At 41.5% G+C, this 72,089-nt stretch overlaps 1 long non-coding RNA gene across 1 annotated transcript; it reads left to right on the forward strand.

The window, feature by feature from the left end:
- The first annotated feature begins 15,911 nt into the window (after window positions 1–15,911).
- Window positions 15,912–59,339, forward strand: LOC116330513. Its single transcript, XR_005614523.1, has 3 exons — window positions 15,912–16,461; window positions 45,452–45,524; window positions 58,233–59,339. It is a non-coding gene; the product is annotated as an uncharacterized LOC116330513 (long non-coding RNA).
- The last annotated feature ends 12,750 nt before the right edge of the window (window positions 59,340–72,089 follow it).

The raw sequence follows: 72,089 nt of genomic DNA on the forward strand, positions 1-72,089 counted from the left end.
AATGACCATATCAGGAAACCAGTGCCAAGCTGGTATCGGCTCAACTCGAGGGTAGAAAATGATGAGCATTTAGGGCAGTTTGTAGCCTGATCTTTTGGCATATTGGCATTATTGGCAGCTATGCTGACTTAATCTTTGTCAAAAGTTTAAAACATTAAATAAGAACATTCACTGCTTATGAATGACAGTCTTTGAAGTGTTTAGGACCTTTTAAGTACCTGTGCTCACTTCCAAGAAAATGAACAGTCTATAATTTTTATGGTAGTTTTATTTTAAAGGAAAGAAACAAAACACATAGCATAAAAGATGTATTTTATCCCCAAGCAAAACATACAAACTTAGTACTTGGTGGTGAAACCCTCGGTGGCAAGCACAGCAGTAAGATGTTTCTTGTAGTTGATCACCAGGTTTGCACACATCTCGGGGGATTTTGTCCACTCATCTATACAGGAACTTTTTAATAGAAATATCCTTTATTGTCCCTCATTGGGGAAATTCACATCTTCCAGGTGACCACTGTTGTCTTGGTGGTATGTTTTGGGTTATTGTCATGCTGGAAAACACACCCATGACCGCTTCAGTGTTCAGGGGAAAAGGTTCTTATCAAAGATTTGATGGTGCACAGCAATGTCCACTGGCTTCTCAATGCGGAGAAGTCCTCCTGCACACTTAGCAGAGAAACAGTCCCAAACCATAATGTTTAAACCTCTGTGCGTGCATGTGATTCAAGCCTTCTCTGAATCACTTACATTTTCACAGGCAAACTTAAGGCAGGCCTGTACATGTGCCTTCCTGAGCAGGGGAATCACAGGCTCCTCCTGTGTAGTTTTGTGCTGATACTTTCTCCATGATCATCCTTAACCTTCAGGCAAGATCTTTGATGGAGCTCCACACTGAAGGCGACACATATATACAATCTCAATTGCAGATGGTGTTGTGCAGGTCTAAAATCTTGTCCCCGATGTCCTGTAACACCTCTTCGTTCTTGTCTGTGGTGGTAGAGAAGTCGGAATGGAAGAAATTCTATTGTCAGGTGTGCTTTATACACAAAATGAGATCATGAGCATCTTGAGTAACTGATTGATTGATTGCAATCTGTTTACCACATACGCACACAGCTAATCTGTGTGTGTCAGAAAGTGTAGGGGATCAACACTTATTTCACTAACTGAGTGCCCAGTCTGGGGTTTGGGTCATTCCAGAGGACCACAAGATAAATATGAGAGTCTGAACAGTTTGTTGTCACTGGCAGTAGCCTTTGCACTCACAGTTCTATTTTCTACACAAGTCCGGCTGAGGATCGACGATGCTTTTCAAAACTCAGCTTTAATGTTTGCTCACTGGTATGAGTTCAAAATTCAATTTAATTCAATTTTATTTATACAGCACCAAATCACAACAACAGCCGCCTCAAGGCGCTTTATATTGTAAGCTAGACCCTACAATAATACATACAGAGAAAAACCCGACAATCATATGACCCCCTATGAGCAAGCACTTTGGTGACAGTGGGAAGGAAAAACTCCCTTTTAACAGGAAGTAATCTCTGTCTCTCTTCCACAGCATGTCTTTATCCTGTCTTCCTTCTCTCATCCCAACCGGTCGCAGCAGATGGCCAGAGATTAATAACAACTATGATTCAATGCACAGAGGTCTATTAACACATGTTCAGTGAGAAAGGTGACTGAAAAGGAAAAACTCAATGCAGCCAGTATCATTCTGGCACCGATGTGCTAGCCAGTGTATCGCTGTATCACCTTAGGCAATAAATAGAAAGTCACACTATTTACATGAGCTTGATTGTTCTTTAGTGTAAAGTGAATAATCTGATCAGGGTTTTTTTCCCCTTATGCACTTTAATATATTATAGTAAGACCAAGTTTCAGTATCGTTGCTGCTCAGACTGAGGCCTGTTTGTCACACAAAACCAAAAAGGAATCTCTTTTTTTACACACCTTTTTAATCAATATTAGACAGCGTGGAAATACATTAACATGCTCAAATCAGTCTGTCAAATAAACTACCATCTTTTAATTCCTCTGCTCTGAAATTTTCAGACAAGGCCACCTTGTCTGTGCTCTTCATTACATCTGATCCTCATCTCATCCCACAGTGTTTCATTTCTATGTAAAAATCAATAATCCACCTCTGTTTTCGAGTACTTTAACCTCTGTCATAGGACCTGAGAAGCAATACGAGTTGCTCTCTCTCTCTCTCTGCTGCGTGTGTTATCCTTATTTCACCCTTGCAGAAACAGCAGGCAGGGGCTCTCATCTGCATCGCTGTGCATGTGTGGTTTGTGTGTAACCACCTTTGAGTTGGCCTTTTGATTGACCTGTCTAAGTAGACCTTGTTAGGTTGCAAATGTTTATGGGGCATTAATTATCATTATTGGCAGAGGCATCCCCTAATTTTGCTCATTATTTCTATTGACTTAAAGTGGGGCATGAAGCCAAGCTCTGCTTTGATTATAGAGTAGAAACAGTGGCAGTTTATGTGGCCCATGATACTGATGGACAGGCTTAATTAGTGGTTTCAACTGGTTTTCCAACTGCATCCAAATTTAAGCCCCCACAGACCCAATTCATGACCTGCAGTTGTTAATAGGGAAAACAGCTGAAACAATATGCATGCACCTCTGCCAAGTCTGTCTAATTATGCAGTCAGGACCATAAGTATTTGGACAAGGACACGATTTTTGTGATTTTGCCTCACAATGAAGTGAAAAGAGGCAATCGAGATATTTTAGTTCTAGTGGTTTGACAAAAATAATAATGTCATTTGTTGTAAAGACTCAATAATTCAACAAACAAGCTCAATTATGAATCTAAATAATATTATTCATACTTGCAAGCAAAGCCTTTGTGATTTACTGATGGACGGACTCTCCTGTCCAGCACCCTGGCGTAGATCTTCGTGGGGAGGCTGCGGAGTGTGATCCTCTTCTAGTTGCCCATTCAGAGGCACCTCCCCAGACCTCCACACAGCGTTGCAGAGACATGTCAGCCCTACAGGGCCTTTGGGAACTCTGGGCAAACCTCATCTACCCCAGGGTCCCGCCACCACAGAGCTTTTTAGCTAGTTCAAAAGCATTACTCAGCCACAGTAATGTGTGAGTCTTCCTCGTCGTCCACTGACTCTGCCACGGATTGAGGAGATCCTCAAAGTCTTCTTTCCACTGCCTGACCATATCCTCAGTTGAGTTCAGCAGCATCCCAGCAGCAACCCACGCCCAGTGCATGATGAAGACCAACAATAAAACACCATTTGGGTTTAGATCAGGCTGTTCCTCCCAATCACACCCCTCCAATGTTGCAATGAAGCACTCTCCAGCACTCCACCCAGTGAGTCAAAGAAGGCTGGGCACTCTGAAGCATCTGAAATGAAACACACGGTTCAAACCTTCTGTTTGTGAGAGCTGTCAAAACAAAGCTGATACAAAGGAAGAGGAAAGAAAATAAAGTGATTTTGATTGTGAACAGTGAAACTTTCACGATAGTAATCTATTACACAAAGCCACTCAAGTCTAAGAATAAAAATAAAGCCAATGGTTGTAACTAATGTAACTAACATCTATCGTTCATCTATGGATCTGCCTTCTGTATCAACATGTCACAGGAGCAGCTCATTAGGAATTCCTTAATTACCAGGTTAGACATTATGCTCTTCACATTTTTGTCCATGTACTGTAAAGTGTCAGTGTCTTACAAACAAAATCACAACATAGTTTAAATATGTGATTCTTTCACAAATGTTTGTAGAAGCAGTCTGCATGCCGAGGTGTTTGATTTCATACTCCTGTGGCCGTGGAAGTGATTGAAACACTCGAATTCAATGATAATGGGTGGGTGAGTGAGTAATTTGTCAATATCGTGTACATACAGTAGGACAAGGAAGTAACAACTGGCAGTTTGTAAGAGTGTAGGAATAGGATAACAGAGCCCAAACCCCTAATAATACTTGTAGTTCTACTAAAGATATGAAAAGTATCCTTTTATCTCTCGTTCTGCTTTATAGATGTTTGAGTATTATTAGGAAAAGGTAACTCGGGCTGCTCCCTCATTTTCCAGGGGGTTGCCAAAGTGCATATTTTACTTGGCAGAGACATGACGCTGGGCGTCCTTCCTGACACAGCCCTCCTGTTTATCCAGGCTTGGGATCAGCACTAGGAGTACACTAGCTTATGACCTCCTGAGGCTAAGTTTGTGTCTCCTTGAATCAAACCACTATTTTTCACATATAAGGCAAATGTTTACCACTACATCATGAAGCCACAAAGTCTTAACCAGTAAGTATCTGGTGGTGGTAAAAATGACGGCCTCACTTCAGAAGAATTACAGAATAAATGATTGAAAAGAAACTGCGAGATGGTAAAATGGACTGATTCTTATATAGCGCTTTTCTACTCTCCCAGAGTACTCAAAGCGCTCTATACAACATGTCTCATTCACACAAGCACTTTCTTCTGTCCTTTTTAGCAAACATTTACACTCAGATGGATGCATCAGAGAGCAACTGGGGGTTAGTATCTTACCTAAGGATATTTGGCATGCAGACTAGGGGGAGCCAGGGAATCGAACCACCAACCTTCCAATCAGTAGCTGACCTGCTCTACCATCTGAGCTACAGATGTGTTATGAAGTTCGTTTCTTCAACACCGCCATCACCAATTTCTCCAGTATGGGTCAGAGCATCCCTACATCTGCACAAGCTCTGCTCTCAACTGTGTTTGCCAACTTTTTTGTTTGCGTGGGAAGCAGCAGGTGCATGTCTCGAGAGCCTTTGTGTGCTCGCAGAGTGTATATCTTCATTTAGTCATTTCATACGTACAAGTCTCATTTGCCCATTAGAGCTTCAGTGTCGGTTGATGTTACATACTTTTGTTGTTGTTCAGCGTGTTGTTAAATGTATGCAGGTTAGACTAATAGTTGCTGCAACCAACAGTTTTTGCTTCCCATGCTAAACATGCAGGAACTCACACACTCCCACCCCGTCGTGCTACTGCAGTGACAGTGAGTGAACCCCTGGAAGCTGATAGACAGTTGAGGGTTTAAACTTTGCAGCTCGTATATGTTACGCAAGCTTCCCTCACCAACTGTGAGGCTCGTCTTCCAGCTGAGTCGGCATTGTCAAAGAGTTTTAACTGTAGAAATGTGCAATAAATAAATAAATAAATGTGCAGCGCAGGGGCTCAGCCTTCTGCTGCTGTAGTGGCTGATTCAGGAAAAGCTGTTCCAAGATCACACTGCAGGCAATTTGCAGCCGTCACATGAATAGAAAGCATCAGAGAGCATTCTTCACATCGCCATTCTGAGCACATATTTAACAGCTTTGTCCACGTAGGTCTTTAATCCCCCAAACTGAATATCAATTAACAGCCGCCTTCTTTATAGTCAGGTTTGAGAATAGCTTATGGTAAAGAAAGGGAGGTTGAAAAAGGGAGAAGAAGAAGAAGAGGGGGGATTTTAAATTGCTCTCTTTTCACTTAGCATTTAATGGTGCTTTTCTGAGGGTTCTGCCCTTGTTGGGTTGTGCTTTATGGTCAGATAAAAGTCGTGCAGGGGAAAAAATGCCATCTGGGCTCTGTGCCAAGGGGCTGGTGTTTCACAGCAGCTCCAGCCTCTCACCGGGATGTGATGAGAAACTTGGTGGGAGGGTGAGGGATGAGGTGGGGCGGGGAGCAGCCTCTCAAGGTGCCACTTCCATGGAGACGCAGCTGGGCCAAACAAGACTTCCATCAGTCGACAAATAGGAGGTGAGGCGGCTGTCTGGCTCCCTCATTACTGAGAGCCCAGCAGCCTCTGTCAGACTGCTGAGATGTGCTTCTTTGGGCCGTCAGTGTGGGCAACGCTTATCAACATCTCGTGGTAATGAGTGATGTTGAGCATAAATCTTTTCTTGCGGGACTGGTTGTGTTGTTGCTCTCGGCTCTGTTGCCTAGGAAATAAGCATCTCACTGTAAAGGTGGCGGGCTGCGGTCTGTTTGCCCTTTTCCTCAAATTTTTTATTCGATCGGATTGAACATTCACCTCAAAAGTGGACACGCTCACCATCATTATTCACCTCTGCCTTGACTTTCACGTGTCCACTCAGAAAGAAGGCAGCCATCTCACCCCTCCTGACTCTTCACATGTTCTCTAACTACACATTGGCAAGAAGAAATAAAGGCTACCTGTGTTCATGCAGGTTTGGCGCTGAAGAAGCCACAAAAGATGTATTTAAAATCAGGGTCAGGGTTCACAGGAGAGAGGACCCAAGTGTAGGATAACAGAGGCAGGTTCAATAAACAAAAAATGAGCCTTTAATGGCTGATCCAATAACCAGTTAAACGCAAAGTCCAACCTGCAGGTACAAGGAAATAGGAGTCCAAGAAGAGTCTCATGAAACACAGCCAGCAAGAGAGCAAACAGTCCACACACAGGTGAAAAGAAACACAAGTAAAGCTCCACTGGAGACACACAGCTTTTCAAAATAAGACAAGAAGTAATTGAAAATGCAAAGGAACCAGAAAACCAACAGCAGACAGAGAGGGTACTGAGACAATAGATCCCCAGAAACGACTACCTCTGGGAACATGACCAACAGCTGTGTCACAGACATTCGTACGGGCTGCTGCAAAGCTGCAAATCATTATGCGAATCAGAACGAGCGCAAACACAACATTACAAAAACAACAATTGTGAATATTCTGAAAAACAACAACAAAACTTTACTTTTCAAACTTATAAAAACACCCTGCAAATATATACAAAAATTGCAAAAGTTTTTTTTTGCTAATATATATCATCTTTTTGGTAGCGTTGTTCTTTTGTTAAATGTTGCGTGTGATTTATTTAATGTTGTATTTCCTGAGATGTTTTTGTGTTTTTCTTTTTGTCGTTGCTGTTTTGATGTTGTATTTAAAATGACACCGTAATTTTGACACATTGTTAACCAACAGTAAGGTAAAACAGGCCTGGTATGAATAAAATGTGTTCAAGAATAATGTGTACAAACTGTGACTGTAGTTACTTAAATAAATGCAAATCAGCATCCAATAGTGGCAGCTGTTCCATGTTTTTTCATGACTGTAATTTGCCACTTCTTAGTCACTGCATTAAAGCACATTAGTTCTTCCGGTTATTCTCCTCTACTAAGTTTTTAATTGGTCTCTATAAGTAAGGCTAAAGTGGCAGTGAATACTTTCCTTTTTAGAAGCAGCCGCTAAGAAATGAAGTCACAAATGCACAGTGAAGAGGCCGCAGTGAGTACTCCAGATGTTCAACATTCAGCTTCCCGTTTAGGCAAAGTCACAATCAGCAAAAAGTGCGTCTTGGCTTCCAGTCGATTAAAAAGAAAAAAAGAAGATGCTTTTAATATATGACGAAACATTCGCTGGATCTCGGGGCCATAAATCATTACCTTAAGCCCTTTCGGTCCACAGTGTTCTTCTTTAATTTGTCCCCCTCCCCCCACCAGCTCATGGCCCAGATCACCGAGGAGCTCACTAAGAGCATTGTCTTCCTGCCAGCTCACTTGGCATATCTAGTTTTATTTTGAACCCTCTGGCTGTTTGGCAGGAGGAGAGAATAAGCAATGTTAAAGGTATTTATGAGGCTGTCCTTAAAGAACCTTTCTTTATATCAACAGTTTGACTAATGCATGTGACAGGGAACTTGATATTGGCAGCAGCTATGAAAAACTTGTCTGCATGACTGATGCTGGGTACGATAGCTGCCAAGCCAACATGTATTAATTATAGTAGCTTTTAAACACACTGATTTTCACTACGTTTGGGAACTACCTAAATGACCGGGCCATTAATAATTACAAGTCTGCAAGAAGCTTATAATTAAGACAAAATCGATATTTTTTATGATGGCTTATGTGTATAAGCAGAAAACAGATTGTTGGACCATTCTGAAAAGCGAAGGGAGTTTGAGTGTTTGAGTGCAGGCACTTTTTTTAGGATAGGTTTTTAGGCTATTCTGGATATATACAAATACCTAATCCTGCTTTGAAGGAATCTGGATATACTACACGGGGCACTCTGTAGGTATGAAGGATGAATGAAGGGTGGAGGCAGAAATAAAAGGCTTTTAAACAGCTCTATAGTCCGTTCTTTTTTATTCCTCTGTTTCTTCACACCGGTGAATTAGTGCAACACGTTTAAAGTCCGAACCAGGCTAAGCTGAAGAAAAGCTGAAGCTATGAAAAAGAATTCAACTAGTGAGAAAAGAATAACTAGGACTCTCTAACTTCACTCCGAAGATGGTGATCCAAAATCAGATCCAGTAACAGGGGAAGCCGTTTTGCACCTGGCTATACCCCATTTCAGCAGGACCCATGGCTGCACAGCTACTGTGGGGCCTGACACAGTCTGAAGAAAAGGTGAGAAGCAACAGACTAACCTTTGTAATCAGACTACCTTTGGCATTGTGTATGAAGGACATGCAAAAACCTTATTTGGTTTTTCAGCTGTATTTATATAGCGCCAAATCATAGCAACACTTGCCTCAAGACACTTTATATTGTAAAGTAAAGACGCCTCAATAATACAGTGAAACCCCAACAATCATATCACCCTCTTTGAGCAACCACTTTGGCAACAGTGGGAAGAAAAAACTCCCTTTTAACAGGAAAAACTCTCCAGCAGAACCAATTTTTTGGGGGAATAACCATCTTCTGTGACCGGTTGGGGTGAGGGGGAGGATTTTTTCCACCATCTCTGTGCGGCTGCTATGGTGTCTGATCAAAACATGTCTACAGACAGATGATCTGAAGCCTGGGTTACAGTTAAGGAATATGACAATGAGCTCAAGGCGTTGACCTGGGCTCCAAGACACACTCACACCTCGCTAAACATGTCCGATCCTGGGAAGAGCCTGCATCTCTCAGCATGTCAAATGATCCCCACCACTAATCTAACATTACGTGCATATGTGTTTAAATGAAAAAAACTTTCCATTTACTTCACTAAGGTCTGACAAAAAGGTTATTAATAGGTGTAGTTTTGCGTTATTCACCTCTTTCACAGGCAGCAATGTGACTGCTGGAGTGGAGCCCATGTAAGTACCTGTAAGCTTTAAATGTATTCCTGTTGTAAATATTTATAACACATCATTAATAGAGTTCAACACATTATCGGAACTGCTAATAGTTACTGTCATAGCACATTTAAATGTGTACTGCACACACTACTGTACCATAGGTTATATATGAAGATTGTAAAAATGGAATTTTTTTTTATTTTAACATTTTTTATAGTGTCCAATATTATTATTCTATTTTTTAAATCAGGTACTAGCAAGTTGTTATTTTTCCAGGTTGATGTGAAACCACAGAGGTCACAAAAGTAAAAAAAAATACTGCATAGCCTGTGTAATTGTAGATAATGTAACAAAAAAACCCTACATTTTCAAGGACCTATACACCTCTGCCAAATTTATCCTCGGCACTTTCTCAAATCAAAACTCTGCAAAAGCCCCAAAGCGTCCTCTACCAATGTCCCTCAGTCAGACCCCACAGAACACCTCCAGAGGTCCCACGCCTCACGGGCATAAGTCCAGCCAACGCTACTGAATGGAATTTGACTTAGTCAAGGACTCTGAATCCGCCTTAAACCCTTTGTGATACATCTGAAGTTTGAATTGAAAAAGACTGGCAAATATTTTCACATGGACAGTGTACATATGATTTCTTGCACTAATGGAACCTTATAGCCAAGGACAAATGCATGTCTGAAACATAGAAAAAAACAAGAGAAAGAGAGAAATAGGAGACAAAATAACTTGGTAGACAGGAGGGATGACTCAGAATGACAAAACTGCAGAATAAAAACTTCCAGGTTTACAGGATACATATTTATTTTGATTCTTAGTAGTTATCATAGATAGTACAGTTATCCATGAAACTCTCTATCCCATTAACTGGGCTCTCTCACAGTTACATACAGCACCTTTGCACCAGGCCCTCTGCTCTGCCTGCTGTGACTGTCAGGTTGATGTATGATATGCTACCTGTTAGCTGCAGCTAACCCTCTGCACTTTTCACGTCTTTTTTCAGTGTTTCCCTGCATCTCTGAAAGACTCTTAACATCTTATTATGTATCTTATTTGTACTTTTATTTTTTTGGATGCTAATTTAAAGTGTAAATTTACATCAAAATTATAATTTTATTAATTGTTGCATTAATTAGCTTAGCTTAAAATTTATCTAGTTTACAGATGCATTAGTAGTGGAAAATTAGCAAACAGTTGCTAGCTTATATGCTCTCTTGTGGTTAAGTAATACATATAATATTATTATTAGAATAATTATACAGAGTTTGTAGAAGCCGGAGAGGTTTGCTTAACAATAAACTTTTATTTTATAGGTAGAATTAATTTGAAAGGTTGATATTGATGCTTAGAGCAAAGGCCATACATTTCTACAATGAAAAGCAGCACGAAAGCTGCCAGGAAAAATGCTGCATCAGCCAAGAAAGCTTGGATCCTTCCTCTCCCTCCTTTGGAGGAAAACAACAGAGGAAACTACAGGGTGAGTTCAGCCAGCCGCTGTTAGCAGTAAAATATCTTTTTCATCAGATAACTTTTCCTTTCTTCTATTTGCTGCTATTTTCGAGTTGAATTTGTCAAAGACACATTCTGGTCTAATCAAAGAAAGGAAATTTGTCTTGACTTTCTGTTTTGTTCTGACCATCTCTGTTAAGGCTGCTGAAGATTTTGGCTTCTTTAATTTACTGAGAGACAGGGTTGAGAAGTTCCAACCAGAATCACAGGAAAAATACAAAATATTTTTCATTTGAGTTTTTTTTAATATCTTTTCTTCCAGTGTTTTTACTTATTCCGGCACAGATTCCCTTAAATGTTTGGGATTTCAGTGAATGATTTGAAATATGAATTCCCTGACACCAAAAAATATTGTGTATAACTCAGGTGTCCTCAGTCATTTTCAAGAGCCACAAAAATAGAAAGAAAAATGTATAAATGATTGTAGCCCACAGCTTTCCACACACAGTTTGAATGTGTGATATACTTTAAAAGCTGAATACTGAAGAAAGTGAATTGAGGCACTGTAAGACCTACACATGACATCCTCTAATCTGCCCTCACTAAATGTCATTGTTTTCACAGCATGGAGAGCACAGTGATGCATCTCTGCTGTATCATGGTGCCGAGCTCATCGTTCATGTAAACAAGTAAGTTTTTCATTTTTATTGGCATTTGGATATTTCCCCCTTTCAACCCTGGATTGGCTCAGGAGAAGCACAGAGAAACTTTAAGATATTGCTAATGTGTGTTTGTGAGAAACAAAGGGACAGACTGTGTAGACTATGCTCCACACATTCCTTTGACTGTTTATGGACCAGGACTCGCTCTGCGTGTAGTATTTAAACACTCAGTTTTCCCATACAGCAGAGGAGGGCTGGGAGAGGTTTGAACACCTCCAAGCTGCCATGAAATCTTAACAGTGATTGCGTCACACGTTAAGGATCAAATAAACAGATGCTGTCAGATGTTTCCTGCCCATGTTAGCGCAGGAAATTCAGCATGCTCTACATAAAATGATAATGAGAGAATAAAAATTTTAAGCACACAGTTTAGCTTTACTGTGTCCCAGTAAGGTTGGATCTGAATTATAATAGCATATCTTATATTTATTGTAAATATCCATCCAGCTATATGAGCTATATGAATTTAAATTCCTGCAGAAGCACATGCATGTGAACAGTATTGGGACTATTTACTGCTTTTTCTCATTCAGCTGAACACTGACTGAATTGTGTGGCTGTTCATTACCTGTGGAGGGCAGCAGCAGGCTAGAGATATATCTGGGCTACCTCCAGAGTGAAAAGAAGAATAAGAACGGAGAAGGAGGACAAAAATGCCAATGCCGCTCTATACAACTTCAAACTTGGCCCGGCATTTTCACTACTGTTCTTTTTTTTGTGGCGGGGGGGGGAGGCAGAGCCGAAGCTAATCCAGTTTAGGCAGACTCACCATAGGACAATAAGGTTTAACTGTAGGCTATGTATTAATGTCCTGATCTATATGCAGTTGAAAAGGACAAGCAGAGAGAAGAGCGACCAGCACTTAGTACGAGGCTGAAAATTCAAAAACAGCAGAAAATTATTTTGTTCTTATTTTTAACTCCAATATGAAGAAACTGACCTCTGTGACTGCTGGAATAGGCTCTGGTCCCCGTGCAACTGTGAATTGGATAAGCAGAAAAAATGGATGGATGACAAAATTGGATCATGGTAACATTAAAGCTTTCATGCATCACACAACAAGTGCTTTCACACGTTCAGTATCTTGCACAAGGATACTTTGGCATCCAGATTGGAGCAGCTAGGGATCAAACCATCAACCTTCCAATTAGTAGATGATTTCTACCTCCTGAGCCACAGTCACCTATTTAAACCAACGTCCAATCATATTATTTACTGGCAATATCCTTTTATTTGGCACAAATATGAATTTTAGTACTTTCATCCTTATGTCGAACACAACTTACCTTAAGTTTGTATTCAAATTATCCTAATTCTTTCTTTATTGTAATTAGCATTTAGAGTTGCTTTTTCTCAAATTTCCATTAAGAAAAATTGTGGGGCAACAAATAATTTTCAAAGAAGTTTACATCTGTAGGTAACATGGCACAATCCAAAGCCTTTTACCGTATGAAGGATGGCTAGTTTTGTTCTGTTTGTTATAGGGAAGTATTCATTCAGTGTTTGTGACTCTTGGCTGTCAGTTTGGTTTCCAGGTGAACGATGATTCTGTCAGCAGAACAATACTACTGATGTTGTGAATGAAATTATGCAGAGAAAGCAGTAAAAGTCAAGGCAGGATGAGGTCCAAGAGACAACCCGAAGTTGTTCCACCAAATTGGACAAAAGACCAGAATCTTCCAGACAGTCATCACTGGTCAAAAACACATGAACCTGGCATTAAACAGAAATGATTTAATGGGAATGTCAATCAGCTGTATAGGCTGTAAAGAATAATATCATTTTTCATAATAGTTCAGTAACCTGTAACAATGTATTTTACATTTTACTCAGAAGATGGTGATGAATAACACATTTTTTTTATTGTTCTGCCTTGTGCTCACAGTCTTTAAAATGACTGTGGTCTAACACTGATGATAGGAGCTTGGTGATCATATAGTGCTTTATATTGGAGGGTAAAGATCCAGAAATCATTATCATGAATAAAGTGGTCAATATTTATTATGATGAAAAAAAGTAAATTTGAAATTTACAAAGTTTCACAAGAAAATATTCTTGGTTTACTAAACCTGTATTAGGTCGTTAATAGTTAGCTCACTTGTCAGCCATATTGGAAGGCTTCCAGCCAGTTTGTATTTGAAATATTGTCTAAATGAACTTTGATTTCAGTGGTAACCAAAACATTAAAACTGCATGCATACAGAATCCGTTTATTAAAGCTTTAAAAGTTATCCATTTTTTTTCTCCAAATAAGAATTTAAAAATGTTTTTCTTTTTTGAGAGCTGCGTCTCCCTCTCATAAAGTCTCAGTTGTGAACCATTTACTAATAAGCAGCTTTCTTTGCTTTAACAGAAATCTTTTAAAATCCTTCTTCTGCTTTCATTGTTGCCCTGAGAGGGCTAAAATGGACTCAAATATAGTGCGATAATATCTGTTTATTTTCACAATCTCTAAATATTTATCATCACACAGGCTAACAGGATTTTTCCTGCCTCAGAATGGCTCTTTGTGAAGCGACTGCACATTAGCACAACTGGCCTGCACTTAGTGAAGGCAGTGAGTGTTTTACAGGGTCACAGGAAAATCATGTATCTTCCTGTTCTACCTGCGGATTTAATGGACAAACATATATTCTGTGTAGATTGATGGACGCTCTTGTTATCACAATCCTGGTGATTTTTCTGTTAGTGGGAAAGCTAAAGTCTTTTTAGGGTCATGTGATATATATATGTATATGTATGTATGTATGTATATATATATATATATATATATATATATATATATATATATGTATGTATATATATATATGTATATGTATATATGAATATATATATATAATTTTTTTTTTGTACAAAATCATTTTGTATTTGAAAACAAAATAATGGTTATGCAAGCTTCTTCAGAAATGCTAATATATGGAACCTGGGTTTTATGTAAGCATTTGAGTGTCCAATTGAGCAAGCCGTCTCCTTTTATGTGGGGTCCTGTAACCTCATTAAACCTCACTTTGTGATATGAGCACAGATGGGTCTTATAAGTGGATGCATAAAGTAAAGTATGCCTTTTATCACCAGTCAGCGCTGTTCCGCTGGATGGAGACTGATGCACAAATATGAAATGTCAACTGGTAAGTGATACAATCCTTTTTTTTTAGCATTTTGTTGTTCCGTCACTGATGTGTTTGAGTGTATGTGAGAGGCTTTTCACAGCTTTTCCATGTTAATTATCCATTACAGCAGCTGTATTGCTAACAGCTCATGGAGACTTTTGGTACTTTTTATTGATAAAAGGTGTCCATGTGGAGATGGAAGTCTTCAAAACAAAAGTAAATCTATAATATTTGCATTAATGATTTAAACAAAAAAAACATCACTTAGTGACAATAGTAAACTGTCTGTAGCCCCGATGCAGTGTTTTTTGTTCATAAGCTATGGGGACTGTGTTCGTTTGAGGGATTGGCAAATAGCCTGGGGGGCAGGATGGAGCCGTATTAATAGGAACACTTGAATGAATTAGAAGAATAGGTTTTAAACATGCAGAATAGCCACAATACTGGGCGCCAACTGGAGGACTGTACCAGCTTGTCTCATTCAAATGATGCAAACCTGCCTGATTGGCGGGATTTAAACGCTTGTTTCAGCACACTGTCCAAGCAAAACCAAGTCCACTCCAGAGTGTGTGTGTGTGTATGTGTGTGTCTGTTTAACTGCCAGTAATCTGAAAGTAAAAAAACAAAAACTAACTTCAGCTCCAGCCGTGTCTCATGTCATCTTTGAATTGCTAAAAAAAAGAAAGATGGATGCCATTAACTTTTTTTTTGTTTGTTTTGCGTGCGTGTGTTGTTTACGATATTTGCCATTTGGAGTGGACTTTAAACAGCAAATGATGAAATTATGACATACGCGTGTAAATAAATTCCCAAATTGACACTCCTTTGTAAACCTGTGTGATTGAATGTGCTTCACTCCAACACTGTGGGCTGTCCAGAAACAGCAGCTTCTTCAGATTAATTCAGCAGAGCACCACGAGTGGATGTTTTAATTTGAGTTATTTGGTCATTTGGAAAGGTCCAGAACAATTTAATACAATTACTCTTATTGAGTGAAGGCACTAATTGTTGCCATGTAGCAGCAGTAAGTGTTACCCTGATTGCAGCAGTGGTGTAAGTGTCCACCAGTATTATCTCTGTCAAGTGGCTGTCCGGATATGGTTATATGATCTTGTGAGGTAAAGCTGCCCCACAGATTTAGGTACACACAGACACAACTAAAAGCTCCCCACCCCTTTAACGTGTGCACACGCATACACACACACACGGATATATATATATATATGTACATATATATATATCCGTGTGTGTGTATATATATCTATATACGCTCTGCGTCTGACCTGCGGGTCAAGGTGCAGTGACTCTGAGGTTGTCTAACTGGGCCTCTTGAAACTCTTGCTTTGCATTCCTGCACCCAGTGGAGGGGGGTTGCCACAGACAGGGTTATTACTGGACTGAGAGACTGAAAGAAAGACTGATAGAGAGGGAGAGAAAAGCAATGGAAGGAGGGAGGGAGAGAGGGAGGGAGAAGGGGGGGTTGAAGGAAGCTGGAAGGTATTATGCACTATTTCCTTGCCTTCCTAGAAGCTCTCACTTGTTCCCTCCCACTCGGCCCGCAGAGTTCTGTGGCAAAGTAAAAGAAAACGCTGAAAACTTGAACCTGCTTATACTCGAGCTTCCTCGGCCTTCAAACGAGCTCACTTGTTTTCTTTCCCTACCCTTCCCCGCGTATGTTTCTCGCACTCTTTCTTGCTCCTTCGCCCTCTCTCTGTTCGCCTCTCTCTCTCTCCCTCTCTCTCTCTCTCCCTCTCTCTCTCTCTCTCTCTCTCTCTCTCTCTCTCTCTGGGCTGTGTGTAAGAGGATCACTTTGTTTCCGTTGCCTTTTTCCGCGGTGCTGCAGACACACATGGAGCAGAGGATTGGATTTGAGGAGATACTGACGAAGTGCACAGCTGCAATGGTCCCCTCCATCTCCACACCAGGACTAAGCCCCCCCACCGACCCTCCCCAGTGTGTGTGTGTGTGTGTGTGTGTGTGTGTGTGTTTGACTCTCTCCCTCTCTCTGTCGCGCTCTCTGCTATCCGGCTCTCTGTGGGGTGGGGGTTGCAATATAGTAACTCAGAAAAATGGAAGTGGATTGGAGATAGACAAGATAGGAAGCTTTCATTCTTGTGCTCGGACGTCAGGATCTATGTGGTAAGTGCTTTCCTCTTAGCACTTTTTACAAGTTCTGTCCCTAAGAAGAATCCATCTGCCTGAAATCTCAGGAGCACTCTTCATGGCTCTATTGATTCATTTGTTGCCTGCTTTAACTTCTTTAGTCGGACTTTAAACTCTGTTCCTAAGTATTAACAACATAAGCCTGATTTTCCTTATACCTGTTGTCAGTCTTAAATTAATTTGGTGACAGGAGAGGCTAGGCCTTTGAATTTTTGTACCAATGATTTTTAATGATTTTTAATTTTTTTTAATTTTATTTGGTGGGAGGGGGGACAAGGTGGAGTGATGGGGTGGGGGCGGTTGACTGGGGGAAGGGATTTTGAAGAGGTCAAAGAGAACGGTTCAGACAGAACAATGGTTGTGAAAACTTTACTAGTCATTTAGTTACGCCTCTGTGAAACATGTGTCCGTTTGTAGCCATGGACCTGTGCTCGACTCCAAGGAGGCTTGCTGTGGAGGCCATTTATTTTAGCTAATTCAATTTATCAGCGGCTCAGTAGCTTCGCTTTTTTATGAGTTTGGAATTTTTTAATTTGTTTTTTAAATGGGGTGGAGTGCAGTTGTGAGACACTGAACAGTATTTGAGACACCGTCAGCCTCACCAACTGACAAAACTGTCCATGTGTCGTGTATTTTAAACCGTCACTGCTTTTACAGGAACGAAATGATGAACAAGAGAAAAGAAATGACACAATGAGCAAATGTTTTGATATAAAATCGTAGAGAGAGAGAAAGAGAAGTTTCCAAGTTTGCAGTGGATACGGCAGACTAAGCTTCGATCTACATTTCATCGGCCTTTGATGAAGTGCTTCAGATTCAGATTTTTTGTTGTAGTGCTGTTGAAGGAATAAATAATGCAGATTACAGTGAAAGTAATACTTTACTGCAAGCTCCCCGAATAACTCCATTGTGTGAAATGTTAGAAGGACCTCACATTTCACATATGTGAGAGGCACTGGACAAACATTTATAATAATTAACATTATTTATATATTTGAGATATATTTTTGCTCAATAATTAGTTGATGATAATATATTATAGGAATTAAGATTTTGTTTGAATTAAAAAATCCTCTGAATTGTAATTTAGAATGAATATTGTTACCTAATTATTTTAAAAGTAATGTTGTTCATTTTTCAAACTCACAAATGTTGGTGCAGATAAAAAAAACTTCTTGTTTCCTGGATTTAAATCATCAGTTACATGAAATATATCACTAGCATCATTTAAAATTGACATTTTATTTTACTTTAATTTTTTTTGATGTGCAAATATTCTTTAAGGGTCTGACAAACTATGCAAAGTGTCAGTCTAATAAAGTAAGTCACTTATTTGCACAGAGAAAGCTGTGGTTTGTGAGAGTCTTGAGAAATTAGCTGAGTTAAGTGAGGAACTCATTTTAAGAAGCTACTGAACTTTAGAGCCGTGATTTATGTGTCTCACCTTGATGGTTCACTGGCAGTTCGGGGTTTTTGACCTCACTCTTTGAGGAAATCAGAACCCGTTTCTCTGACCGCCTCACTCTGTGCCTCCCTCGTTCCCTTTGTTCATTAGACATCTCAGTAACGTGGGAATTAAGTGTCTCGACTGGCTGTAATGGGCTTATTTCTCCTGTGAAAGGTAGTTTTTAGAGCCACGTTTTAAAAGGCTCAGATGTGCCTCTTTTAATTTATTTATGGTGTTCTCTGAACACAGTTGAATTTATAGTATGCAGGATGAAGCCTAGCTGCTACCACAGCTCTTTTATGCATGCACACGAGCTGTGTGCTGCAGGGTCTGGTTCTTTATTTTGATTATGTGGGTCACAGTGTTATGAAGGAGCACAGAACTGCACACCTTCTTGGAAAAAAAGTTGGATTTTGGTGGCGAAGGCTTCTTTTCCAGCTTCAGCAGCGTAATATGAGAGTAAATAGAAACTTAAAGTGACTGCTCAGCACTGAGGATCATTCTGTGGATCGTTTTCTTCTTGGTGAATGGCTCTTTACCCACTTTCAGGTTTTGCTTTTCTCTCACAGTGTTAGCTTGAAAAAATATTAGAATAATGTAAAAATTCCAGCTGAGCTCAGAAATATTTTTTGACCCTTTTTAGGAGGTAAAATGACTTTTTTCTTTTTCTTTTTTTTTTTTTTTTTTTTTTTTTTTTTTTTTACAAATTATAAAATGCACTTAATAAATAATAAAGTAAAAATCTGATTTGTGAGAAATGACAAAACACTTTACTTGAGTTTCTCAGCTCCCAGAATTCAGTGCTAGTGAAGAAGACTGCATTTGTTTCTGGCTCACTATGACTCTTAATCAGTTGGTACGGTGCAGTTCATCGTCTAATCGGAAACCTTGGATTACTCGACTCTGGGATGCATTTGCGTATGTTTTCCAGTAGTATGTCTGCTGGCAATCTCCACTGCTGTTTTTTAAGCCAAGTAACGACATGTCGTCAGATAACCTGCCTGACCTCCCCGGGCCAATTTTAGCCTCTCCTGCATGCCTGTTCTAGTTATAAATTAGCCTGGTTCTTGTGCGCAGGCAGTGAAAAGGAAAAGCTCACTTAGGAGCAGTGATTTATTAGTTGTTAGGCTTCCACTGTCATGTGACTGACAGAGGTGTCATTCAGGATGAAAACAGAAACCCAGAACGCAGGCGGGATCCGACTGGTTCAGGAAATAGGAGGTGGTTTCCTTTTCTGCCACTCAACCAGGAGAGAAGTTGCATGATTTACATTTGAATATTCCTGCCAAGTGTTTGAGTCATTCTCAGAGCCTGTTAGTGCCACACTGTAATATTTACTATGATTTCCAGGGGTGTTAAGGTAATTGTCTGTGACGTTCCTAAGTTGTTTGTTTGTTAAAATCTATAACATGACAGACAAACAGGAAATAAAAATGAAATACTAAAATCTTTCTAAAACTTAAGTCTTTCCACTCAGTATCTACCTTGAATTGTCAGAGGGCATTTATCTAAATTAACTTTCATTAAGAACTGCATTCGTTGAATCCTTAGATCAAACACTTACTTATAAGGGTTTAAAAGCTTTAAAAAGCCCTTCCACCCACGTCTTCCACCCTGTTTGCTGTTGTGCATTTCCCCACTGACTTCATTTCAGCTATGCCATGTCTCCCTTATGTTTCAGATAAATATGTTTGTACCTCATCATAATGCAACCTGTGCGAACCTGTGTGCTGGTAATCATCTATGTGCTGTTGCCTGAAAACCGTGTTTTATTGTTCACAGCTGCTCACCTGGCTCCTTCTCTTTCCAAACACACCACTTTGCATGTGCTTCACTCTGTGACTCGTGTGGCAGCTGTATACATACTGTGCTATATGCTCTATACGTGGTCAGGGTCATCTAAAAATCGATTACTTATCCATTTCTGTAAATCGAGTTTTGCTTACTCCGACTACAGCCTTAATGCAAGTAAGATAATTTTGTTAAGATGTTTGTATGACAGTCCCAATAATGTGAGTATTGCCTTACTCGGGTTATGATCAAATTACTAGAGTGCATGTAAAACCAGTGAGTGGAAGCCCTGTTTGTCTCCGTTCTGTTTACCAAGCAGGCTGCTCCAGTTTTTACCTCTTACACATGAATTGTTGTAACAAAGCCTGATATCACCAGGCTGAATTCGGGGAGGCTCGTTCTGTTGCAAGTGTGGACAGTAAGAACTTTTTAGTCGTCATTGCTTTGTTTGTTTGTTTTCGAGAATGGCTAACTAGGAGACAGCTTCTAGTTGAATTTTGCTGACTAATGTAGGCACACAGTGTGGCGTACAGTTAATTCATGCTGTTCCAGGAAGAAATATGATCAAAATAACTTCTCCAACAATGCAGCTGTTCATGCAGCAGGAGTTCGTACCCCCGAAGGCCAAGAAGAGAGGAGCTTTACAACTGCTTCCTAGGCCTGAGCAATGTGACGATCATGTATTGTGAGCAAACTTAACTTGGCATATCTACTTTAAAGTCATAAAGTTTACGTCATTAAATGACATTCCCTTCTCTGTGTGATGTAGACGAAAGCACGATTGGTTATGACTCCTTGGATCATTAATTAGAGTTTATTTGAAACCAGAGACAGTATGGCGGATGAAGAATAGCAGTGAGCAACAAAGGAGTCGCAAAAACAGCACTTCGGATCAGAACTTTCAAAATAAAAGCAATATACAAATTGAATGCAGAACTGGCCTTGAGTTTCGGTCAAGATTCGACTGCAAAAATAGGCCCAATCCAGCGTTTCTGCTTTGATACTGATATCTGGGCTTAGGGAATTTCCTGATGCAAGCATTTAATAACAGTTTTCTTCATTTTGAGACTCTGAATTATTCTAAATTATTGCTTTCATAACTTTATTACCTGATATGTCACAATTTATATCCAAGGATAAAAATTTACTGATTTTGCATTTGCTAGTAAATTAGTAAGTGAAAACAGGAATAATTAAAAAGTAATTACAACATAAAAATCATTGATATATTCTATAATATTATCAATAAATAATAATATTAATGAGATTATGTTTTATTTGCATTTATCACATTTCAGCTCAAAGTGAGAGTCTCTTATAGTTAGACGTTTTTCCTTTTTTATGTCTCTCACACTCACAGACACACACACACACACATCGGGCGTGGAGCTGACATCCATCCATTCATTTATTTTCTTAACCACTTATCCAGTTCAGGGGCACAGGAGGGTTGGGGCCTATTCCAGCTGTCATTGGCTGAGTGGCGGGGTACACCCTTGACAGTCCATTCCATAGTGAAGCAAACTAATATTAACTGAGTTGATGACAACACTTTCTGTTATTTTAAGTGGAATAAAATCTTCCCTGCAAGTGTTAAAATGAACCAAAGACCTTCTAGCTTCTGTTCGTAATTGCTGTCTCTCCCTGAAAGTTAATGAGAGAGAGAAAGAGAAGCCTTTTCAGTTGTGTCAGCTGTCTTGACCAAAGTTTGCAGTTAAGTAAAAAACTTTTTCAAACATAGAAAAAAGAGGAGCATGAAATGGCTCCAAACTACTGCTGCTTTTCAAAGAGATTTTACCATTCTACTTTAGCTTTCCAGGTGACTGTTACTCACGTAATAAGCAAATACTGTACTGAGAATTCTCCCAGTACACAATGCACATGTAGCCCTTCACGAGGTTGATGCACTGTTAAACTGGCACCATTCATTCACATGTTAGGACGTATTCTTAGGACAGAGATTTCATTTTTTAGTCATCGCTCTGAGTGCGCAATAATTTGTCATTGGGTATTTTTTAATATTTAAGGAAGTCATAGGGGTTGTTTACTCGTTACTTATATGGTAAAAGAAAGTCATGACTTTATGGGCGATTAGCATGACTTACTTTGACAAATAGCACGAAGTGCAGGAGGATGCTAAATGTCATTCAACACTACAATAATGATGACAGATGATATGCGTCATAAGTCACTCATTATTGAATTATTAATGACCTGAGCCAAGTCTTGAGCATTGCCAATGGAAAATAACACAGATGTTTAGTGTTTGGGATTGTTCGCTGTGATAAATTAATACCCATGGCTACAGTTTTCAGTCCAACCTATTATTACCACATGAAGAAGAAAAGTAGAACAACATGTCGGTCTTTGAACTTAAAGTGATGTGAAAAAAATAATATCGACAAAGCAAAGCAAGAGTAGATGCACACATACGCACGAGCACACATGCAGCACTGGATTCTGGCACAAATGGCCCCCAATGGGTTGTTTATAAAGGGGGTGATGTCATGTCTGTGATGGAGGCTGTGTCTCTTTACCGGTGATCCATTTCTTACCCAGCTGTCCTTTGTGCTACTTAGCAGAAAGGAAGAACAAAAGAAAGACGGATATAAAGATGCAAGATTATTTTACATTCCTTTCACCTCCAGCTCACTTTATACCTGCCATTAAAAGGTTTTAGTTATTGATACGATGGGTTTTTTCTTCATTTGTTTTTGCCCATTTGATATTTTCTGTCCTTTGCTGCACAAATGTAAGGAGGGAAATAAAAGAGCACAACTCAAACATTGTGTTTCTACTGTATAACACAAGGCGGTTGTTGGAGTGACCGCGTCTAGGACGCTGATTAAACAGCATCCCAGTGATTACTGTGAGGTGCTCACACCAGACTGCTTCTGCAGCTTTGGTATTTGAACACCTTATTTGAAAGTGCTCATCTTTGTACTTTCACGAATCCAATTTACATATTTATTATCTTATTTAGTGTTTCAGCAATTTTATTCTGGACAGTTGCCCGTTTCCTGGGTCAAGAGATCATTGGCAATTTGTCTGCTTGTCTTTGAGCCAACAGGAGTTCGTTCTTGTTTGCAGACAAAGGGTTGCGGGACTTGTGTGTGTGTTTATGTGCGTGTGCGCATATGTCAGGTCTAGTGTTTCCAGCCCCTCGACTCTGCACTATTTTAAACAGCTTGGCTTCTTTAACCACCGCGCTCTCTATGGCGAGCACGCATATAAGTGCTGTGGGGGGGTTGTTGGGGGAGGGGAGTCCATATAGAGCTCAAGGGGCTCCCTGGGAAATGGTTTCCATACATTTAGCGTTTCCTCTTTGTGGTGCAGCAGGGTTGTCGCGTCAAAGCTGTGGTACAAGGAGGGGTGGAGGTGTTGGATAATGCAGACACAATGGGCTAAGGCAAACATTAGGAGTGAGACAAAGGACACTCCGCTCAGGTCACAGGGGGGGCAGCTCTTCCCATTATCTAAGGGAAGTGATTTTAACTGAGGGACTTTCTAAACCCATCAGCAAATTAGGGGCAGCACTGAGCTGCTGGTGTGCGTTCGGGTCATGATCAAAGCCTCGAGAGTGGGTCTGTTTAAAGAGGAAGGCCGTAAAGCAAAGGACAGCAGTCACAACACAGCACAACATGAGGCTGGGTTAGCGCTGAGAGTGCTATCATGACCGTGTTATCATTGTCACAGTCGGGGTATTTACTCATGGGAAGCAGAGGATAACTTCTTTCTCATCTGCACTAAAAACAGCACAAGCACCATATGTCATAAGGTCAGCTGAGTGTTTCTGCACCATACACATGTGTTTTAAGGCGATCCAAACTATAATCATGCTACACCTCTAATAAAAATTGGCATCAGTTATCTTTTTCTCTCTCTCTTTTTTTAAAGAGTAACAAAATTGTGTTTCAGTTTCATTGTGTCAAATTATCATCTAGGTTTTTGGGATTGTGTTTTCTTTGGATATAGTACAATATTAGGCTTTACCCATCTAGCATGTCTTTTTATAGTTGTTGTCTAATCTGCTGTTCATTTTTTTAAGTTCAGTGATTTGGGCTATACAGTATATTTAGCTTGAATTAATAATTTACTTAAATAATTTATCATTAAAATAACCACCAAATGAATTTTTTTTAACGTCACTAATTTATTTAGACACTCCCATGTTTCAGCTCTGCTAACCACTTTAGAGCTGAGACGTAGGTCAGCTTTTAGTATTTTTTATGAGCTAAGCAGCTTGTCAACTTCCACTCTAATTTATTGCTTGAAAACAAGGCGTCAATTACGTGGTAATTACACGCTGTTAAAGCTACTGCTTAACTGCTGGACATTATGAACATTTATGTCTTTGTTTCTCACTAAACATTTAATTTACTATTGGGGTGTTCAACCATAAGGAAACAGCGCGATCAAAACAATTAACCCGTCGTTAACGAATTTTAAAAGAATTCACTGAAAGATCACTGAAGAAAACTGATGGAGGGAAAAGATAGAAAAGAAAAGCAGAAATCTTTTTGGCAAAAAGCTCAACTAAATGTCTCCATATTCACTTATTGCGCTTCTCCTTTTTTTTTTTTTTTTGCATATGAAACCTTATGTGTGTTTGTGTGGCTGAAGGACCATTATGGGACAGGCTTTTAAGGGAGATCTGGGAAGTGGAAACCTAATACTGCCTGACTGCTGCTCTTGTGTACATGAACCCCACAGCTGCTGGACAGAGAGGGAGAGAAACTGGGGAGAGAAAAATGGAGGAAGAAAGGAGGAGGGGATAGAGGAGAGCACGGTGTGCTCGGTAATTAGTTGTCTGGTTTTGTATTGACCAGTCTGGTGCTTGGGCCTTGGGGACTGTTAAATTTGCTATTGAAACTGAAAGGATTATGCATCCAAAAGACATTAAACAGGAGCAATGAATAGATTGTGGGCCACATGGTGGACTACTTTCTTTCTTTCTTTCTTTTTTAATCTTCTTCCATCAGGTTTCAGTCTTCTTAGACAAGCTCGTACTTTCCTTGTGAGAAGCTGATGTTTTACATGTTACAGGTAAATTAAAAAATGTACTGTAGGGTCCTGACAGTTTTACATTGTGATAATGGCACCCCGTTTTAAGAGTCAACCATTACAAAAACAAACACTACACTGGTTCGAGTCATCATTCGGGGTCAGTTTATTAAAAGCAGACAAAGTCTGAAATCATTGCCACATGTTACCTGCTGCAGAGTGCGATGCGGTGCAAGTGTAACGAAATGTGTTTGAATGGAGACGTGGTGACCACGTGTGGGAATTGATGGCTCTTGCCTGAGCTGCCCAGGGGGGAAGGAAGATTTGTGTCTGTGTTTATTGGTGCTGAGGTTGCTCGTGCTTGCTGCAGTGGGCCCACAGAGTAGGTAACACCTTCCAAGTACTCGCTGAATCTTATGGCCCAGAGAGATTCCCTTTAGAATGGTGCAGCACGCCAAAAGTGACATCACCTTTGCCGCCGCAAGCCACACTTTGGTGTCGTTTCGGCCGGTCGTGAACCTCTTAACCTGCCAACACCACCAGAGTGAACACACGAGTGTACGATTGTGTCAGTTTTTGCTGCTGGTTTAATGAAGCTCAGAGATTCACAGATCATACAGAGGGAGATGATGATGCAACAGTTTGAAACGATGAGGCTTTGACTTCTTCTCTTCCTATAATGTGGAGCTTTGTCTGAGTGGAAACGCTTATTGTTCAGGTGAATACTGCAGTGAGTACTCGTGCCCTCAGAGCTGGTATAAATGGTACGGCCCTGTAGCAGCAATGTTACTGTTACTGGCAAGTATAATGGGCCCATCAAGCAGGCCAGACCTTACAGTGGGGAGGCAAAGGGTGACTTTTAAAAGGAGGCTATAATATGAAGGATCTCTTTGCTTCCATCTGCATCGAGCATTTGAACCTGCTGAACTCTGAGCCTTGAGTGTATCTTGTGGATGATAGAGGGGTGATGTCATGCTCTCTCTCACTGTTTGTGTAGCTGGCAGAGCCCGGCGTGCTGCTGGAGAGTCACACACTATGACTTAGTCAAGAGCAGAACAGCCCTGTGGGATGCTGCCAGAAAGTTCCTGCCTGCTCCAAAAACTCTGGTTTCTGCTTTTTCCTCTGATTCTGCTTTGACACGATGATTCGAAATCTTGTACCAACATTCCGTGTTTTTCATCTGTTCGAGTGTCCTGCGACATTTTGCGACCCAGAGCGGAGGAGGTACTCTTTGTAGATAAGACACACAATCTGGTCGAGATCCCGCTTTGTGATTATCACAACGTAAATACAGGAGAGCCTGTGCACAGGTGGCTGATGCTGGGCTGATGGTAACCAGACCAGACTGATGTGTGCATGGAAAAGAAATCACTGCTGTAATGTCACACATAAACAAAGCCTATTTTGTAAACCTTGCCATGTTCGCTTGAAACATCATACAGCTGAGCGTTTTCACATTGCCAGAACAATGAGCCAACTCCAAAACAGCAGCATGGGCAAACCTTTTAAAATATCATCAGTTTGAGTATGTTTTAAGGTCTCACAGCAACTGCTCTAACACATATTTATATATTTATATTTCTAATGCAAAGTTTTAAAAGCAAGGCAGGCAGGGGAGGGAAATCACTGCTGTTTCATTGGCTCTTTTCTAACTAAAAACATGTACGTCCACATCTGGCTGTATCCCAGTGATTAGCAGTGACAGATATTTCTCAGCTGCAGGGTTCCCTGTGCCTGACAGCCCAACAATATGTGTAATGCAGCCCAGTGTTAATCGCCACAAGAGAACAGAATCAGGAGGACTTTGGACCACAGCTTACTGACTGATTTACATTTGTGCAGTTAACTCACACAAAGGATGGTTAAAGGGAAATTACGCCGCACTAGTTTTGTAAAATAGCCTGTCTTTTTTTCTTCCACATTTACGTAAATATTTTCCCTAAACTTACAAAAATATGATCAGACAGAAACATCTTCTTTAAAAATAGCACTTTAACTGCATTAATGCTTGAAATAAAAAAAATGACAACATAAAGATAAAATCAAATCTTTTCAATTGGAATTGTAGTTAAATTAAAAAATAAACCCAAATATACTGCACATGTTAGGTGTTTATTATTCTAATATACTGTCATATAAATGGTTGTATTTTTGTTTTAAAAAAACAAAAAAGAAAAACCACGGCCTTCCTGCAAAGGAAAACCAGAGTTAAAGTACTAGTATTTTTGTGTGTGTATTTTTATTTACTTACCAAATATGTTTTTGTTTTATATATCCAGAAATAACAGGAAATGCATTGTCTTATAAATAAGTGAGCCAACACAGCTCATTGCCCCAGTTATATATGTTTGTTAGTATCTTTGTACTCGCGCCCCAAAGGCCCATTTCTGAGCCTGGACAAACCCTGTAATATCTTCTAAATTGCCCTAAATGTTGTGAGGATTACTTTAATTTTCTGCACTATTAGGCATTTTACCTCAAGAAATGTGTCTGAAAGGCTTTGTGACATTTGTTCTGATGATATTAAATTTCTGGTTTAGTCTGTTCACTTCATCTTCATTCTCTGACTCAGCAGCCAACTCCCAGAGAAAGTTCAGATTTTCTATATTTTTGGATTATTTCAGGCAAAAACAGCCTTTTCAGACTGACTGCTGCATGCGGCACTCCATCGTCTGCTCGTCAGAATGAGGTGGCAGGTTTTGAGCTCCTGTGCTCATCTGCAGTTAAGAACCTTGCCAACTGAGACACCCCCACTCCCACACACACACACACACCCCACCCCACCTTCTATTTGGGGGTCTCTGTCTCCCCTCCCCTCATCCCTCCTGGTAATAGATGGCCTCCTCGCTTTGAGCTTGAGCCCACCTTTAAACAGCTAGACAGGACTGGGGTTTGTCTCGGGCCAAACGGTGGAGTGGAACAATAGGAGTGTGTGACATTGTCTGGTGTGTGTTAGGAGACCGACGTCTGTCTGAAACATACGTACAAACACGTGATGGCGTTCTCTTCACACAGCTGCCTTTACCTGTGCCTGCCAGGTAGCAGAGAGGGGACACGGGACATCCAGGGTATGCACATCTGCACATTTTTTCCTCCTTTTCTTTTTAAGCCACTGCCGTTTGTCAAACGTGGCTTCACGCCGAGGTGTCCGTCTCTACATCACGTTCATTGCCGTTTCCATGCTTCCCGCTGTTTGTCTTTGACGACAAACCCTTTGTCTGGCTGAAGCCTTTAATACAGAGAGGCTGGGATGGAGCCTCCGTGGATCTGTTCTTATGCCTGTGTATGTGTTTGTGTCCATTCACGATAGACCATCTCTGAATATGTATGTGTGTGTTTTTTTGATTCATAAGCTGCTAGACTGACGGCAGCATTGACCTTGGCTTCGTTGAAATGTGTGTGAGGAGAGCGTTTATGCATGTGTGAAAGGACTTTTTTCTTTTTTATTATTCTGTCTAAAAGTGCTTATGATGCCACGATTCCTGTTATTTGCAGTAAAGGAGCATGTAGAGTTCTCCCTGCAAATCTGTTTTCCCACCCTGCAGTGGCTCCATGGGACAAGGATCTTGCAGATTTTTCTTTTCCTTTTTTTTTGCTTTAGCATATTCTGCATTCATATGGAAATGGGGGGCAGATGAGGGACAGAATCTCACATCAATTTGATTGGGCCATGAATAGCTGCCAGTGTGTTTGGACTGACCCAGCGCTGGCTTAAAGGCACTGCCCAGCCTCGGCTCTCAGACCGCAGAGCCGAGCACATTTTCAGCTGCGACGCACACGTGTTTGTCCACACACACACGCGCGCTTCCACCAAAGATGAAAAAGCAGATGCTCATAATTGTACTCATACAATTAGTTACACTCGAGCACTTGGAAAAGACAGAACGCTGTCTCATTCTCTGTCAGGGTCTCTGTTTTACACATATACAGACAGCCACACCAAATCCCAGGGAGACGTTAGTGTTGCAATACGCTCGTCTTTTTTTTCTTCCTTTCTCGCAAATCCTTTTTTCTTTTTTTTATTAAATCCCCACTCACCCTCTTTTTCCCGGCAAAACTGATGTCATGATGATGGGCCTCCGTTAGCATTATTAAGGAAGTTTAACTTTATGCTTAAATGTAGTTTTGGGCCAATGAAAGATGCTTAAAATATTTTATTACAATATTTCCCTACATCTTACAATTAAACAGGACAAATAGATCTCTTTACATAAATGCAGAGTTAGAGTTGCTGCAGTTAAAACACAAATATAATTTTCCATGTGAAATATAAAATATGCTCACATTAAAAAAGAAAAGAAAATTTCAGCTTTAAGGTTTTTGTGGTTTTATGTTATGTAATACTGTAACCCTGAGAAAATGCACAGGCATGGTTGGATTAAGGTAAAATGCTTTTTCTACGCTGTCTGCGAATTAATATCGTATTTGAGGAGTCCCGTTTCTAATAAATTTTGAGTGTGTTTCCTTCCCGGGCACGTCTGGTACAATGGGCCTCCCAGACCGAACTATTGCAGTTGGATCTAGCAGCAGGAATCCATCAAACAAGATTTGTCTCGGTGGATATGCTGGTTTTGTGCTCAAGAATTAGCCCACCACCCATATTCAACCCTGGTCTGAGTTACTTTGTCTTTTATCAAACTAGACAGTCCCTGGAAGCGTGGCTGTAGAGTTTTAATTAATTTAGTAATGCATTGTCTCTCTCTTTTTTAAAATAATGGTTTTAAAATATGATAACTGCAATTAGGCTTATTTCAATAATATAGACATTATACAAGCTAAAAAATAAAATCAAGTAAATAAAGTAGAAAGAACCGATTGGTTGTTCTTACTCGGTTTTATTAGATTAATAAAAGATTTTCTCACAAATATTCAGCACCTACTTTAAGATAAATTAATAACATTTATTTACAATTTTTTGTGCTTAATATTTAACCTTAAATTCTTAAATAACCTTAAATAAACTTAAATAAACTTTTTTTGCTATTAAATTTTCTTCATAAAAGCATTTGTTCTGCTGCTGTGCATTTCATCTGGTAGATTATCTTTGCTTTCTTCCTGGTGGCCGTTTTGTTCTGTTTTCCCAGTTTATGGTTAAATTTAGGCAGAGTTAAATATTTTGCCTGCTGAAGCATAGCATGTCCGCTTTAACACCAAGGTCCAGTCTCTGTCTATTAAAAGAGCAACGTGTTGAAGGAGGGCCTCAGTGTGTGTGCGTGCTGTTTTGTCTCTCCATTAGCACCCATTCAGAGACAAAGAGTTAGAGGAGCAGACGATGGGCTTGTTAACACACAGGCATTAGTGAATTAGTGTGTGTCTTTGTGAGGGCGGGGACACTCCTCTAGTGTTATGGGGCTTTCACCACCGATACACTACACTCCAATACCACAAGTGTCCAGCCACTGAATGGGGAGGATTTGTTGCTGCACACCTAATTAAATAGTGCTTTGGGTAGTGGTTGTGTTGAGGGGCCCTTTGTTCCAGTCCACCTTCTAAAGCACCTTGGAAAGCTTAGTGTTTGACTTTGGTGACAGTGGTGGTTAGCCCGAGACCCAGCCTCTCTGTGACAAATGCAGCAGCTGCCTTTCATATACGATGATCATAGCTTAAGACTGTTTGGGACCTACAGACATGCCCAGCGAATTGCTGCACATTTTTAACTTAATCACCCAATTAATAAAGTGATTGATTCATTAAAAAAAAACAAAAGAAATGTGTTTGTTTGTTTTTCCCTCCCACAGTGAAAATGTAGTGAAACAACGTGAGATAGATGACAGAGTGAAAACGTTGTGGGTTTTGAGCAGGACTCACTGCAGGGGGTTTAGGAGATTATGATGGCCTCTGCTTTGTGTAGCAGCCTATGGGCTTGACCTGAGGGAGGGAGGAAATGACTTTGTAGCCCTGAGAAGGGACAACACATCTGAAGTCGGTTCAGTTAGACAGAGTTTGCACTTTCTTTTGGATAGAATCTAGATTTGAGGTGGTAACTGTTCTCTAAAGTTATATTATTACAGTTTGTATAGACTCCAGTGTAACCTCTTTGTTATTGTTTGTTTCTCCACAAGTTAATTATTAAAGTTTTTGCCATCACCCGACATTTTAGTGCCTAGGAATTGGTCACGTTTCTCCCCTTGACAACCCTAAAAGAATAGCATTAGCTAGCACACAAGATATATGATATTTCCCTCAGTCCACCTTTAATTTATGACAGTGGTAACCCACATTGCTTCTGTTCTCCTGTGCACAGCTGACATTAAAGTGAATGGTAGTTTTTTAGATATGTAAGCTGCAGTCACAATCTCTGTTCAGGAATCTCTGACAGGGTCACTCAGAGATCGAGGGGCACGAAAATCACAAACTTCCCTGGTGTTTGGTTAGCTCTGCTGCCTCATCATGAGCTGTGAGAGCAGACGTGGTGGAGCAGCACTCTGGCATTCAGCTGCCTCCGATTCCAGGCAGGACGATGGTGATGGTGGGTTGCTGGTTTACTTGTGTGTTCCAGGAAACATCTGCCAAAGCTGCTGTTTGGTTGAGTGCGTGCTGGTAAATGTGTGGTGCGGAGAAATCAAACACATTTATTTATAGTCTCATTTACTCCCAGTTTTAGTATGAACAGTGGAAAAATGATTTGCTTTTGGATCCTCTCCTCTGTAATATTTATATTACAGAGGAGAGGATAATTTCAGATGATAGAGAAGAAACACACACACACACTTGATCAAAAGGAATAAAAAATGTATTTCTGTTTTTATTTCATCATGAGGTATTTTGAGACACATTCCAGAAATAACCACGTTTGGAATTGATTTAAAGAATTTAAAAAAATATTTTAGCTTTAAGGAAAAATATATAAAAAGCTTCCCTAATGTATATATTTTCACATTGTTTCATAATTCTGTTGTGTCTTTTTAAAGACTGGATCGTGTTAGTGTGTAACATGAGACAGGAATGTTGAGCTTGTCTTTGTGGCAGATTTGGCCGACTTGTCCCTGTCACTGTGTCATATGTAGGTTCAGTGGAGAATCCCCTCCCCTCCACCCCATGGTCCCATCTCTGCCATTGTTCCTGCTAACATCAGTCAGCTCTGTTTTCTACATGCAGCCTTTTTTTGTTTCATATCCAGGATGAATAATGTCCTTTTTATTTTCAGGCCATGTCTCATGTTGTTTATCTAGTTCATCTTCCCTTTTAGATTATTTTTAATGTAAAAAGCAATGAAATGAAAATGAATTTATGTTGCATATTTTACTCTTTTGTACATTTTAAAAACATTTTCTAAATACATAAGATTGAAAATAAATTATAATTTTTTAAAGCAATTTAATAATTTAGAAATTTATTACATTGTGTCTGTAGTGAGATGTTTATCAGTTAGCAGTTAGCAGCTATTATTTGTTTCAATCAACATTTTTAAAAATTATTCTTGTCAGTTTAATTTTTTTGTCACAACATAAGCTGGAACTGAGTTTAATAGAGACCCAGACTATAGAGGAGATGCACTGTTTGCAATCGACTGGCAAACTGCTTTTTTTTGTCTGTTTAATTATAACATTTAATTTCACATGAAAGCAGATTTTTCTTCAAGCAGAGAGAGACCTCCAGCTGCTCTGGTTCTGTGCTGTTAGGATGTGGGCTCTGGCAGCAGCGGTATTTTCGGTAGTGCCCGGTAGTCGCTGTGGGATCAGCCTCGATTGTTGTGCGAACACAATGCCTTTGCGTCCTTCACTGCTTCTTTTGCTTTCCTTCCCCTGCCTTTGAATTTGCTCATTTTCTGCCCTGTTTTGTTCCCCCATCGCCCCCTTTGATTGGCCCCTACATAGCAACTTGCCACATGGAGCGTGTAGTCTATAACTGCATCATGTAGTCTATAACTGCTCCTCTCTGAACCTTTTGCTATTTTAAATTCAATGCTACGTGGTACGTTTGTGCACTTAATTTTTGTAACATGTTTTATCCAATTAAATGCAGTTAGAATCATTCTCTTAGCTTTAACTGTTTTTGAGTATTATTTTTTAACATTTAAAAAGATGTTAACACAATTAAATAAAATTCAAACCACTTATTAATGACGTTAAATCAAAAAATTATTGTAAAAAAGTATATAAGATAAAAAAAACATCTAACAATTACTTTTCTACTTTAAAAATAAAAAGTAATCAAATAAAACCATAAACCCATGTGTGAAATAACAAAATGAGTTTTTCTTTATGAATCACAACAATCACCTTATATGACTGTACGATATTGATATGTTGACATTGATCGTGCCACCTTTTACTGTCATCAAGGCTCTCACTGCCTTCTCTCTTTGGCCCAGTCAAGTGCACATATGCTCATCCATAACCATTTACTGCAGCAGCTCAATATGTAAACACACACACACACACACACACACACACACACACTCGACGTTAATAAAAGCACATCGTTTTAGCTGCCTTCACATAATGATTGTATTTAATTAATTAGCAGGACTTGACAGGTCGAGTGGTTTTGACTTGAAATCAAATTGTCATTGGGTCTAATAATGAGCAGTAATGTTTGTGTTTACTTAATTTAGATATTTTGTACATACAGCTAATTCCTCAGAATATAACTGAGCAGTTCATATTTTTTCTATTTTCTATTTTGTATAGTTGTTTTGTTCCTTACCTATGACTGGAGTCATTATTGTAAATAGTTTACATTTGTTTTACACATGTTGTAATTGCATTAAACAATTAATATTTAAGTGCTTTATGTCTATTTATAAATTTTAATTGCAGATATTTTTGATTCAACTAATTTTCCTTTTTGTTTTTTGTTTTTTGTTTTTAGACAATGAAGTTTTTTTTGCAGAGGTTTAATTAATTAATAACTAAAAATTCATTTGTAATTATAGGACGCTAATATAAATATAATACTATAGAATACTTTAGAAATCAAGCATGTTGGATCATCCAGTGATCAGTGAGGGGTGAAGAAAGCAACTCAGCTCTTTTCTGCATTCATCACTTTAACAAAATACCAGACCACATCAGGAATAAACTTGGCAACAACTGCTAAAGATGACATTTTCTTTGCAAAAATACACACACACATATATATATATATATAATTATGAGGATAGATAGATATTCTTACAAGTATTAAGAAAAGAAATCACAGCTTTGGGCCCACAACACAAACCTGAGAAGAGAGGGGAAAAAAATGCTGGCTAAGCTATCCGTTTCACACACGCAGGGACAGAAGGTTCGATATTCATTCGATCGATGAATGAAAAGGCACAATGGCAAAATCGGACAGGCTCCTTTTCAAATCCACGTCTCCAGTGTCCCCCCCCACCCACCCACCTCTCCCTGCCGCCCCTCCACAGTCTGCAGTCGCTGGGCGGCTGGTGTGGCAAACAGAGAGAGAAAGAGAGAGAGGGGAGAGCAAGGGTTACATCAAGGCTGCTCTCTGGACCGTGCAAACAAGTCTAGACCAGTGACCTGTTCAATGGCTCCTTTTGAGGAGTGGGGCAAGTTCGGTCAGAGCGAGGAGAAAGGCAGGCACAGCCTCTTTTCACTGCCGAAGCAGCTCACAGCTCGCGATCGACAGGAGGTAAGGAGGGCCGGGAGGGCAGGCATCTGCTTCCATGGTTACAGGCCGGGTATGGGGACCCTACAATTGAGGAAGCTCCGTTCTCATGCTCCCACAGAGGCAATGTCACGCATTTTAAAAATGCGTCAGGCCGGGGCGAGGACCACATCCACCAGCGGCAGAGTCGCTCTTTCAGTGTGGAAATAAAATGATAGCACGTCTGTTTGAGGGGTGCAAAAAGAGTGGGGGGGGGGCTTTGGGATGGGGGTGGCAGCATGTGCTTGGAAAAGAAAGAAATGCGTCACATGATTGTGGCAAATCCTAATTCAAAGTAAGGTGTTTGGTTTTTTCCTGCGAGCTGCAGTGATTTTCACAAATGCGCCCGATGTGTGTTTTTTAGCGGCTTTGGCGGTGAAATGATGTAAGTTAGTAGCACAAATGATTTATCCTCAGAGGGAGCAAAGGTCAAGGTTTATGTGGTCAACTCCTTTGTTGAGAAGCAGATATCTTAATGAGGATTCTCCCAAAGCAGCAGAAAAATGGAAACAAAATAACCTTTTTTTTAATTTCTTCCGCAGGAAAGCCATTTTCATTTATTTCTTTTTTTTTCCTTTCTTTTTTTTGCCAGTGATTTCAAATTCAAATCAGCTCTAGTGAAACGTGCATATTTGTTACTTTAGCACAACGTGTGTGTGACGGTTTTGGATTGCAAACCAGTCAAATGTGAGGAGTCACATCTGTCTGTTTATTTGTTGATTTGTTTGTGTTTGGGCACAAGCTGTGTGTGCGTGTCTGTGTGCTCGTGTGCACGCGTGCGTGTGTGCCGAGTTGAATGGATGCTTTGGGCTTTTCTTCACGAAGGCGGGGTGTGTTGGAACGTTGAATTTGGTCATGCAGCTGACGCTTTACCCCTTAAAACACTCCAAACAGAATGAACAGATGGCCGGCCCTCAGGAAGGGCTTGGGGCGTTGGATTTGCTCTCAGACCGTGGGAAAGTCTTTGGCTGACTTCACCTGCTCAGGGAGCTGATGTGACTGGATTAAACGGCAGTGAAAGAAGTGAGAAATTAAAACTAACACAGAGCACAGTGCACGGAGCTTTGTACGAGTGCAAGCATTTGCCTCACATCTTGTTTAGGAGTGGAAAAAAGGGACAAACAGAGACCCGCAGAAACTGATTCAGTGTTTAAATTTAGAGCTTTTAAACGCAACAAACATGCTTTGTATATTGTTATTTTTCTTCGTATGTGTGCAAAGGAGAGCAGGGTGGATGGGTTCAGTCTATTTTTTGCATATGTCTTTGTAATCCTAATTGGAAACAGTTGATCCTCAGTTTGTTGAGACATTAGACATGATGTTTGGCCATCTCACCCTCTGCTTTTGATTATCTCTGTCTCAGAGAGACAGCCATGTGCAGGCTTTGATTTATTGTTATTAAAAAAGAATGGGGCTGTTTGTCAGCCTTCCATGTGATTGATGCTAAGATGCATGCACACTTCAATTTAATACTCTTAAAAAGAAAAAAAAGGGCCCACGTCTGTGCACTTAATGGCTCATTAATTATGTGTTTGAATGTGCAATAAACTTAGATGGATTATCTGCACTGAAACGTTGTGTTTTGTTCATTTCATTTAATGTGTGGATGCTGAAATTTATAAAGAAGCCACTTAAGGATGTGCTGACAGGTGTGAAACTCCATTTCAGACCTCACGAATGAATCATCGAAAACAAAAATCACAGCCACAGCTGAGATAATGATGGGTGTAGCGTGATGTCCGGACAGGTAGCTCTTTATTCACCGCTCAAGGATTCCCTTCCGTGATCCGATTGCAGCTTTCGGCAAAGGAGCAAAACGCGAAAAGATGATGTCCTTAGAGTTTGTGATTACCAGCAGGATGAATTTTTTCTTTCCCCCACAGTTTTTATTGGTAGTGGTTTTACTTGTGGCAGGGACTTCAATAGATATAGAAAATAAATTTGACAAGTGTCTTTGCACATGGGTAAATATTTGCCATATTGTTGTATTTATGACACCAGTTCAGTCATTTCCAAATGTCAACTGATAACCACAAGAATCCTTGGTTGGTGTTAGTCCGAGTGCTTTGCTCTCAATGAAATACTCCATTTCAGTTAAACTACAAAAAAGTAGAGTGCATAAGAGTTCAATTTAGGCAAGAGTCAAGTGCTCTCCATCTGAGAAGTGGGAAGGGAGGAGTTGTTGGGTAGTGGAGGAGGCTGTGGAGAACTAATCAGATGTGTTTATGTGCTGAGCAGCGTAGTCTGTGTTAGACAACAAATGTGAACTTGACTCCAGAGAGCCTTTGGGAGTATAGATGCATGTGCTCTTGAGATTTAGCCAAAGTTGGGTTATTTCTGGAAAGGGGTTTGCGCCATAAGGATTAGGTCATCCGGTTGTATATTCCATATTCATTTGTAACACATGCCCTAGCGGAGCAGCGATGATGTGACAGCGTCGGCAGCAATTAAAAAGAAATGGTTGTTTCTTTCTCTCTTTTTTTTTCTTTTTCAAGCTCTCGACCCGATTGGTCTAGCTAAGCACTTCATTCAACAAGAAGTGATGTTCCAGCTGTTTTTTTCTCCCGCTAATTGCATACGTGCGAGCTCATCTCTGCCTCTCAAAAATGTCTCATCTAAATTCAAAAAGTTCAAGAAAATACATTTTTCTGTGTGACTGCAGAGCCGCGGAGCATTGATAGAGCTGGGCTCTGACACTGGACCAACACTAATTGGGTTACTAGAGCTCGTTCCCTATTCGCTCATACCCTATATATAAATACACACTAAGAGACATTTTGTGCTCCGGCCTGGCTGACCTGTTCACATCATGGTTTATTTTTATAGTGGTAATTTGCCATTGGCCTGATGGTTTGGTTTCAGAGGCCCACATCATTAATCATGGAGGGCATTACTGCAGTGTAATTACACTTTCTCTCAGTGAACCCGCAACATATAACGCAAACACAGTTAGCTGCAAAGTATGCTCGGCACAACAGGAGACGGCAGGAGACGGCTGTTGTGTCTGTATTGTTAAAATATTGCACTCTAGTTTCGAACTAGAAAAGAGCGAGTTTAAAGGGTACCAGTGTGCTCAGAAAATGCAGTGGTCAAAATCCCTTTTAAGTACGTTTGTAGAGAGCGGCTGTGTTTCACCAGTAACTGTTGCTCATGATTGACTACGGTGGCACATCCTCTTAAGGAATGTTGTTTGAAGGTGGTGTTAAGAGCTTAAGAGTTGACAATAATTAAAACCACAAACACGCCAAGAAACAAATGGAAGTATGCATGTGTGTTGTGGGGGGGGGTGGAATCAGTGACAATGCCGTATAACCCCTTTAAGATCATTATTCCGCACAAAATGCACCCCCGGGGTGTGTGACACATTTGTGAATGGGCTCTTCCGCGGGATTTAACGGGTTAACAGCAGACAAAGGGAGCTGGGACCATGTAACCCAGCAGGGGAGACCCCAGTGGAAACACCAGGCTGCCTTATAATCCTCACGCTGTCCCATCCCGTTTGCTCTGCTCTGCAATCACAGATGACTGACATGCACTCTGTAAGTCGACATGGCTCTGGGGTGAGAGGAGCCACGTGTTTTCAGCTGGTCTCGGCAGAATTTCCTCCACCAACTCACACACACACACACACACACACACACACACACACACACACACACACACACACACACACACACACCTCCAGGCTGTGTCAGCACACCTCACGCCTTTGTCCAAGTTGTCAATAAAAACTGATAATTAAAGACAATGCTTTGATTGCCTGTGGATGGACACGAACTTTGGACAGATGCCTGTCTTTATTGTCTTGACCAGCTGCATGTGATTTCATGCTGTAAGCCCTGATCTACCACACATATATGGAAGCATCATGCAGTCTATTCTAGGGCAACGTGTGCTGTAAGGATCTGGTTGTGTGCTGGAGATCATAGAGGCCAAGCAGAATAAATCCAGTTCATAATACAGCGTTACAGATGTCAGTTCCACTGATGTTTGCAGTACATCTTTTGCGTGTTATACTTGGCCAGTTACAGTCTGACTTGCTGTTTTTTTTTCTAATATCATAGCCTTTTCTGTCTGAATGAGCAACTGCATTCTTTTAAAAAACATAAATTGTGGCAGGTTTATTTTCTTTGATTAGAGCCTGCAGAGATGTTTTTTCACTGGTAAAAGATCTTTTTGTTTTCAGGCAGTGATTCAGTCTTTCAAATGCACGGTCATGTTTCACTCGTTTAAAACATCGATTTTCACTTTCTTTGTGAGATTATGAAGCAGTTTAGGTCAGTAAGCCACATTTCATTGTTAGCAAACTATCTGGAGACATTCTGTTTGTCGGCTCAAGGTATTTTAACTAACTTTAGTATTCACGTTGTGCCCTGTTTGTAGGACCAAGCATCGCTATGCACACGTCTTGAAAACTCAATTTGGTTTAAACCAAAGGCTCAAACCTTTGCTGTTGTGGTGGATTGTCATGAGAAATATGCTGATATAATAATATTTTGGGCATTATTTTCTATTGGGCAAGAAGTAATTAACTGCTTGAGCGTTGTTAATTATGAGGAGGGAAATTACAACCCTCAACTTGTAATGTTGCTCATTTGAAATTATTCACCCAGAGAAACGGACGCGGGTGTTTCTCGTAGGATTTCTGGAGCGTAACGGTTTCAAGCTACTGTTTGACCTTGCTGCTCTTAAGGTGCACCGTGGGCATCTTTAGATTTGCGACATGTTTCTGCACCCAATCAGATGTTGCTCGATTACCCCTTAATGGTCATTTTCTTTGGAAGGCAGTGCTGATTCACCTGCTGATTTACCTGCTAGTCCCCAGCTTTATTTGCCACAATAAGAGCCGTGAAGGCTTCCCACTATCTGCTACCCGACTGTGAGTGAAAGTCATCTGAGCTCCAATAGCCATTTAAAAATCATCAGATATTAATTCATCTCCTCTTGCTTTTGAGTTTTCAGCTTATTGACTGGTACCTCCTAATTGTGTCTGATTGTTTTGCAAGGGCCTAATTAAGGTCTTGAATCAGCAATCATTTTTCCATAGTCCTATACTAACTCCCGTAATTTCCAGTGTTCTCCTTCCCATTGTCAGACGATTGCTTTGATAATGAGCGGCTGTGCAGGAGGATTATCTTGGAGAAAGCATTTGGTGAGGACACACAGAGAAAAGGTATCATTATGATAACTGCTTTCTCTGCCTCCTAGATGAGAAGTCATCCTTAAAGTAGTCGATTACGGTCTGCGCCTCTAGAGAAAGCCTGCGCAAAATTATTTGTGCCATATAATGTTCTGAGGTTCTGTGAAATTTACACACCTGTCTCTATGATATTATGTGGCACAAAGAAGCAGAAGACCGACTCGTAGTTCGGCAGCATCTATAACTACAACACAGGACTGAATGGTCTCTGTAAGAGATGTACCAACCTCAAACTTAAATTAATAAAGAATAGCAGCGTCGCCCTTTGTGTCTCCTTCAGGGTGAAATGTTTTGGATATTTTGTGTTTACGAGTTCAGTTATAGCTCACCTGCACTGATGTTTTGCCTGATAATTTGCCTTAATAGCAGTAATACACCTACATATAAATGTTCCTTTGCTTTTTAATGTTGAGCACATAGATCATAGCACACAGCGTCTTTCTAGTGAACGACAACATGAATGATGTTAAAATGTTCTGAAAAGCCTGTAATGATCAGAGAATGTATTGAAGTACAAGTTAATTATTTTAAAGCTGTTCACACTGTTTGAATCATATTTTAAAAGGTGGCTTCTTCAAAATGGCTGTATTTTAAAAACTGATTGGATTTTTTGAACCGGATTTTTAATAGACATCAACATCTGTGACAAATCACATAAATGTTCACTAGCTCATCAGTAATTAGACCATTAGGGTTCAAATATTAGTGTATTTCTTTGAATGACAACATGTTTGTTTAGTGCTCTTTCCATCAGTATGTAAATGGTAACCTGAGCCTTTCGTGTCTCTATTGTTTTTACCATCTGAGCAGCCTGATAGGAGACAGCGGTAATTAAAGCACAGGGGTGGGCCGTGAGGGGAGCCAAACGCACAATAAAAAGCTTCTGTGAGATTCCAGGACGAAGGTGCCACGCAGTCCGATCCATTTTAATTGTCGTTTGAATTAATTTGAGAACGCTCAGGTCGATTAAAAAGATGCATTCCTCCGGCTGCGTGTGATGTCATATTCATTGATCCGTAGAGGTTACTTTATGCACTCGTGTAGGACACGTTTATGCTTCTGAAACTCGGCCGTTTGGAATTCATTAGCTATTGATCCCTTTTAGCGATGGTAAAAGCAGGGTCTGATAGCAGCCTTGTCTGAAGCCAGGTAATCAATTCAGTGCCATTCAGAAAACAAATGCCCTTTTACTTTATTATTGTTCTGCATCAACATTTGATACTCCAGCAAAAAAAAAAAAAAACACCCACTCATATCTCTGTCACAGAGTGACTTTGAATTTACTGTTTATTTGTCGAGCTTTTCTTCTGCCTTTGCATTCTTTCCTCCTCTTGAGTTTGTACGAGGTTCGGTTGTCTCTGCACAGCCTCTTCCTCTCTCCTCTGCTCTCACTGACTGATTCTTGTCCTCCATCCATGCCTCCTTGCGCACTGATTGGCTGCCTGTTAGTCAGTTGCAGCCAATAAGCCATTTTGAAAATCTCAGTGTTTAGTCTGGTGCTAGGCAGTAGGATCAACAGACAGGTGGGTCGGGCAAAGTCATTGCCGCGGCTGGCTGCACAGAAAAGCTGCGTTAGCTTTTAAAGCAACATTACCCTAAGTTAATAGTAACACAGCAGTATTTCTGTAATCCCGAACAGGTTAGCCCATGTTTGTGAGCAACTGCTATGTAAAGCCACAATGCTCAGAAGCATGTGCTCGACTCTTTCTTTTTGTTTTTCTGCCTAATTAAGCTGAATTTGTTGTTGCTCCTCCTGTGTCGTAGGATTCAGTAGCAGGTTTCACACGCCTGACCATGTTACGTTTAATTCACTTGTTCATATCAGCTAATCATCCTTTTTTAAAGTCATCTTTTTCCTTTGTCAGTCCTTGTAGCTGAACGCTGAGAAAGAGGCGCCAGAGCAGGGCACAGTAAGATGAGGCCTCTCTACAGGGGAAACAGAGAAAAAGTAAATCTTGTGTACTGCCTCAACTCTCTTCGCTTTCTTTGCCAGTAATAGTGTGCAGGGTTTTTTCCCAGTATACTAAAACACTCAGCAAACAGAGTTATCCAAAAATATTCCATGCACAATGTTAGATTTCAATATTTGGGGTTTTTATTGTGTTCTTGTCCTTGGCAAGATCAAGTCTCATACTCAGACACAATGAAGTGGCTGGATGGGTACGTTTCATTAATGCGAACTGTACAAACTCTGTCGGGATTAACCTGTTGACTGTTTTTCTGTCACGGCTTGAGGCAACATTAAATTAATGGAGATAAGAGCTTTGAGCCAAAAATAACCCCCTGTCTCTGGTGTGCCTGCACAGAATAAACTAGCACAAATTATCTTCCTGCTTAGTTTTGGCTGCCAGTATGCAAAGTTTTGGTAAAGATAACAAAATGTATAGTTATAGTTATAGTTTTATACACTTTGAAAATGCCAGGTTTCTAAATGAATAGCTGCTTAACACAGCTTTTACATTTTCAAGCTTATAAAGATGTAATGCTTATTTTTTCCTTTCACAAAGGATGTCTCAGATGTAGTCTGGCTTGGCGATCATGTCCACTGATATAGTGTTTGTGTACCTACACAGACGTATGTTGCCTTCGCAGTATAACAGGGTTCCCATCAGTGTATAACAGGACATTTGATAAAAACAAACACTAGCTTTTCTCAGCCTTTCTTATATCCTCGCACATGTAAATCATGTTGTTTCCTCCCCCACTGACTTTATTGCATTTTGTGGATGACAGTGTTGATTTTTTCCACCCCTGTCTGGTTCACAATGGTACGTTCCATACCCTAGGGAAGTCCTTCAAACCCCCACCCCTCTGGTTCTCATTTGAACTTTGACCCTGGCCTTCTGCCTTTCAGGACATGAACTGACCCCCTCATCGGGGGAATGTTTTGGCTGAGCGTGGCTGACGTATCCGATGAGGCGCTCAGGTGGCCGCATGGCCATTTTGTTCTACATGGCAGAGCTAGCTGTCTCGTAGCTATGCAGACCAGTGCAAAGTATGTATTTGCACTTATTTTTCCCTTTCCACAACATAGTATGTGTGAGAGAGTTGTGACATTTTGAAATGGACATTGTGTGGTGGTTAATAAAGATGACCTAATTATGGAGAAAGATGAAAACGGCACACCGCAGTTTCTCCAAGAAGAACATTAGGATGCCACCTTTTCCTATCAGTAAATAGCACCGTCAGTTCTAAGTGAACAGTCTGAATTGTCGACAGAGAAGTGTTGACGTTTGTGTGATTGTTTTGCACCAGCGAGGTGTTGACTGCACACGATTTAATCAATGTAACCACATTAGATTCTGATGATAGCGTTGCACAAGTTAGCCCAACAGATGTAGCACGCTGCTGTCCTTCTTCTTTCTGTTTCCAGGGATTTAATCAAGTGAAGGTGAGTTGTTTGCTACAGGCTGCTCTTGATGACAAATAATGGGGGGAAACACACATTAATCTTCAGCTCAGAACAGACTGCTTACTGGCATTACAATCCCATTACGCTGGCATCTTTGATGTTGATCTATTGGTTGGAGCCTGATCGAAGTGTTTGCTCACGTTTATTCTGTACCGTCGTGTCAGTGTGGTGTGTTTCTGACTTGGTCTTATTTGTCACAAGAATATGATATGGGTAACATTAAAAAACAGATCATTTCTTGTTTTGTGTTTTTATTTGCATGCATCTCTCCTCCACCTGTGTTCTTATCACACTGTCTTCTCTAAATTTGATTCTGTTTTTCTTCTTTATTTTAATGCCAGTTTAGAATTGTCATTTCTTGGAGCAGGTCTACAGTTATAACTTCAAACTATGTCCTAATCCACTATGAAAATTAGCATCATATAATTTATATAAAGGCTAAGATATACACAGTAATATTTTATATGTTGCCGCTGCATCTTACTGTCTTATTCATCCATAGCGGTGAACTTTTCTTTGAATGACTGCTACTCTGTGGAAACAAAGGTTTTAGATTATGTGCAAAATGTGAAGTATTTCTCCACATTTTGTGTTAAATTAAAGTAACAAGGTGATTGAAAATACAGAGGTCGGGAGTCATTGCTACACTGATCGTTTCCTTGAAGTCATGAGCAGAGCTGAGAAAGTAAGGCAGATGCTCAACAGTCTGCCGTTAAACTGAGTGAGGAGGCCGGCATGTGAGATGCTCTCAGCACAGAACTGTAGTGTGGTCTCTGGCGGATACCTTTCTCTTTAGTGAGTCACAGGTCCATGACATATGCTTGTGTTACTGTAACAAACCACCTGACTGTGCTTGGCTACTTTTGTGGCTAAACTGCAGAAGTGTGCGGCACAGGAAAACACGCTGCTGATGATGCATGAGCGATTGATACACTATATCCCAGCGTGTAAGACACAGCTTGTCTTGTCTGCTTGAAAAAAACATCGCTGAAGTTGCCAAGTGGATTATTCCATGAGATTCCTTATACTACCGAGTGTCCTTTTTTATCGTTTTTTTAATACTTTCCAGCAAAGCCACATAAAGTGTTTTATTTGATGTATGATGAGTTTGATCCAGTGTTTGTGTTTACTGAAAGAGCTCACATGATTTTGATGAATAGTGTTTTAAAACAGAAGCATGTGAACTTTATTTCGATCAGGAGGTGCAGTGTGAGCGTGTCGTCAGTTTGTCATGTATCTAGACGATTGTATTTACTTTGTCAAGAAAAAAGAAAAATCTGGCATCGGCACTGAAATCTTAAGCAACCAGCACGCCCATGGAGTTGGCTTTGGAAGGCGATAAGCATTCCTGCTCCACTCCATATTAGCCCCTAGTTCTCGTGTGTTGGGCAGCCTGCCAGGTAGAGGTTGCTATGGCTTCTAACACCGCCCTTTACACTGGCTAACCCCCCCACCCCCTCCCAGAAGGTGCCAGATTTTGGGAGGGGGCAGGCCACGCTTTGATTTAGACAAAAGATGTCTTTACAGTGTCAGCAGAATACTAACTGGGAATGCTGTGGCTTTCTGGTAGGAAATCATGTGATCTTTCCAGCCAAGGTTTTGTGATGGTGCCAGGCGAGGCAGAGGGAGAGAGAGACACACACACGGAGGGAGAAAAGGGGAAAACTTTGAATAATGATGCCAGCAAATCATTTTTATACAATTTTTTTTCTTCTACTTTGTTTCGGAGAAAATGGCGGACAGCACATCGCTGAACTGAAGCCGTGTTGTCAGTGAGCTCAGTTTAGAAGTGTCCCTCGGTCTTTTCATCATTCCTCCGTTTAGCAAAGTAATAAACCAACGGTCATAGCACCCACTGCGCATAGCTCACACCCAAGTAGAAAGTGTGGATACAGAAAGATAGAAACATAAAGTGTGAGAGAATAGTAGAGACGTAGGTAAGTGGCATTTTCTGTTCTCTTCTTATTCCAGGTTTTCCTTTGTCGCACTGCGGCCGTAGGAATATTCTGGTGTTTGTGGCTCTGTGGCACTGGCACAGTTAATGGTAGCTGACCGTGGCATGCTTGATTACACTGGCATCCCTCTCAGGCTCTGCTCTCTGCTATCTGCAGTCTTGACTAAGTTGAGCTAAGCTCTCACCACAGCCACATTGCTGTTGGCCAGGAGGAGGACCGCTCTGGCAGTTCTGTGGGCTAGTTTGGGATACAAGTCCACAGCAGATTGTTATTATTATGGATTTAATTTTGTAGCTGGGAACTGCAGAGACATGTGACACTCCCAAACTGAGGCACAGGAACTTACCGATATACACACATTTGTGTTTGTGTTTTTCTTTTTTCCCATGTGGATGTGATGTTGTTTGAACAGTTACTGACATGTAACTCTGAACCTTTTTTTTTTCTTTTCTCACAACGATAACAGTCATTGTTAAAAGTGAATCGTAGCATTAAGCTACAGGTCCTGGCAGATGCATAGCATTGTGTGGTATTTAAAAGCAATTCTCTTTTCCTGTTTTTAGAAAATAAAATGGCCACCCTAGCGAACCCACTGGCCCAGCGACCCATCCGCAGAGCAAGATGCAGCCACGATAGGTAAGTTACCACAATGCTGTCACCATCTGTTTGATGAACTTTGATAGTGTGGGGCGAATGTCTTGCTGCTAGCTGCGGTGTATTCACTGGCACTGCTGTGATCTGCATGAATGCCAGTGTTCAGCACACGCGTCCTGTTTTTTTACACCTGTGTTGCTATAGCTGCGAGACAATATTAGTCCTTTATTGAATTATTTTGCTACTTTGGCCATAACCATTTGGCACAAACCCGTAGATCCGATCTTGTGGCAAATCTGACAGCACAAGCTCGCCTCTGTGGGTCTTTGTCATTGTGGTGTGATCGTCGTCCTTGAACCTTTTTTTTCTTTAATAATTTAGGTTTTAAACTGCTCCATATATGTAATATTCAATCTTTCTCCAATTTTGCAACATCTCCAAAGCTTAAACCTGAAATGTGGTGATAGTGATGAGACACAGTTTGGCTTGAGGATGACTTTATTCAGTACATAGACGATAGGAACCCTAGTTGAAAATGTGTGCATCCGGGTTGAGGTAGTAGGTTGTATGGTTTAGAATTACACCCTGGGAGTTAACTGTACAACCTTCTAGCTTTCCTTGGAGTACACGTACGACATCAGTTTGCAGTTTGCTGAACATGCATCACCTCTAAAGTGATGCTGATCTTTAGAATAATGTGACTCTGGCTCACATGTGGTTTTTGTTTCATGGTGGACCTGCCATCTTGGCCCAAAACCTGCAGTTAGTTCTCACTATGGCCATGCTAGAGTTCTAGTTAGAACACATTGTACTTAGACTTACTGCTTTTCTTCATCTGCCTCTTAAGTTCTAACATATTCAATCCTGGTAAAAGATGTTAGGAGTTGCTGGAGTTATAAACAGTTGTGAAATTCAGTACGAATTAAACAGGGTGCTAAAATATCTGCAGCTCTGCCACATTGTCTTATTTTGAAGTGCTTTCTACTCGCTGAGGTGTAATTGTGTGGTGGAACCTATTTCACACAGTGATGGCCTCGTGTTTCAAACCGCCGCTTCATCTTTGCGGCCTAGTATTACAAGTCGGCCTTTTTATTCAACACGGCTGTGGCGTCTTTCGAATGTGTGCTGCGTGCCAAATATTATGATACACAGAGGGTTCGCTGTAAACACAAAGTATAAAATATAATAATCAGACTTGTTATATTTAGCAGATCCTCTGTGATTGCCATTTGCACACATATTTTACACAGCTGACTCAGGTTAGGTACTTCTTCAGAGAATTTAGGTCTAATTGACACACCAAACACTTCCTAAAACTGTCTACCCAACGCGGCCCCACTCTATTATTGCAGTTGGATGTTTATAGGTTGTTGCCAAGTCTTGTGATACATTGTCCACAGTTCCATACTATGTGCATTTGTGATATGAGGTCCAGTTTCAGGTTGAAGCTTGCCTCACTAGAGTCTCTGTTTACTGTGGACTTGTCCACTGACTGACTGCGTCAGACTTCATCTGTGTCTGGCATTCAGCCACAGCTTGTAAAATGACTCCAAAGCACCACACAAGAGAAAAACGGCCTGGCAGATCAGCTTGAGATTGTTACTCTTCAGGACGGTTTGATGTGAGCAAGCTGCCTGCTCAAGCTGGAGCATGCAGCTTTGTTGTAAATTCTGCTGTAGTTCTTCATCATTGTGATAGTGTTTTTTTAATTGATGACACTCCTTTTACAGTGTTTGGGGCTGAAGCTGAGCAGGCTACCCTTCTGCAACCTTTGTCATTTATCCAACGAGCTTGCATCTTTTTCATTGTTTGATGCTCAGAGTTTCCATTGAATTGCGTTCATGCTTAGCCAGATACGCTGTTCCACTCTGAAATATTTGATGTTAAGATGTTGAAGAATGTCTTTGTCTGCAAAATTCGCCTGCTTTTCCAGTGTGTGAACAATCGTGGAAAACCCCTTACTTGTTTCCTATCAGTGCAGCTATTGAATGGAATTAATTGGCTATTTTTAGATCATCGGTAATTAAATCTGGAGTGAAACTAACACCTCCGTTGAAATCCAGTGATCCTTGTCAGCATCGTATGGCCGGTAGAGTCACTGTCATCAAACAGGTTTCTGTGTGGGAATATGATCCTGGTAAATCCCTGGAAACCAAAGAAGGCCTTTTATCTTCCATTTTGTAATCCCACTGTCAGGAAGATCACGCCTCCTTATTCAGCTACACACCACCGGGTTTCACATTGCTGCTGCTGCTGCTGCTGTTCTGACCCACTCACAGGAAGAAGAGTCAGAAAAAGTGTTGAAAAGTGGACAGTGTGCTGAGGAACGCAGAGGGGATCTCGTGCCAGTCAGCTTGAAATGAAGAGTTAGTTCAGGCAGCACCAAATGTAGCTTCTTTATTTAATCACAAATGCAAACTTTGTTTCCTTCGCCTTTAACTCTTACAAATTTAACAGAGTGTGGAGAATCAAGATGTGCCTCGCTAGTGTTTATTTCAAGAGCTGCGATTTTCTCATCTTTCCTCACCTCTGAACCTCAGTCGTTCCTCCAGATGTGTCGAGGAAAGCGTTGCTGCTGAGAATCATGCTGCCTCAGCACTCTTCTGTCCAGCTGCCCCAGCTGCTCAGCTAAAAGTCATTGGTTCCAGCTGGGCCTTCATTTATGGGATGGTTAAACAAATAAATTATGGGATTAGATAGGGCCGGTTTAGGTCACTGATTTATTTATTTTTTTCTGTCCCCACTGCTATAACAGCCCCTTTGAGAAGTACGCTGGCAAGGAACTTCAAGGTTCTTCAGATGACTTTAAGAATTAATAAAATAAAGATTGCCTTGATTGAATTTGGTGTGCTGCAGTCCAAATGATGTACAGCAGGAAGAGCTGGCAGCACTGCACAGACAGCCAATCATGGAGCATCACATTTGCTCTACATTTCATCAGTGAAGGCAGCCAGAAACCTAAAGAGTGCGTGTATTAGACCAGCAATAAGGAAAGTTGCTGAAACCCAGAATAATAATTCATTTTGGAAGATTTTTCTTCTTATTTGGCCAATTTATAGTTGCTTCCTGTGGCATGTGTTCAGCTAAACTATAGCAAATGCTGCTGCTCTTTAAAGCTCCATATGAAGATAAATCTCACTGAGCTCAAAACAAAAATAAACAGTCCCTAAAGTGAATTTATGTTACCGCCTGTGGAGTGGATGCAGTGTTTACATTGTGATCACATTGCAGATTATCCTGCATTTTTGTTTCGATGTCAGAGAAACTGTATATTCGAAGCAATTGACCCAGCGCACAAGGCTAATACACTTTGTGATACTTCTCCTCAAAGTTCTGTGAGCCGTTTAGTTGTATCGCAGACAGTGACACTCGGCCACAAAACACTGGAAAATCAGCCAACTGCTGCTTACATCTGTAATCTCTGTGAGAGCAGAGATTGGCTTCTTGCTTTTGACGTCACCAATGGGTGGAAACCTTGGTAACAAATCGTCTGAGACCAGAACGCTGTCGGTTCTGGCCAGAATGCTACTCTAGCTCCCCAACTCATAAAATCTCACTTCCCTATAAAAATGAGCAGCCTCGAGCACCATTTCTTCCCAAGGAAACATATTCCCTTAATGCATTCGGGTTAATGGCAAATGAATAATCATAACTACTTTCACCCGCCCCCCAAACACACACAGACACACACACAGACACATGGGGGTGGGGTGTCATCGATCTGTCTGGAGTGCGCCCCTCTCTGCCTGCTGCATCAGCCACTCTCCCCCTATTGATACGCTCTTGCCCCTTGACCCCTGGGACAGATCGATGCAATTGATTGGAGAAGGGCAGGGACAAGGGCAAGATCTGCTGACTGGCCGACAGCTAGTGTGACAAGACATGATCGTCATTAATGTCCCGCTGGCTGGCTGGCTGGCTGGCTGGCTGGCTGGCGAGGTGCTGTGCATCACATGTTCCCCGCCACCCACTCTCCTCCCCTTCCAGCCTCCATCTTTCTCCTCCACTCTTCTCTTTCCCTCCTCCTACTTGTGCTGCTCCATGTTCCCAGTCTGTGCTCCTTCAGCTGACTGAGATAACTCCATCAGTGGGATACCTGTCTAATGCTCGCCTGGCATCTGCCAGCACAGATATGCATCTCCAGGCTGCATGGAGATATTCTGAGCTGAGTGTAGAAACACGAACAGTGTCATTGCGAGTGTCTGCTGCATAATGTCTTTGGGCTCATTGTGCGAGCTACTTACCAATCACAATGGAGCCGATCCTATTTTTGGCTGCTTTGAAAAGCTGTGTCTTGATGCAATTCAAAGCAAGTGTATCAGAATCTGCTTCATCTCTGTCAAAACAACTTTATGCATCCTCTGATTGGAGGTGAATCCCACCCTAATATTATACATGCATGCCCTGATTCTGAATCTGAGAATATGTAACTGATACACAACAGAAACTCAAACGCATCTCTTTTTTCACTGTGTTTACTCTCATGGACCAGTTTCATCACGCTGCGGGATTCTATTTTCCAGTCTAGACTAGAAACAAGGCAGGCGATGTTTGCGTGTATTGTGGAGGGGTGATGGGCAGGATAACTCCAGACTCGGCAGTGGCACAGCTGTAATGGAGCTGATTGATCACCTATACGGCCGCCTGCCGGCCCCACTGGCTATAGCATACAACAAAATCCCAACCCCCCCGTCTCTGCGTCACCGCCACCATCGCCGAGCCGATCTGCAAGGACCAACCATCCCCCATAGACTTCATCCTGGCCACGATTTTGACATTGGCAGCAGGATTTACTTGTGCAACTTTTCGTCACTTAGCTCGCCATGTTTCTGTGTGTTTCCGCAGGACGGAAAGGTACAGACGAATTTGACATCTTTGATGAAGTGACATTTGCTGCGAGAGCCTTTTTCCTGCACTGCAGCAGAGTTGGGAAGCTGATGCTTTCCATTTGAATTAAAGGGCATAATCAATCAATGATAACATTTGCAGACCTCTCTCTCTCTTTCTCTGGCCCCTCTTTGTGACACAGGGTCGTAACCCTAATCTATCCACGGTGTTGAAGGTGATTAAGGTTCGAGATTAGAGCAAGCTGTCAAGGGCAGATCTGGTTCGGGCTGAATGAGAATGAGTAAAATGTCATATTTTTGAAATGTACTCTCTACAGGTTTGTCCCTCGGTATCTCTAACAAAATATCTTAATTACATAAAGACAAATATATGGCACATTTCTTTCTATTGTTGAGGTTTTTAAACATTAAAATGACCAAATGATGCTTTGGCTAGGAACAGTGAAGAATTCTGGCAAAGGGTAAAAGTAGGTTTGATTTTTTGTGACCCTTTGAGTTAATCAGTTTGACTCGAAATTATGCTTGCTGAGCTCCATTATGTATATTTCCACATAGACATAAATGTAGTAGTCGGGCGGCACAGTGACACGTTTCTGTATTTTGCGTGTGATCGTGCAGGATCCAAAAAACATGATCTGAAAATGTAACGCTTGACAAGATTGATGAGGAAATTCTTGGACCAGATATTTGCTTTTGTGTCTGACTCAAACAGCCGTGTGCCTTATGCTGTTGCTCGCTGCTGTCAAGCCTCGGTCACAATATTGTGACAGTGACAGTTTGTGTTCGTGCTTGTGCTGACCACATTGCTGTGTGTGTGTGTGTGTGTGTGTGTTAGAGAGAGAGCTAAGCAACGCAGCTGGAGTGTCACTCTGTCTCACTGTTCTCTGTCTGGTTTTTGGGGTGTGGGGGTCTTGTTAGTTTGTTGCTGCCTATGCTGTGTGTGTGTTTATCTGTGTGCAATGCCATTTGTGTGCTCTCTGTCTGAGATGGTAATTTTGTGTCAGTGGCTACCTCTATTGTGCATGTGTTTGGATGTGACTGTACCAGCTGCACCGATGCTACAAGACAGTGGGATAGCTACAGTGCATCCTCCACCACGGCCAACCAGTCCACTGCAGTGTGTGTGCGCGTGTGTGTGTGCTGCTGAAAAAGAGAAGAAATTGATCAGCACAGGGAGGAACGTGTTCACCAGCAAAGGCTGGATGGAGGGTGTGTGAGAGAGAGAGAGAGAGGGGGGAGAGAGAGGGAGAGGGAGAGAAAGAGCGAGGGCTGTCGCTGCAGACTCCTGCTGCAGTATCTCACTTTGGGCAAGCAGCTGCAGACAGGGAGAAACAGACAAGCGAGACAAGCAGACAGGTAGAGACCTGGAGTGATGGGAGGGGATGGGTGGTGGGAGGGGGTGGGGTGGAGATAGTAATAGAAGGTAGGGCTTGGGGTGCAAGGGTCAGATGGGGGAGGGGGATGAGTGAAAGCAAAGTAGCGGGTTCCGGCGGCAGCGGCAGCTAGAGGGAGCAAATGTTTTGGGGCTTCTCGTTTTTATTTTTTTATATCCCGTTGTTTGTTTGGCGACGGCAGCGTGTCGCGTCGGACCTGCGATGGGTACGAGAGAGAAGAAGAGAGGAAAGAAAAATAAAAGTAGAGGGTGTAGATAACAGTGTCACGACATGGCTGATGTCCCATCGTCATGAGCAGGTAGGAGGAGAATGAGTAGTTCTGGTGGTGGTGGTGGTGCTGTGGAGGGGTGGGGGTTGAGATGCTGAGATGGAGCTGACAATGCAATTGGAAAGGAGTGATGCTCTGTGCTGGGGAGTAGTGGGTGGGGGTGAGGGTGAGGGGGTGGGGTGGCGGAGACGTCCCACCTCACTGACCTGCGTCTGGCTGCAGCTTCCCGCGGACACCTCAGCCTTTACCGGCACCCCATGCCGCCCCCCACCACCACCCCCTTCTTCTGCCACTGCCCTTTTTTTTCCCCCTCTTTCTGTTCTTCATCATCCTCAGCTCAGAGGCGGATAACAAAAGGCGTAGTCGGTGGCAGACAGAAGAGTGAGCATGCGAGGCAACGCGTCGGGTGGCGTGGCGCATTCATTTCCGGAAGCCTCCACTTTGCCTGGCGTTCCCCAGAGAGAAGGAGACAGTCAGAGACATCTATCCGGCTGCTTTTTTTTTTTCTTCTCCTGGTCTGAGGAGGAGGAGTTGTGGGATGATTGGGAGGAGGGGGAAAGGGGGGTGGGGAGTGGAGGGGCATTCACTGGTGTGTTTGGGTACACGACCGGTGAAAACGACATGGGAATGTTTTCAGTATTGCTTTAGCATTTACTGCAGTTTGGCATTTTTAAGTGCAGCTAAGTCTGGATTGTGACTGTTTGGCTCCGGCCGGGCTGGAGCTGCTTTCCAGTTAATTGTCTCGCTGAAGCGCCGTGCCTTTTGACACTGATAACTTATCGCCAAGCTTGCTGCCGTGGCGGCAGAGTTGGGCTGGTAGGTGGTAGAGTCTGGTGTCGAGGGTATTGCAGTCAGCAGTGGAAAGTGATATATGGGAAGGGAGGCAAGTTTGGTACCTGTGCTGAAGACGAGACCGCCCTTCTCTCGTTCGTACTGCTTTTGTGAAAAGATTTGTTTTTTCTGGAAATTTACCTGCATTCTGTGTAATGCTGAGCAGCTCAAAGTGCCGTGCGTTTTTTATTTTTTTGGATTCAGTGTCTAACCGTACCTATCCGTAGTGGCTGCTGTGATGGAAAGCCAGAGGGTGAGGCTGCTGCTGGTGGCTCTCTGCATCCATCAGTCAAGCAGGGAGTCTGCCAGCCAGGTCCTGGTCCCGCCACCCTGGAAGCAAGAAATTTAGACTGATGATCAGCTGATGCTCTTTAGGACAAAGGCGAGCCCAGCTGCTTGGCTAGGGGGCTTTTCCTTCCTCAGCACAAAGGCTAGTTAGCACAGAGCAGGCAGTGCAGGCTTGTCTGTTTGTCTGAGCCTCTGCTTCTGCTTCTGTCTGGGCACTGCCACGAAGATCATTTAGGTCTGGCCGTCTCCGGCGAAATCCCTGCTTTGTCTTTCTTTGTCATCTCTGCTGCCTACTGCTGCCTACTGCTGCTGTCTGGTGCTTTGTTGTTTTTTAGTGTATTTAAACATATGCCTGAAAATCTGTCTACCTTTGCAGGTCTTTGTGTGCACAGGAATCAAACCAAGCCGTCGAGAAAAAAAAAAAAGTTGTCCGCAGTGGAAGAAAGGAGGAACGCTGGAGCATATATCTGTGCAGAGCTACTTTTTAATTTAATTTAATTACTGTTTTTTAATTGCAGCCCGTGCCTATAGTTAAAACGATATTTAAACTATAGATACTTTGTAGCTTTCGGTGCCTTTTGGTAGAAATTTGGTACGTTTAAGTGGCACTGGTTGACGAAGAGACAGTGTGTGTGTGTGAGTGGTGTGTGTTTGTGTGTGAGTGAGTAAGAGAGAAAGAAAGGTGTCAGTGCCACTCAGTGCCCTGCAGCTGACTGCGGCTCCTCAGTAGACTCTGTCGTACTTCACCTGCTCCCTGAGACCCTAACTTGTGAGCTCTCTTGATGAAAAATCACGGGTTAGGCTCTTGGGACGCGGGCGGACGGCACAATCGACTTTCTGCCGAATGTTCCAGGTGGAATCGGAAAGAATCAGCGGCTGATTTTCTTTTAAAAATGCATGTATGGATGGGACGGTGTAGAGAATGGCTGACACACAGAAAGGAAATAGCTGAGCGCAGTAAAAAAAGCACATATGTGTAGGGTTTGTGTTCTGTTGGCTCCTCCGTGACATCATGTAGGAACGCATTAAGCAAAACTGCAGCACTGATGCGACTGCATCTGCAGGGCTGCGCTTGTTTGAAATTTTTTTGTTGGTTTTTTCCCCAAAAATCACGAAGGACGCCTTTCGTAATGGCGCCAGTGCCGCCGCCATAAAAGCGAAAAATACTCATTGATTCTGCACTGCGCTGTCAACCGGCACCGTAATCTCTCTTTGTGTCAACATCTGTGTTTGAATACAATTCTAGTAACACATGATCTGATTAGAAATGACAGGACACCAACCAGTCCAAACCACCACACCCCAGGCTCATGTTGATTAACCCCTGTCACCACCTCCACACAGCCAATATATCTGATCCTCCATTACCAGAGCAGTCACTCTGAAATTGATAAGTCTAGACGCTATAGGAGCACGCTGAGACTAATGCCACATCTGCTGCTGCTGTTTGGAGCATTGGAGAGCTAAAACACACAAGTTCAAAAACATTTTTTTCTTAACATTTTTCATAGTTGATAATTTCACTTATCTGCTTCATAAATTGATACATTTCTCAGCCAACTGTCAGAAAGTGTTCAAATATTTTATGGTTAGAATATAAATTTTCTACATTAGCCTCAAAATAAGTCTTCTAATTATAATTCACTTCTAACTTTTTTTTTTATTTTTAAAGTTAGAAGTATGCACATAAGCCAGATACATAAACAAAAAACACTAATAAATTTAACTGATTTTGAAAGCTCCCGATTGTTCAAATCAAGGGAAATAAAGAAAGGTATCATGCAGTATGTGAAATAAAAACCGATGGCCACGCTTTTAAAATGTGGAATCGGGTCAACAGAAATCGAGTTGCTCTCTTCATCTGAAGATTTCTGTTGAAATCTGCGATTGTGGTGAGATGTAACAACCAAATTGGTTAATGATCTCAATCAATATTTAAACGGGAGGCGTAGCTCAGCGCAGACAGACATCGTAATTCATTAAGACAGGCTCTTAAAGAGAAAAGGACAAGATTGAACGCTGAATAGAAAATGAAAACACTGGACCCGTCTCTTATAAACATGACTATAGAAGTGCAATTACAATAAATTAGGTCTGCGTAAAAAAATAAATAAAAAAAAATCTGTTCTTTTTCTTTTGTGCCAGAGAAAGGTGTGAATTCATTTACAATTACAGCTTGACCTGGTTTTTAAACTTTCAGTTTTTCCCAAGACGGCATGCTTTTCTGAAAACCTAATTTCTGCTAAATTACTCATATTAGGAATACAGTTCAAAACAATTGATTTTCTCTCTAATGCCCTCCTCTCCATCTCTCTCCCAGTCTCCAGTCTTTCTCTCTCTCTAATTATGTTTTTTTTTCTCGTCTCCCCATTTGGTTTCATAGCGAACAATGCCGATGCCAACTAATAGTCTGTGCCTATGCCACAGAGCCCCCAGCAACAGCTGAAGGAGCGCCATGCCCCATGAATACCAAACAGCCAGGCACAGTGCGACAAGTGCTGAGCAGTCAGACGCAGCACAGGCAGAGCAGAGCTGGTGCCCACAAAACAGCCAGACAGTTTTATTAGGGTCTGTCTGACACGCAGCAAAGTCTGGCAGCACCCGAGCCCACTGATGAAACAACCCCCCCGCCCCCCCCCAACAGTAACAAAGCAGCACGCTCAGAGCAATCCGCCAAGGATCCAATAAATATCACCCCGTAAAAATCAGCTCCCAGCTGGTTTGTAACTGTGCTCAATGGGGAATACAAACTTTGTTCAAAGTCAAACTAGTTCTCAATGAGCTACCGCTAAATTGATCTCGATCCTGCCATCCGAGTGACACGCACTGCATCGGACGTAGCAGCGAAGACAGGAAGTGTCGTTCAGGAGAATGGCGTTAAAGCTTTAATGCTGTAAAAGTCGTGATTTTATGGAAAGTGAACAGATCCAAGCCTGTAGGCATTTTAAGCAGAGTGCTGAGGGAAAACTTTGACACTTTAGGATTAATATGTTCGTCATTAATAACGATCGATTTAGCAGGAAAGCAGACTTGGAAAGGTCTTTTATTTTGTCAGTGTCAGTTTTGTTATTACTTATTATTGAAGTGTATAAAATGTGACTTTAAAAAAAAATGGGTTAATTTAAAATGAGAGCCGTGCTCACAATTTATCCTGATTCAAATTGTTAAAACTATTTATTTTTTTTAATGAACTCTTAATTAGGGTGCAGTTATAGTAGATCTGAAAGTGTCTGTCAAGGTTGCACTATCTAACACCTTTTTCTGTTTTGGTTTTTTAAAATAAAAACATTTATGCAGCGTGTTTAAGCCGAGCCAATCAAAAGACTTCCTGGTGCCGGTTTATACACGGGATGTTAAATATTATGCTTGGACTGATTAAAGCGAAATAATTGAAATTGCTGCACGGATCAGCAGATCTCGTATATTAATATGTTGCGATGCGCTTTTGTCTGCACTCGTGTTAAACAAACAGCTGTCGGTATGAGGTTTCTGTTCTCGGCAAGTCTTCAAGGTCCTGCAGGAAACATTGATCCAGACCTTGAATAGGTAGAGATAAACTAAAGACTCCAGCTGATGGCCCGAGTGTGTGTGAGAGATTACGCTCCATTGTTCAGAGGTGGTCATGTAACACACTCCGCCACCGCGTCGCTCAGCTATAAAAGCAATAAGGCCAGATTAACATTTATCCGGCACGTTAGGATTTGGGCTGGAGCCGACATGGAAATCAGGTGGATTTTGTGAATTAGATGGCTTGTTTTTTATTTTTGGTTGTTTTGTTTGTTTTCGATTGTCAGGCTTTCCTGTTGGAGGATCTCTTATCGCAGCAGGGTGGGGGAGGACGCGGAGGTGGTGGTGGTGGTCGGTGTGTGTGTTTGGGGGTGGGGGGTATCAGGTATGCCTGATAGTGGGGCAGTACAGAATGGTGGGGGGGCGTCTGAGTTTCCAGACACTGCGGCAGGAGGCCAGACAGTCACCTAAACGCACACACGTAGAATTACGTTAGCGACAAAGTGACACGCACAAACCTGCAGAAATACACACATTTTTGTACACAGCCTATTCCATTTTGTCTTTAATTCAATCAAGGGGTATAAATCATAGTGCCACTTGTAATGCAATTATCCTCATGCATGGAAAGCACAAAAGTTTCTTTATTATTCTCAGGGCGACCGGGATGGGAGATAAACTCCATTAACTATTACAGATTAGTTAAGTGCTGTGGGAGGTGCGGCTGTCTGTTGAAAGGACAGCGATCTGAGCTGAGACTCGAGGATTTTCGTGGCGGGCCTGTGGGCACGGAGCAGGATTGTGGAAAAGTGGGGCCGATGATTAAAAAGCAAACAACAAAGCTCCGAGGGAGCAGACTGACGGCCTGGCAGAGCAGAGGTCTCGGCTTAGCCAACTGGAATGCTCGCAGACCTGGTTTGTTGCGTGTGTTTGTGCTGTGCGCAGGTCCACAGTATTCGAGGGTGTCTCCTGGCCCTGCTCCCCGCTCGGGTCCTGTGTTTTCTCGCCATTCTCTCCGATCTGCGATTCACTTCGGAGGCGTTGCCAGGGAAACCTGGTATCTGGCTAGCAGTTTGATGGAGTTATTGAACTGTAACTGGCTGGGATAATTACGCTCTGTCTTGCCGGCTGGCTGTCCAGTGGCTGGGACTTGAATGTGACCTATAGCTAGCCCGGCATTGCCACCGCAGGCTAAATGCTTTTAACCCCTTGGCTGCCGGACATTTGGGCTGTGGTAACTTTGGCACTGATGTCCAGTTTGAGTTTACACTTACTGGGACTCCTGCTTTTGTAGCCACATCGTTGCCTTTGTAGCTAAAGATTCAGTTAAACCTGTAACTCCAGCAGACAATTGTTCAGGCTGCTTTGTGTTCATGCTGAAACAGGCCATGACTCGGAATTCCTCATGTGTCCTCAAGTGTATCCACTGATCCCCTGAGCAGGTGGATACTTAGATAATAAAACTGTGTTTCTTCAGAGTTTGCATGGATGGATTTGTATCTTTCACTACAAAAGGCTTGACGTTTCACAGATTCTCTTGTGTAAAAGAAGGTTGGTGGAGTTTCTGTGTTCCTACATTTATGCTAAATTGCTATCATTATCTCTCCTCGTCTAGGAGCCCCGGCAATTGTCTGCCATTCTCCGTGCTTTAAGGTAAGACAGATACCACTTGCATCTGCAACACAATCAACAAAATCCTTACTTTTCTAGTCTTATTCAGTCTGATCCATTATGCCAGCAGACAGCAGCAGATGAGAGTTTAGTTGTGTGACTGCCTTGTTTTGCTTGCAGTAGACGAGTGAGTCAGTAAAAGTGTCAGACCGCCGTAACAGACGGCCTGCGCGAGATAATTAGCCCGGAGTCATTTGGAAGGCGCTCAGCTCTGCCCAGGTGCCCACTCCGCTCAGAAAGAGACCAGACGACCTTTTACTCAGCTCCGTCCCACTGCAGTCACTTAAAACAGTGATGGATGTTTCCCTTTACTCCCTGCTCCCTACTGGCTCTCATTCTCCTTTCCTCTTCACCCGTCCCTCTCCCATGTCACCATTTCCCTCACTCTGTCCTCTGCTTGCAGCACCTTGTTTGTCCCTTCTCTTCTCCTTGTTTTTCTACCCTCGTCTGCCTCTTACAGCTCCCATTCTCTCTGTTCTTCCAAAGTGATGAGAGGGAAGAGGAGGAAGAAAGGTGTGGAGAAAAAGGGGAAGAGGGGGGATTTAAAGTGAAGTGGTGAAGGAGGCTTTTTTTTCCCCTGTCTATTTTTTTTTTAATCCTGCCAGTTTGAGAAGAGCAGACTCGAGCCCCGCACCCCCTCGGCTCCTCATTAGTATGCACCGGCTGTCACTCAGGTGACATGGCCACTGGATTCCATCCCAACTGCAGGAACATGAGCGGCACGGTGGAGAGTGGGATAGCAGGTAAGGACAATGAGAACGGAACGGCGGGGAGGAAAGGAGAAGAAGAAGGTGGTGGGATGGGGACATGGACTTGTATACACTGTTGTAATCCAAATCCAGCTTCTTTAATTAAAGCGTCTACCGCTGTGAGCTGAGCCGTGCAAGTTAAGTCATCGTTTGTAAAGCACATCCACGCAGTTTTACTCGTTAATGAAATATCCCGCACTTCTCTGTACACAGTTTGAACAATTCATGAATTCATGAGCATTAAATGTAGATGCTGGAGCGTCTGCTCTTCTGCTGATTTTAATAAACACCTCTGTTGATTATGCTGTGTGTGTTTGGTTATTTCGAAATATAATATTTTTACTTCATGTAAGCAAACAGCGGAGGAATCCTGCAGTTTCCCCTCAAAACAGTCTCATTGTTTTCACTTGTGCGACTTTGATTCCCCGTGATATGTAGGATATTGGTTTTGTTGCCAAAGGCAGCAAATAGAGGGGCGTACTACACAAACACTCGCACTCTGTACGTGTGTGTGTCAGAGAAGCCAACAATATGAGAATAAGAGTGTGTGTGTGTGTGTGTGTGTGTGTGTGTGTGTGTGTGTGTGTAGGTGTGTGTGTGAAGTGTGTGCGTGTGTGTCAGAGAAGCCAACAATATTTTTGTGTGTGTGTGAAGCAGAGACAAACTGTACGTGTGTGTGTCAGAGAAGCCAACAATATGAGAATAAGAGAGTGCGTGTGTGTGTGTGTGTGTGTTTGGGGAGCAGTGCGGCCAGGCTGCAGATATCATCCATCTCCCTGTCACAGGCCCAAGGGTTGCTGGGAAAGTGGCAGACAGCTCCCTGGCTATGACAACAGAGGCTGCATCCTAATTTTCCGACAGAGAATGCCTGAAAAAAGCTGCGCCTCTCCTCCCTCACCGCCCAGTACGGAAAGCCATTAACCCCTCGATCTGGGAACAAAGCACGGAGCTCGACCCGGGCCACCGTTGGCTGCGAGTCACATCGGCTCCCATCATCCTGCAGCCGTAACTCCGAGCAGAAACGTTCTGCTTGAACTCGTCTTTCTGAAGCGCTCCGGGCCTGCAGAGGTACGGCTGAGTGCGGCGAGGAGCACGGACCAGCTCTAAAGGCGGATCTGATGAGGAGCTCGCATTACTGACAGATACTTGATGACAGTGCAGTGATTTAATTTGCGAAGTGCATTTTCAAAATAAAAGACCTCGTGGCAAAAGCTGTTCTAACTGGATTACATGCTTTCTGCTTAGCCATGACTAATTTTGTTATAAAGCTGTTGTCAGATATTCTATGGCTTTTGTTACATACGCCAGCACTCTCTAAGTGTTTCTGCATCTCCTCCCTGGTCCTGGGAGTTAAACACTGGCACCAAGATTAAATCAGGACTCATTAACGTGAAGGAAGTGTGTGAACGTTAGTCTTTTTCCACTCGTGCCGACTTTGGTTTTAAAGTTTCAGCATTTTAAGGAAAACCAAGCATTCAGAGCCAAGTTAAGACGTGCAAATGTTTAATAGATTCCAGGTCTGATGAACATATGATGAATGATCAAACGTGCTTTGAGTTAAACACACAATAGAAAAGTGGAAGAATGTTAGTTAGTAAAGCCTTTTTTGTTACTTAAGTACATAGTTTAGTATCCAGTGTGTCAAACTTCTAAATTTATTTTTTAAGAGTTAAGCATCAAGTATTAATTTCACGAGTTTCACTAGAAATAAATGCTAAAATTACACACGGAGCTTATTTAGTTATTTTTCTGCAGACATAATCACATTTGATTCCAGCTCCTAGAATTTCCAGTGCAAGTGTTTTCTTTGTAAGCAACACTATTGTTGCGAGTAATAGACCCAAAAATGAAGTGATTTTTTCTCTCTGAAATTGCACTGCAGGATTTTGCAGTAGAGGATGCAGTAGTAGGATTCTGCAGGATTCTGCAGAATTCAGAATTTCAGTGGGAACTAAAAGAAGTCTTTTTAAAATTTTCTTTAAAAGAAATGAAGCTGAGTGAAGAGTCGATGGTGCCAAATAAATTTTAATATTTTCTATGAAGACAGAAGATGGCAGTAAGCAGTTTAATCTTGTCCCACATCAGGGCTGATATGGGAACATGTGCTGTAAAGAGCTTGAATTGATGAATTTATGATCAAAGACGCGAGGACGAGGCCCGCTTTAGATCTTTGATCACTGTTAACAAATCAGTGGAACGCAGCGTCGGGATCAAACGTGTTCGGTACCGAACAAAGACTCCACATGTTGGGTGGGAGGCACAGCGTGTTAGCCAGGTACTGTAGGGTACACAGAGGACTCGCCCTCTCCTGCATTCTTATTTTTCAGAACTCGCTCAGTGTGTTTGCAGGCAGATGTAACTCACACAGATAGTGAGTGTTGTTAAAGAATAACACTAATATATGTGTTCAGTGACATTTACCAGTTTGTACTTCATGTGGTAATGAAGTGCTCATTTATACTCTGGACAAACTCCACTGGCTGATGAAAGCCAGCAGCTGCAGCTGGAAGCCCAGGAAGAAATCTGGCACGGTAAGTGGCCCTCCAAGGTTTGAAACACATTTGTTGATCATTTTTGATTTGTTTGCTGATGGTTTTTTATCATTTTAACATTTTTTGAGTGTGTGAAACAGCACACACATAAATGCACTTAACAAAAAAGCCATAACATCATCTTGGAAATACGTTATTGTTTTATTAATGATTCACTTATTAAGTAGAATTTTAGGGTAAAATAAATTTCTGGTTCTCTATTAATAAACTATGAAAAACAGCACAGGTAAAAAGATGCTGCATTCACGTCTTAAGGGTTAAGTAGTAAATCAGAGCTTCGTGCTTTTGGGTCATAAATGCTTCATGGGAAATGAGTTTCAGTCATACATGTCGATTGCGCCTCCCGAGTGTCAGCAACTATGAAATATGGTAAGTGGGGGGAGCGAAGTGATACATCCACATAAAATAAAATAAACCCAAAGAACTGCATGACCTCAGTCTCTCTCTCTCTGCTTTTTTTCCTGACATGAAGAGAGAGAAAAAACACGAGCGCATTGAGCTTTCTGGATTTGTCATTTGTGGTTTACATTTCTATGTTTGGCTCGCTGTAAAACATGAACTCCCTAATCAAGCGCACATGTGAAGGAGCTTACTTTACACACAGCTGCAATCACCGCGTCACTGCAGCCTCACAGCAGCTCCTCTGTGCTCTTTATTCCGACCAGCCATCTCCTCAGTCACGGGTGGAGTTGATGGCGCTTCGTGTGCAGCACTCCTCTGCATGTGCACGATGCTGATCGGGTCACAGGTCGGAAAAGCTGAGCCTGGGAATCCGCCGCTCAGGCCCGCTCAGCGCAAACGCAACTTTGATTTGTGATGAGTCACACAAACATGCTTGTACATGCGATTACAATCTGCTGACTGTGTCTGTGGAAGTGGCCTCGGGGATTCTCACACTCAGACTGAGGGGTTAAAATTCTCAGATGTTGCTAATGAGGTCGAAAATACACAAACTCAGCCACAGAAACTCTTCGTTTGCAAAACTACATTCATGAGCGTCTATGCTCAGATGATGAATCCACCCACTGTACAGTGGTGGGAGAAGGACTGAGAAATAGTAAGCGATGATGCAGCAATTCAGGTGGCTCATTTCCACAGAAGATACACAGTGCACATATTTTTTTTTTAAACAGTAACAGTTTATTTACAATATATATATATTTAAAAATCCTAATATTATGATTGAAAGGACATCCAATGATCACAATTGAAAAGGTGGAATTTCCTTTGCATGAACCTAACCTAAATCACATTTTTAGCTCTACTTGTGTAAAACACACTGATGGATAAATTAAAACAAGGCACAGTTTCTTCCAAGAGAAAAATTATGATTTTTTTTTAAAAAGAAGTCAGGCGATCAAAAAAATGCAGCAGAGTAAACAGCACAACATTTTCTTCAGAAAAAGTACATATTCCTACAGTTTTTTATAGTTTTCTGATGGTTTTCAGTTTTTGTGTATTTTATCCAAAGTGACTGCTCAGACTCTTTGTATTTATTTTTATTGTTATTTTCATTTACACAGTTATTTCCACATTAAGGACTGGGACTACAAAACTCCTGTAAATAATATAATTATTGCCACAATCACTGGAAGACAATTTCAAAGCTTTCTTTGTACCACTTTTGTAGCAGTGCTTTCAGCGTGCCTCCCCACAGCTTCCCCAGAGTGCAAATCATACTAACTTTAGTGAGCCCTCAGTTTTCCTGTGGTCCAAGCAAATGGTTGACATTTATTATATTCAGTGAATTAGCTTAACAAACGCACAGCTGCATAAGATTTTGAAGTTATCCATGTTCATGAACTTTCAACAGAGCACGAGCGTCATGAAAACCTGAGACTTTCACATGAGACACATAATAGACTGTTAGTACTGATGTGTCAGTGTGTGAGGGGCACGTTACCGCTGCAGCCATGTTTACAGGTAGTTTGGTGCCATTTCCGGGTCACAGGGTAAATCAGAGGGGTTGTGTGGTGATTAGGATGATTAATGAGGCAGGAAAAAAAACAAAGTTCTACTACTCAGATTTCTATTTATTTTTTCAGACATGGAGCTTCCTGCTTTCATATGAAATATCAGCCACGCTGACCTCTTTGGGCCTCAATCAGTTTTATTTAAAATGAAGCCACTGAGTGATGTTGTATCTCTGGTGGAGCATCTAACAGCTCTTAAACAGCACTGCTTTTGTAATCTAGTGTCGTTTATTCCACAGGCTAAACGACACTGAACATAAATACTATATATACAGTATATAAATCTTTCAGTATCAAATAGATATTAAAGAGTAAGAAATTTAGTCTCACCTAAAATATAAAGCATTAGAAAAATAAAGCAAACATGGAGAAAAGAAGTCTAATGACACACATCAGATGCAAACAAACGTCTGCCAACATTATTATACCTGCTGAACACTGTCAGCACACAGCCTCACAAAGCTGCTAGCAGGTATAATACAAATACATAAATAAAAATAAATGACTTTTTAAAATTATTATTATTGTGTTTTTTTGGTTGTACTGAATAAGCCTTTTTTCACACTGTGATATAAAGAACACTATACAACAACATTATAGCTTCTCATAGCCTTAGGCAGTTTCTGCTTGACTGGCATTCCCGAGTTCAGAAACCAAAATGAGCCACTCTGGGCTCTGTGGAGCAGACACGTGTGGAAATGAAGGCTTTCTGCGTCCCATCAGCAGGTCAGAGCCAGACCTGAAAAAGTCCAGCAAAGTGACATTTTCACTTCTGCATATTGAAATCAGAGCATATAACATTCAGAATAAATAGCATCCTTCAAACTCTACAAAATGTCATGAAGCGCAACAACTGTTCCACGTTGATCGTCGTAACACTGGCCTGCCTCTCCTGTGCTGCAGTAAGCAATCTTTTATTCATGTATGTATACAGTCTGGTACTGAGGCGCCTCCAGGGAGGAACGGGACACCTCATAGAGGCCATTTTTGTTTTTTTAAATAAATCGACAAAATTGATTTTAATCCATTTGATCCATTCGTTTTTTTTCCATTCTTTTCTTTCCTGCCACACTCTCTAAAAGGCAGCTTTACTAAGATGGAAAATGACCTGTGATTTAAAATGACATGAAAACCACGACTGCAACAACACAGAGGAAAATAAAATCACAGCATTTGTTTTAGGCCAGCAAACTCCTGCAGACTTCTGCACTAAAGACACACATATACATGAATATGTCCACATGTGTCACATCCCTATATGTGCATGTTCTATAGACAGTGTATCTCTGCAGTGTATTGATTCATCTTTATTTCACAGTCTCACACAACAATGATGGTGGCCACGGCTCGCCACGCAGCCAGGCGAGCGTGTACCTCCTCCTGTCCTGCCACGCACAGCGAGCAGCACGCCGCAGGAGTAGAAAGCTCGGATATACAGATGTTTCTGTCCCTCACAGGCTCACTGGTGCCTGCACACAGCGCTGCTGCTGCTTCTCAGACTACAGCCTGTCAGACGCTCATCCATCAGTGCAGAGACCGAGGGTACAGCACTGCGGCTCCGTCTGATGTGAACGACTGAATGAGAGGACAGACTTGTGTCAGAATTAGCTGCTGGAACAGATAACACAGAGCTGCTGTGTTCTCGGTGTGTTAAGGAGGCGCTTTATCATGGAGATTCAGTGTGAAGATGATCACGTCTTCTCTGGCAGAGAATGTGACTGACAGCTCCTCACACTGCAGACCTCTGTACTCACTGAACACGTGTATAGTCTGTAAACCTCGCAGAAGGCATTTCAGTTGTCAGGTGCGGTAAATTTCCACGTCAGATGTTCCTCAGCTTCAAATAGCGGTCATCGGTATCATAACACAGTCAGTGGTGTTATCTCTCAGGCCTGAGTGTTGTGAACATTGCACTGCCAGCTGATTGAGTGATAGACCTGCAGTGCTGTCTGCAGGGAGCTCTGGCACCATCTTGTGGCGCACTTTTCAAGGCAGAAACTGTAATAATAACAATAATAATAATTATTAGTAGTAGTTGTATTTAACATGACTAAACTGGAGATGCTCTAGTTTAAAGGAACAGGATTCATTTATGTAATAAGGATTTATAATGACAGGCTCAAACCCAGCAACACTACTGTAACCTTAAAAACGCCACATTCACTCACAAAGACAGGACAAGAACGGATGATATAAACTCTCTAGTTTCTCAGTTTTCTGTCTTAGTTATTGTTTTATTTATCTTTTCCTTTTTTTCTTTGTTTATGTCCTCAGTCCAGTTTATTTCTGCATTTTGTTCGTGCTATGCAAATGAGAGGTCTGCCATGATTTAAACCTGTCTACATCCAACACCAGCAGCAGAGTATGAAGGGGAAATGTTCTGAAAAAATGGCTGATAGAGGACATGCCAGACATTGGAGACTGGCCTCATATGACAACTGACAAATGGGAGCACAGACTGCTCTGCCAAGCTCCTAAAATGACAGGTCCTCAGTCATGCTTTCATTCAATTTGGAGGTTTTTCCAGAATAAGACAGACCATAGCGTACACCAGTCCAGGTGCCATTGTTTCCTGAACTAACCTCATGCATGGTGTGGAAGACAGCAAGCTATGACTATGCATGTATCTCTCTTGCATTGATCAAGGGTTACAAACCATTTCTAAGACTTTGAGCCTCCAGTAAACCAAACTGGGAGCCACAAGGAAACTTAGAGCAGTGGCGAACCTTCCCTGGTTCACCACTGTCTCAGAGGAGTGACCAAAACAGTGAAACTCACTTCCCAGGAGTGACCGGGATTCAAAAATTACTCCAAATATAACAATGATGTTGATGCACAACAACTGCTCTTACAGGAGGTCACAAAAGAACAACATCTGAAGAACTGCAACCGCCTCTCGCCCTATGATAGCTGGGATAGGCTCCAGCCTCCGTGTGATCCTGATAAGGATAAGCAAATGAGGATAGATGGATGAAACATAAAGGTAAGCTAACCCAGATAAATATGAGGATCTTGAATAGCGCAGGCCCCTGCTGTGTTTTGGTTGGACTTTTCTTAGTTTTCTTTTATTGGATGTTCGGAAGGATTTTTGGTTCTCTTTGTTTCTTTGAAGAAGGTTAAGGTATGGGGGAAGTCATCACTGAGCTTCAGCTTGTCATTTTAGCTTGTCAGCCCAGGCAGACTCGGCTCTTTTAGACAGGTCTCTTCTAACTTAGAAGTTGACAAAAGCCGTTTTGTCAACCCGCTGTGCTCCTCCTCGATTCAACTTGCGGTGCTGTTGCAGCTCCTTTTATGATGTTCATACAAAAGACATGCAACACATTTTAGCTTTAAATGTGGCAGAGAGTAAACAAGCATGCTGGGATTGTTCCCAGCTGTGGGAAGAATTGAGCGACCACAAAAAGCTTAAAGATGTAAATGAAGTTAATGTGCAGAACCGCTGTGTTTACAAGTTCAGAAGAAGAACAAGCTCTTCTTGCTGCCACGCTGTTAGCCTGTCATTGCTCTTCCTCACAGTGATCTACCAGCAGGTGACGGTAATGCACCTTTTTAAATCGTGACCGACTGCAATGGGTTTGTTTGTCACTGCAGCTGGGTTCAGTATGCCTCTTTATGCAAATACCCTCCCAAAGAGCTCGCCCTCTTCTTCAGTCTGATGTGGTGTGTATACTCTTATAAAGATGTATATCATTAACTTTGTGTCTCATCACTGATGTGTTTGCGAGAGCAGGGAGTGCTGGGACTGTCTGGGAATCAGCGCTCAATCAGCACAGCACCCCGTGAAGAAGAAGGAGAAAATGAAGTGAGCCGTCACTTTGCAGATTACTGAGTATTTACTCAAAGAAGTAAAGTGAACAGTTGTTCAAAGTTGGAGCACATCCCGAATCACTCCACTGAAGTCACACTGAAAGTTATACTGTGCATCTGATATCTGCAGCAAGCCTGAATGAGAATAATGTGTGCACAGATAATGGAGACTGAAATATTTCAGAAGATGAATCCCAGTGAATTCAACGATAAGCCCAACATTTCCTGTCATGGTGTTTGACTGAGTCCTGCTGATTTTCCCTCTGTCCCCAACATGATGCAGTAAAACCCGCCATTTAAGAGTCTGGGTAATGCTTCTTTGGTGTTTCTGTCACCTCTCTCAGTTCTCACTAAGGACTCAACTGTAAAATACAGTGAGTCAGACAGTGCTTGGAGTCCCTTGTCAAAAAAATGCATTGTTTGATTGTAATAGCAGTAGGATTAGCCACAAATTAAAGAAGCCATCTATGAGTTTCTCACATAAACACATTTTAGCAGGGTAAATGGACTGCTTCTTGCTTGACCGCCTTTCCACTCTGCGAGCACTCAGACTGCTTTCTATATAACATTGACACACAGATGAGCACATTGGGAGCAACTCTGATTTCAGCATCTTACTCGGGGATACTTTTGATAACCAACCTCCTGATGGCTCTGCCTCCTAACCTACAGCCACCGCTATGGTCTCGTAGACCAGTGGTCCTGGGGACGTTTGGAGTCGTTTGGTATCGGGCCGTGAGAGTTGAGGCTCGGGTGTGAAATTTATGGTTTTCAGGGTTTTTATCGTTAACTCGGTTTCCCTGGGTCTTTTCCTGTGTGTTATGAATAAATCTTCTTTTTCTTGGTACCGGTACTGGTTTTATTTTGTTGTATTTATCCGTGACACCTTAAAGGCAGGTCTGTGAAAATATTGTCGGACATAAACCGGTACGTGGCGCAAATAAGGTTTGGGACCGATGCCATAGAGAGTATAAAAGATGAATGGAGCTACCACGACATCACTGTTTGTTTGATTGTAAAAAAAAAACAAAAGCTGGAAAAAATGGTCTGAGTGTGAAATCACCTACGCGTCATTGATAACTCATTAGCCAATAAGCATACAGTTTCATAGAACAGATAATCCTCCACTTTGAAACATGGTATGACTTAGATTTATGAACTCATTTTGTCTAATTTCTAGAGTGAGTGAGTCCATAAACTCAGCGGGAATGTGTTTAGAGCGATCAAGTCAGAAAGCTGTTTCTCTACAGACTTCTGTTCATGTGACATCATGCGCACACTGCTTTAGAGTTGTGCACCTTATTGGATGAGACACAACCATCGGTTGCTAGGGAAATATATGTGTTCCCTGACTGCTGCTGCACAAAAACCTCCCAGTGATTGCTTTGGTTACTAGCAGTTTGCACCAGTTGCCTGTAAACCAACTCGTGTTTGTCTGTAAACACTCCCTCACTGCTGGCTGAGCTGTGCGATGCAAGGAGAGAAGTAGAAGCTGTGCCTCAGTGCTGCACCCAACATCTTTCAAAAGGCACAATTTTGAACGCTATACCTGATCTTACATTCTAACACTGACAAAATGGTGGACAACTTAACATCATGTGTTAGCAGTCATGTATCAGCAAAGCCTTGAACTTAGGACCCAGTGTCTTTTTGTAGTGGGCTTTCACAGAATGCAGGTTTTTAGGTGCCTCTGCATTAGTTTCAGTTTTTCCAGCTTGGATGCTACGTCCATGTTTCACACTGTGCATGCATGTCATCAATGTCACCTGGTAACTGTTAAGCATTTTGTGTAACTCTGGAAATGATGGAGATTTGGTGTTTAAAGTGAATAATGATTTTACCATCTATCCATTTAGATGGTATATTTATTTTTTAAATGTGCAAATTTTGTTAATTTTTATAGTTACGTTATGCAACTACTGTGAACCAGTTACACTGACACTCTTTGCCAGTAATTTGTATCTTTTTATTAAGAAAAAGCTTTCATAACTTGTAAAATCAAAGACAAACCCTGTTTAGTCCTAGCATATATTATATCTGTCAAAGACTTTTATTGTAATGGGGAAGAACATGCATGAAACAGATCTGGTAGGATAGGGTTCAAACGACCAACTTTAAACTATAACGCTTAAAATTACAGGTTTCCAATCAATCATTCTGAACTTGGAACTGGAACTTGGATTAGTGGACCTCTTAACCATGTTTGTTTCGTTGGTACCTTTTGGATTATTATTTTATTATTTATTGTCTTTGTACGCTTTGTTTTTCTTTGTAGAGTGTTTACCTTATGACACAAAGTGCAATGAGGCAACTGTTGTTGTGATTTAACACTTTGTAAATAAAACCGAATTGAATTATTAATGGAACTGTGTGATGAATAATGTTGTTTTCTGTGAAGTACAGACCATACAGCTTTGTGTTGGTAAGCATTTTAGTGGTATTTTTTGTTAGACAGTTATATTAATAAACAGATATGCATGCCTGTGTTTTTCACTCAGACAGTTAGCATGCTAACACCTTCATCTAGGAAGTTTTAGCACGCTAACAAACTAAGCTATTGTGAAGATATGTGAAGAGCAGCATCTTAGCATTCTTTTTGGGGGCATTTTCCTTTAAGTGCTGCTGCATTGCTAAGGTAAGCTAAAACTTAGGTTAGCTAAAACAAGCTAATTTTTAAGGGGATACTTTTATATATACAGTAGTATTTGTTTTTGTTACGTGTGAAGTGATTAGGACTACATATTTACAACAACGTGGAATGACTACTTTTTAAATTCAAACTCCACAAAGAACCCATTACTTCTCCCAGATAATTACAGCACTGGAGCAGCAACTAGAGTAAGTGCCAGGTTGTTGAACTTTGAGCACTACATCACTGCCATCATTATTAAGATGAATAATTAATCATTTACCTTCTGAGGTAAGAAGCCAAATGTTCCTAGCACCATCTGTGGTGTCTGCACGGAGCAGAAATTTGTTTAGAACCTTTCAGAAAGTGCTGCAGGAGAGAGGTCACTTTGAAGCACTTTTCAAGTCAGGAAGTCGAAATGTGAGGATGAATAATGCTATGCTGCAATTTAACATTAACCATGATTTATGCCTGAAACTTAGTTAAAGTGGCACCTCTTAAATTTCTACTGACCTTGTTTTTGTCTGTGTGTAAGGTTTTCCATTGGTAATGCAGGTGTACCTCTTCTCTAATGCAGGTCATCCTAACCTTTTACTCATGCTGGTGGAGTGCTGATGGGAATTAAGAGTAAAAGGGCACTCAGGCAGAAGGGCTTGTGTCTTCTCTGGCTTTCCCCCCCCCTTTTTACCAGAGTAAACTGGGACAGCAGAGTGACGATTCAGACTTTATCATAAAGTGTTGTGTTACAAGTCTAGCTGCAAGATTATACTTGAAGTTACACCGATAGAATCTGAAGATTTTATTTATTTGTTTACTTCTGTTGTTCGTGCATCCCGTAGCTCCTGCTGCTTTATCCCCCGCATAAAAGAAACAATAAAGAGGGAGGTGGGATGCTGGGGAATATGGCAGCAAACAAGGCAACAAACAACAGGCCATTATCTCTCACCAGCCTCTGGCTCTGTTTGTCCTAAAACTTGACACTGCTCTTGGCCTTCAAATATTCTACATCAAGTTTCAAGTTTTTCTGAGCATCAGGCAGTCAAGAGAGCAAATGCAATGCAGTCCATTAATACTGATTCTCTGAAAAGTGCATTCCTCCACGGAGCTGGTGTAGCTCGTTTCTGAAAGGACGATAGAGAGATCAGACTGAACAAGGCGCATCAGTGTTTTTCAAAGCAGACCTCTAGATTTGTCTGTAAAAATGTGGTTTATACACAAACAAATTGGTATTCTCAACATGCTGTCAACAATAATAAATCACAAATACTCTCCATGACTTTGATAGTGCATGAACAGACTCATTTACAGAACCTGACACCAAAGATCAATGGCCTTTGTGCATCACAGTAGTCTTTGTACACTGCATCCTTATAGTTGATGGATGCTAACTAGGTGTGTCAGTGTCACCTGATCATCTTATTCTGGCTCCAAATTTCCAAGAGAACAGCAGACAAAACACTAAAACTGACTAAGACTTCAAATGTCAAGTCTAAAAATAAGGTGGTCTGTGAAAAGCTTATAAATAAAGTCATATTTATGACTTTCAATAAAATCTAATTTTGTGGCCACGTGAATGAGGTAGACAAGTTAGCAGGTCTTGTCTGTACCTGGGGAACTGCTGTAGTTTTACCGCAGCTTCAGGATGCTCCCATTATTTGGGTGTTTTTATTTTTTTTATTGGATAGTTGACCCGACAAGACAAACTCAACAGTGGGGAGAAAAAGGAAAGATACACAGAAAAAGGCTGTAGGTCAAACTTGAAGCTGTGGTGCTGCATTTTGGCCATGTGGTAATGGTCACCTCCTCACCCAGTGAGCTAAAGTGCATGTTCCTTGACCCCAAACATGTTATTTTACAAAACGTGTACTACATCATTGCAGAGTCACGCTGCTGGACTATGTGCAAAATGTGGTTTACCTGAAAAAGACATTTATGAAGTGTAATATTCACAGTGTTCTAATTAGAAGTAATGTAATAATGCAAAATTGCACAGAGTTATAATTATTTATTTTGCATACTCATTGAGACACGAACTGTACAAAATCTCTCAAAGTGTCTGTGAGATAAGGCACCTAGAGTTTAGCAGCACAG

This window comes from Oreochromis aureus, linkage group 10 (genome assembly GCF_013358895.1).
Source record: "Oreochromis aureus strain Israel breed Guangdong linkage group 10, ZZ_aureus, whole genome shotgun sequence".
Taxonomy (NCBI): Eukaryota; Metazoa; Chordata; class Actinopteri; order Cichliformes; family Cichlidae; genus Oreochromis; species Oreochromis aureus.